We start from the raw sequence: 72,089 nt of genomic DNA, 5'->3' as shown, positions 1-72,089 counted from the left end.
TAACATTATGAAACTTGAAATGCCCAAATTTCACAAAACCAGGAGCATCCACTCTCCTGATATTACCTAAAACATAAACCCTAAAGTACACAAACTTGTTCGGAAAAGCTTGAAAATCACTGAAACTGAACTAGCTTCTATTGTATAGATGAGGTTCGTACAAATGGAAATTTCGGGTTGTCACATATAGCAGGTACAACTCCAAGGTCTCCGATGAAGTTCTTTAGCCATATAGCCTTCTTTGCTGCCTCGCTTGCTGCTATATACTCTGATTCACAAGTGGAATCAGCCACTGTCTCCTGCTTGGAACTCTTCCAAGTGATTGTTCCTCCGTTTAAGGTAAAGACCCAGCCCGACTGAGAGCGGAAATTATCCCTATCAGTCTGGAAGCTAGCATCAATATACCCTACAACTCTCAAGTCATCACTCCTACCGAAGGTAAGGACCCAGTCCTTAGTCCTTCTCAGGTACTTGAGGATATTCTTTACCGCAGTCCAGTGTTCCTTGCCAGGGTTCCCTTGATACCTGCTAACCATGCTCAAAGCAAAGGCTACATCAGGTCGAGTACACGTCATAGCATACATGATCGATCCTACAGCTGAAGCATAAGGTATTCGACTCATTTCTGCTATCTCAGCCTCAGTACTAGGGCTTTGTGTCTTACTCAATCTGGCATTACTCTGAATGGGTAACTCACCTTTCTTGGAGTTATGCATGTTGAATCTTTTCAACACTTTGTCCAAGTAGGTAGTTTGAATAAGTCCAATTAGTCTTTTACTCCTATTTCTCAAAATGTTTATCCCTAGGATATAGGCAGCTTCACCAAGGTCCTTCATAGCGAAACACTTCCCAAGCCAGGACTTTACTTCCTGCAGGGTTGGGATGTCATTTCCTATGAGTAGTATGTCATCCACATACAGTACCAAAAAACTGACTATGCTCCCACTAGCCTTGATATAAACGCAAGATTCATCTTCACTCCTTGAAAAGCCAAATTCCTTGACTTTCTCATCAAAGCAAAGATTCCACCTGCGAGGTGCTTGCTTCAATCCATAAATGGATTTATCAAGCTTACACACTCTATTAGGGTACTCGTTGCTGACAAAACCCTCTGGCTGACTCATGTAAACATCTTTAGCCAACTTTCCATTAAGGAAAGCGGTTTTGACATCCATTTGCCATATTTCATAGTCATGAAATGCAGCTATGGCTAACAGAACCCGAATAGACTTAATCTTGGTTACTGGAGAAAAGGTCTCATCATAGTCCACTCCAGGAATTTGAGAGAAGCCCTTTGCAACCAGTCTAGCCTTATAGGTGTGTACTTTACCATCCATGTCGGTCTTCTTCTTGAAGACCCATTTGCACCCTACAGTCTTACGACCTGGTACATTCTCAACCAAGTTCCAAACTTGATTGTCATACATGGATTGTATCTCGCTATCCATAGCCTCTTTCCATTTAGCTGACTTGCGGCCTGCCATGGCTTCCGCGTAACTGTTAGGTTCATCCATACCTACTAGTGTCTCATCACTAATAAGTGTCTCACCTTCCGTAGTAATATGGAAACCATAATAATGCTCAGGTGCATTCCTAACTCTCGTGGAACATCTCAGAGGTACAGGAACATCAACTGGCTCAACAGGAGTTTCCTCCTCAAGTTGAGGGCTAGGGTTCGAAGTTCCTTCACCACTTGACTCTTGAATTTCTTCAAGATCAATTTGCCTCCCACTGTTTCCTTGGCTTATAAATTCTCTCTCTCGAAAGACTCCTCTTCTTGCTACAAAGACCACATTATCACTAGGTCTGTAGAAGAGGTAACCAAAGGATTGTTGTGGGTAGCCGATGAAAATACACCTCTCGCTTCGAGGTTCGAGCTTATCATGAGTCTCGCGTCTCACGAAAGCCTCGCAACCCCAAATCTTGATGTGGTCTAGTTTAGGTACTTTACCAGTCCACATCTCGTGATGAGTTTTGGCAACTTTCTTTGTAGGGACCAGATTAAGAATATGGGCGGCAGTCTCTAAGGCATACCCCCGGAATGAGATTGGTAGCGTAGCTCGACTCATCATGGAACGAACCATATCTAACAAGGTTCCATTACGCCTCTCAGCTACACCATTCAACTATGGTGTCCTGGGAGGTGTCAATTGTGAGACAATCCCACATTCCCTAAGATAGTCGAGGAACTCTGAACTAAGATACTCACCACCTCGATCGGATCGAAGCATCTTAATGTTCCTGCCCAATTGATTCTCGACTTCCTGTTTAAATTCCTTAAACCTCTCGAAAGTCTCTGACTTATGCTTGATTAGGTAGACATATCCATATCTACTGTAATCATCAGTAAAAGTCAAATAATAACGATTAGCATCCCTTGTGGCATGTTTGAATGGTCCACACACATCCGTGTGTATAAGGTCCAACAAACCTTCACCCCTCTCACACGAGCCTGTGAAGGGTGACTTTGTCATTTTTCCAAGTAAGCATGATTCGCAACTATCATCTGACTTCAGGTCAAACGACTCCAAGACTCCATCCTTTTGGAGTTGGCCTATGCGTTTCTTGCTTATATGTCCAAGACGACAATGTCATAATGATGCTTTATCCAAGTTATTATTATTAGTAGAATCAATACACAAAACATTATTTCCTAAGTTATCTACAACAGATACAGCTTCATACACACCATCACAGGGTAATGCTTTAAAATAAAAAACATTATTAAAGAAAGCATCAATAGAACCAACTTCATTATTAAATGAAAAGGTAAACCCTTGTTTGTACAACGCATGAAAGGAAATAATATTTCTTGCCATTCCTGGCGAATAACAACATTTATTCAAATCTAAACTAAACGCACTACTTAGCGATAAAGTATAAACTCCAATCTTGGTGACAGGTGAAGCTTTCCTATTCCCCATGATCAAGTTTATTCTTCCTTGCTCCACATTCTCACTTCTTCTTAGTCCATGCAAGTCACAACAAATATGAATACCACAACCGGTATCAAGGACCCAAGATTTAGAATGGGGTGAGTTATTAGATAAGATAGTGTAAATACCTGCATGGTTGGGTTTAACTTTCCCATCCTTCACATCCTGCTGGTACTTTGGGCAGTTCCGCTTCCAATGAGCCTTTTCATGGCAATAGAAGCATTCAGCCTCTTTTGGGTCAGAAGAAGGAGTAATGAAACCTTTCTTGGTTCCACTTGAAGAAGAGCCATCAAGGGTCCGAGCCTTGGTACCCTTCGAAGAGCTCTTCCTTTTCTTCCCTCGACTTTTTCCCGATTTCCAAAACTGGAGTAGAGTTTGGAGTAGGAGTGTTAACAACCGACTTCCCCTTAAGTCATGTTTCTGCGGTCTTGAGAAGTCCCTGAAGTTTGCTGAGTGTGACCTCTTCCTTATTCATGTGATATGTCATGCGAAATTGATCATAGCACGATGGTAAGGAGTGCAAAATGATATCTATTGCAAGCTCCTCAGGGAAGTTCACATTAAGCTTCAGCAAACGATCCACATACCTTTGCATTTTCTGCATGTGGCTCGTGACGGATTCCCCGTCCTTCATCATGGCTGTTATCATGGAGCAGATGATTTCATACCTCTCTTGTCGTGCACTTTGATGGTATCTTTCCATCAAATCTTGGTGCATTTCATAAGGGTAGAAATCCTCATAAGATTTTTGGAGTTCCGCTGTCATCGTGGCCATCATGATGCAAGCCACTTTCGTAGCATCCCTTTCATGTGCCTGGAAGTCAGCGATCTCCTGGGGAGTTGCAGTGGTCTCATCAATCTCCTTAAGCTCCTTGTCAAGGACATATTCTTTGTCCTCGTAGCGGGTAATCATCCTGATGTTTCTGATCCACTCATTGAAGTTGGATCCATCAAAAGTGACTTTCCCACACAAGTTCATAAGGGTAAAGGAGCCATTAGGATTAGAGCCAGAAGCAACATTGTTTGAAGACATCTGAAAAGAAGAGAACAAGATTAGTTTAGATATTAAGAGAGTCCTTAATAAAACACCCAAATGTAATATTAAGGCTAGGATCCAATCACAATATATTATAACTTAGAAGAGGTATGTCGTAATCCAAGCTATAACATATTCGAAAGGTAGGTGAATGACGATTCACCAATTTCCACCACGAAAACCGAAATATTTAAATATTAGGTTTTTGATTGGTTCTTAGAAATTCCTAGATTCTTTGAGATTCAATGAACTTTTCAAAGGCATGTTTCAATCTCGAGTGTGCCCTCCAAGTTTTGTGACTGGGATGCCGAGGATCACAAAACGAGGTGTGAAGTAACCATGCAAATCACTTGGTACCCTTAAAGTTTATCACTCAATCGATGTGCCGGTAAACCACACACGCTCCATCGATACTATAATAAACCTTAAGTCACCCTTTACCTACCTTGTTAAGTCCAAGTTAGTGTGCCGGTTAACCACACACGCTCCACCAACGACTTAAACAAAGTGTAAAGTGTAATTTCATGGATTAGCACCTTATTCACATTTTTCCTGAAGCAACTAAGATTGGGAATTTAATAAAACATTTAGTTACTTTATAATATTCATCATACTTTAAATGAGAATTTATAAGTCCTTGTCTTACCCGTTCGGCTAACGACCCTCCACCAGTCAAGCAAGCGGTGGGTGAGAGTGGACACCCATTAAGTTGCCATTTTATAGGCAACAATCTTATACCCACCTTATAGACCGGCTTCGTGAATGAGGCGTACTAGCGGTAAGACGACTTTGTTCTTATACGTATATATATATATATATACATATATATATATATATATATATATATATATATAATTATTAAATCATAATAATATAAGTATAAGGGTTGAATTTTAACTTTTAAAATTCTAAGGGTTGGAACTAAAGTTTAACTTGACTTTACTTGTTCCAAAACTTGAGGGCAAGTTTTGTAAACTTTCAAAACTTTTCATTTCTTGTAACTTATGAGTTTAATAGAGTAATAAAATGAAGACTCTTCATTTTTCTAACTCTTGTGTTCTTTTTAATGGTTTGTAATCCAAGTGACTTTTGGTTTTCCATAACTTGAGGACAAGTTATGGACTCCATTAAAACACATTATGATAAAAAATTAATCTACCACATAAGTTACAAATAATTCCTATGATCATCTACACGTCATAAGAACAAGAACATGAATATGAACACTTTCATGAATCAAAATCACACTTAAACTTTGTAATTTTGATAACTAGTTGTTGTAAATGAATTAGCAATGACATTACACCATCTAAAACAAGTTTTCAAGTACCAAAACAGTTTAGGGTAATGTTTCTAATCCATTTCCAGCAACTAAAGTCGAAAATCTGCACTCTGTCGACCCTACTCGCCGAGTGCATGAACCTACTTGACGAGTAGGTTGAAGATACAAGTGAACTCGACGAGTCCCCCCATGGACTCGCCGAGTCCAGCAGTCAGACAGCAAGTTTTTCGACTTTTTCCATAATATTGCAACAAGTATCAAACAAACAAGCCTAGGCTCTGATACCACTGATGGGTTTTGAGAATTCTAACACTTCCTAAGTGTACATGCAACCCTAATAAACCTTGGATCTATGTTTGTCTAAGATACATGCAAATAATTATTTTTCCAAGGTTTATATCCTAGCTAGCATGGCATGGGGAACATGAATCAAATAAAGCTAGAAGAAATACTTACCTTGAAGTTGTAGTTGATTGCTTGGAGTTTTAGAGCCTAGCACCAATAGTGTGGATGCCTCAAGTGGAAATCACAAATCACCACAAACTTGGAACTTTGAGAGAATAGTCACTACTATCTTGAAATTTGCCCTCACCTCAACAAGTGTCAACTAGTATCATTTCAAGAACCAAAGCCTCCTTTATATAGTGTGGTGGATTAGGGTTACATCCCTAATACCCATGTCTCTTCATTTCCATGAGATCCATGGGTTAAAGCTCCATGGAGTATCCATGGACTTTTCCATGCAAGCCTAGCCCATTCCAAATAATCACTATCCCACACTATATAAACATAGAAGCCCATATTTAATTAGTAATATCTTTGATCTCTAAATTAATCCTAGATTAATTATAGATCACTACTAATTAAATAATATGATCTTATATTAATATATTAGAACTTATAATATATTAATAAATCATAACTTGTACTATTCTCAAATATTATCCATAAATTGTTCGGGTGAAGTGCAACCCAAATGGACCATGCCGGGTCGGGTCAAGTACATACCAAATATAGTTATGAGCTTAGACACTATATCCAACAAAGTATCCATGTAAATGTATACAGGAAAATGTATATACGTAAAGGTACTCATGTAATGTATTCATGTAAGGTACTCATGTAACGTATTCATGTAAGGTACATCATGTAACGTATTCATGTAAGGTACTCATGTAATGTATTCATGTAAGGTACTCATGTAATGTATCCATGTAAGGTACTCATGTAATGTATTCATGTAAGGTACTCATGTAATGTATTCATGTAAGGTACTCATTTAATGTATTGGATAGACTCATGAATGAACCGAATCTGATGTCATTCCTTGTAATAGGAATAATGTTTTGTATCTTCTAACTATCCCTATAATAGTTAACTAGAAGGTAATTGGTTGTTCAAGTAGGTTAAAAATGGTTTTGTAAAACATCTAAGAGTTTTGAACAATAAGTAACAATGACTTGATGTCATTTTAATAAACATTTCAAAAGTAATACATTTGATAACAAAGTATTTTTAAGATAGAAAACCATTTCATGCATCACATTTTGTAGTATGTGAAAACTGCTGGATGAAAACAAAGTTATAAATACATATGAAAGATTTGATAACATGTTGTTTTCTACTTGTATCCCCCCTATTAAAGCATTTAAAATCATTTAAACATTGGTTAAGGGGTATGAACTCACCTATTGTGAGTGGTTCTAACGGGTATGCATGTAGGGATGAGAAGTTCCACGAATGAAGTCCCGAGACACAATAAGTCCTAAATGACATATAAGGACACATATTGACATGAATATAGTGTTTATAACATCTATATGAAAGGAAACACCTTCCGGGACTAGGAAACACCTTGACCAAGTGTTGGAATCACATGTGATTCAACATAGGAAGGTATAAAGGCACTCACATGAGTTTACTACCATGAGTTCATGGCCCAAGGGAGTTTACGACCGTAAACTCATGGCTACTCATGTGGGAATGCAAGTTTGAAGGCTAGGGTATGATTTAGGGACATTAGCTCTAACCTATGATGAAGAAAACTCACTTTCTTTGGAGTTTTAAGGAGTTCACGGCCCTAATGAGTTTACTGCCGTAAACTCATGGCTATTTATGTTTATGAGGGTCCTTAAAGGTCATAAGGAAGCATCCTAATTTCAAGCCTAAGCCTTAGGAAGTGTTTGTGGCATCAAAACACCCTTAACTTGAGTTTACGGCCCATGGACCATTTGGTCATGTGTTTGCGGCTGTAAACACTCATGGGTGTTGGTATTTTCATTGTTTAGGGTCCTAGACACATCAAGGTAAAGTGCTATGTTTGTCTCTTGGCTTAATGAAGGCATTTAGGGTATTTTGGCAACCTAAAATGGAGTTCACGGCCCAAGAACATCCTTGGCTGTGAACTCACTTTCAACCCTTGATTCTTAATGTTTTGGATGTCTAAACAAGCTATGGGTAGTCTCAAGGTTCATTTCCAAGGTTTGGAGGGACATTGGGCACACTTTGGCCCTAAATTTAGTGTTTACGGTCCAAGAAGATCTTGGGCCGTGAACACCATTTCCTTGATGTTTTGAGGTTGTTTTCTATCCCTAAACTCATTAGTGTACAAGTCCAAAAGTTTCATGGCTTAAGGAAGGACTAGGCACCATTTGGCCTTTATAAAAGAGTTCACTCTCCAAGTGTTCTTGGGCGGTAAACTCTCAAATCTTGCGGTTTTGATCTGATTTTGATGTTATTAGGCACAATCTAAGCTATATAATACAACTAGATAGAAGTACTCATGATTTGGGATGAAAACCCGAAGATCCGTGAGAGAGAGAATTTGGCTTTTCTCTAGTTGGAAATGTAACTAATGAATAAATATGGTTCAGATATCTATATATAGTCCTGGGATTTTTGGCAGAAAATATTTTATTCCCGGAATGAACTCTAATATCATAGAGTTTTGGAATAACAGTGTTGCACAAAACCCTAGTGCATCCACTCTCCCGATATCTCCTTAAGTGTAAATCCTGAAATACTCTAACTTATACCCAAAAGTCTGGAATTTCACTGTAACTACTCTAACTTCTATTTACTTGATATGGTTTGTTCAGAATGGAAATTTTGGGTTGTCACAAGTTGGTCTTTGGAACCCAGTCCATTTTGAAACTGGGTCGACCTTTATCATCTTTGCACAATACTCTCTCCCATGACATGTCCTGCTTATCACAAACAGAAGACGTAAAAATATTAGAAGTGTTAGAAGATTTGGGAGAGTGAGCCTTTGGAACCCATTTGTAGTTGGGTTTAACCCATTTCTTTTTCGATCTGATGGGTGGCTCAGCACTTGCTTTGGGACTTGATGTCGGCCGTTGATATGACTTTGATTTTGGCTTCATGGGAGCATCTCTTGGATTTGGCTTCTTGGCCGACATTCCCTTCTCGCCCTTGGGATTTTGATTCTTGTCCTTGTGGCTTTGATTCTTGGCCTTTTGGGCGTTCCAGTCACCATTGTCTGAATGTGACCTGGAAGGGTTTCTTTTGGAAAATCTTCCTCTTGACGTTTTCTGCCAGCCATATGAGTAGTAGGGAACGTATGCGCGATTGTGCCAATTTCTGGCAATGTGTCCAGGTGTTCCACAGTGAAAACATGTCTTTTTCTTCACTGTGGAGTTGTTTCTTCCTGCCTCTGGTGGCATTGTCTCTTGTTGTTCCCACATGCAGACTTGCAACAAGAACTCTGTTGCGTTGGAATTGGTGGCCTATATTTCTCAACGACAGATTGATCAGAAGCAGTTGAGTTCGAAGCAATAGATTCAGAGTTCAAGGAGTCATTGGTGTGTTCAATAGATTTATCCTTGTTCTCATCCTCTACTACTTTACCGTATACCATAAATGGTTCTCGGTCAATCTCTTCCTGAGTCAAAGGTATGGATATATAGTTATGATTGAAAGGGGGAGGAACACTATCATACCCTAAACCCTTGTTTTGATTATCTTTGAATTTTAATTGGTTTTCAAATAAAGACTCGACTGTCTTACTTGACGCAGTGTAATTTTTGAAACTAATATCTGTTTTTCCACACTTAATTTTCAAAGTGTCAAGTTCTTCAGTTACAGCAACAAGTTTGCGTTTAATGTGATCATAATTTTCACACTTGTTGCTGTAATCTTCTTGCAATTTCCTAAAGTCCTTGGTTTTTGCTTCTAGTTGTGTTTTTAACGGTTTCTGACATTTCCTTAGAGTATAGCCCTCATATTTAAGGTCCTCATTTTCCCTTTTTAGCAAATCAATTTGTTCGTGAAGAAATTTAATCGTAGCTTTACAAGATGGAGTACATGAAACTTCATTTACCGGAATTGATATGAAACTCATTTTATTATTATTATTATTATTATTAATTAATTATTTTTAATTGCCCTTTGACTTAAAAACCGAGAAAGTCAACCTTAAAAGTCAAATTTAAAAAGTCAAACTCAAAAGTCAAACTTGAAAAGTCAAACGAGAAAGTCAAAGGTCAAACTTGAAAGTCAAAGTCAAAATTTTAAAGTCAAAAGTCAAAATTCAAAAGTCAAAAATAAAAGTCAAAAATTAAAATAAAAAATTTCGGGTTGAAAAAAGATTTTAAAAAATAAAATTTGAATTTTTGGGGTTTAAAATGTCAAAATTCGAAAGTTGGAACCGAGAAGACTAGCTTATGTTTTAAGAAACCGAAGCAATGTCACAAAAGAATGGTTGGATGAGATGGCAAGGCACGCAAACTTGAATCTAGAGGTTTTGGGTTCGATCCCCGTCACCTTCAAACATGTTTCCCTTTTTTTTTATGAAAGGGCTGCTGTGCGAGGTTGCTGCTTGCGAGGTGGGCGCTGTTGATCCGAGAGCGAAGCTGAGCCGTGGATTCCGAGGCGAGACCGAGAACTGAAGACCTAGCCTCACACCGAGCCGTATACACCGAGCCGCACACCTTCGCTGCTGAGCCGCACACCTTCAAAGTCTGGCCGCACACCTTCAACAGATTCACGAAAAAAACGACGTTTTCCACTCTTTTTTGCTCCAAAACTCGATCAAAAACTCGTTTTTATGAAAAATGCAAAGAAGTAACCCCCCTTTATTTTTGCGAGATCTATCCAAAAACAATATTCTCTTTTCAAAATCAGATCAAATAAGCTCTAGATCTGACAAAATTGATTGATACAACCTTGCTCTGATACCAATTGTAAGTCTCCAAAATTGCTTGTGTATCAATCAGATCCAATTGATGGTGCGGAATCCCAATCAATATATGATTGATGCTCCTTACAATAGATTCACACACACACACACACACTTCTTCTCTTTAACTTTCTCTCTCTTCTCTAGCCTTCTTTCTCCCCGATCACATCCACATGCACTCCTCTATTTATATGGACCTCCAGCCATACACACGTGTACAGCCGTACACACAAACCGCAAAAACATACAACATTACATAAAAATATATTTTCCTAGAAAAGCAAAGTATAAACCATATTTTTGACCCAACAAGTAGGCATCCAAGGATAATGGGTACATCTTCATCATCTTTCATATCTATAACTACAAAATCGATTAGAAAAACAAAATTTCCAATTTTTACCAATAAATCTTATACTATTCCTCGAGGATATGTTACCGAATGATGTGGCATATGGATTGGCATTCTTGCGGTCTTCAATTCTAGAAGGTCAAGCTTTTGATAAAATGAATAAGGCATTAAGTTTATGTTAGCTCCAGAATCGGCTAAAGCGAATGTTTTCTTGAAATTTCCAAATTCGCATGGCAATGTAAGGTGTTTTGGATCTCCCATATTTATTGATATTCCTTCCATGATAAATGTTGAACATTGTTCATAAAGAACAACTTTGAAAATCTTCTCTAGTTGTTGGCGACTGTCAAGAATATCTTGAAAAAATATCACGTATTCGGGCATTTTAGCTAACGATTCAATAAATGAGGTATTAATTGGAATACCCTTGACTTGATTACAAAATCTTTTATGCTCTTTCAATAGTAGATGTGCCCTTGCTCGGGAAGGAAAAGGTAACCGAGGTTGATAAGGTAAAACAAAAGACAAATTTTTCTAATCAGACTGTACCCACGACGTGATAGGTTGTGCTTCACGTCGTGAGAACTAGGCACCAAACCTTTCTTTTTCTTCGATCTTCATTCTCTTTGGTTGTGGATTGGGATGCTTCAAGACTTAATTATGGATCACTATAGGCTCTGAATGAGGGTTTTCTTCTGTGGATATGGCCATGACATGTGGTTGCGGTTTTCGATCCGGATTCTTGGGTGGTAACCTTTCGTTAACGAGTGAAGTCGATTTCCTGAGTTGAATCTCGATGTTTTTGATGGAAGCTTGTTGATTTATAATGGTAACATCACTAGCATCATTCCTTTTTTCATAGGCTTCCATAAACCTATTAAGCATAGACTCAAAGTCCATCTTCTTCTCGGGTGGTGGTTGTTCCTTTTGGTAGTACCCTTGACCAGTTTGCCTGTATTTTTCTTCTTTTTGTTTCTTGTATTCATCATAAGGCAACCATTCCCTTTTGGGCTTTCTCCAATCTTCATCAAATCGGTCACCATTTGAGTACCACATTTGAGCTTTTCGGTTTCCATTTTCATCCAAATCGCAATCTTTCGTTAGATGTGGTCCACTATAATTATCGCACCCAACTTGTATGGCATGAATCGATTGACCCATCTTCGTTATCCTCCGGTCCATATTCTCTAACTTTGCAATCACCGCTGCCAAATTCTCACTCTCTCCATCTCGACTTCCTTTACCTTTTGTCACATCCTCTCATGGGTTGTGATATTCTCTGTGCTTTGCGAATTCTTCAATTAACTCTTTTAAAGTAGCGGGATTATTCTTAGTCATTGGTCCTTGAGAATCAAGGAATTGCCTTGTAGTAACATTCACCCTATCATAGAATATGGAAACTTCTTTAATTTTGCACATTTAAATAGTGTTGAGGACAATTTCTCAAAAGGGCCTTGTATCTTTCCCAAGCTTCATGTCGACCATCTCTTCTACCTTGATTTTTATGTTGTCTTCGGAATCTTCCTCGGTTTCTGGTTCGTGCCCAATGCCTTTTCTGTTAGGATTTTTTTCGAAGCTTTCGAAACCCTTATCTGTTTGAAAACTGCAACTTGATTCGTCAACCTTTTTATCTCTCTTATTGTGGAAAGCGGATTCTGGATCTTCGAGTGGTGGTATGATAGGAATTTGTGATCCCTGGTCATAAATCACCGAAACCAAAAACAAAAATGTAAAAACAAACTAAAAGAAAAATATATAAAAACTGGAAAAAAAGGTGAACTCATGTTGTGAGAACAGTAAAAACAAATAATTTAATTTTTGCAGAAAATTAACATTTTGCGGTTTTTACCCCACAAAAAAGATCAATTAACCTAAAGCAATTAAATTAACAATTGATGTTACTGGTAGGTGCGATGTTAATTTTCCAAAATGTTAATTTTGGAAAGTGCTACACAAGGATCGATTAACCAATACACCTACCAGTAACAACTGATGTTACTGGTAGGCAACGACGCCAAAAACTTGATGTGCAAAAAGTATAGCTAAACTTTTAAATTTATAAACCTAACTATTTATCTACTAATACACCTAAAGACAATGTATCTAGTCAGTTTATAGTATAGTAAAGTAAGTTGTATCGAACACAAGGAACAAGTTTTAGCTAATAAATAATTATTAAAAATTAATCTAAAGACAATAATTAAAGTGGGGATTTTAAATGATTTTGCAAGTTCAGATTAACTTAACCTAATCACTTAAATAAAAACTAATCAAACACTCAACTAAGAATGACTATAATCAAGATTATGAGAACACTTTCGTTTAGCTCTGAATACCCTTTTTTCCTATGTATAGTTTTTAAACATGGATTAGTTGAGCTGGTTACCAATGATGAGTTGAAAAACTCTTAGATCGATTAGATCTTGAACAGGTTAATTAGTAAAGCAAACAAAGAAACACAATAAACACGAGATAGAATCAAAGTAATGCTTAATAATTCAAATGTAGTCAAGCCTCAGCAGAGCTCGACAAAGAACTTCGACTGCAGAGGCGAGCTAGGGTTTGTAGTACAATAATTATGAATAATAATGAAAGTCATGTTTACTAAGGATGCATGCATGCAACTTAAATACTAAACCCTAATACAAAAAATCACAGTTGGACAGGCCCAAACCGAATAACAAAACTGGGCTAAGGACTGAGTCCAAAGACGCAATACTTCTTGACTCAATAATCTCCCCCTTTGCGTCAATTTGGGGCGAGACTTCACTTCGGTGGAGGTTGAAGAGTTCGCTTCACAACCTTAAACAGTCTTGGAATAATGGCAAGAAGAGTCTGTCTGAAAGCCATATACCACCGAAGCATTTCTGAGAACAGCTTCTTGTCTGCCTCACTATTTTGATCGCATCCATGAATAAGCTCAAGAATGTGCTCTAGGCAGGGAGTGGAGAATAGATGTTTATCAGCAAGAGCAAATGGGAACCTTTGACAGTGTGAGACTGTGGATCAATTTTTCCTTTTACCATCAACTTTGTGTCCCCTGCTCTCCTGATTGGCTTGATTGTGGGTCTCTTGTGAATAGCAGCAGCAACTTCCTGATCCATCTTTGCCACTTCATGAATGTAACACACTAGCATACACTTGATGTGGTCAATGATTGGCTCATAATCATTTTCATTGGAGAGTAGAATGTTGATCAGGAGAATCCAATCACATGGATTCAGATTTGTCAGGAGATCATCAAGCCTTGTGTAGCACCTTCCAAGAGTAGGTGCGATGTTACTGGTGGAAACAGACTGTGGGATAGATTGCTGCTGTGCCGATTGGGGATGGTTCGAACCCTAAGTGGGGGAGAACCGGTTATTCTATTGAGGGGATCAGAGATTCGATTGAGAATGGTTAGAGATCTGGATATAGAGAGATCGGCAGTGCGAACTCATGAGCCCAGGGTTATTGATGATTGAGACGAGGTGCAAAGCGAGATAATGAATGTGTTATGTTTGAAAAGGATGAGTGTCTCCACGGCAAGTGGCCATTGGTCGAAGACCTTGGGGTGAACGGAAATTCTTCGAGGCCATAATGGTGAATTCGAGATGGTTGGCTCGTAGGGTGAGTTCAACGGTTGAGAAATCTTGGTTCAATGATGGGGCTGTTATTCAGCTTGGGAAGGGAAAAATTTGATTAGACAACCAATTTCAGGTTGTGGAACAGGAAGATCAGTGGATGAGACGAGACGTCGTGAGGTTCTATGGTGGTGTATCGAGGTATCCGAACTTAATGCATTGGATTTCGGATAATTTTGAGTCTTGAGTGGAGACGGCAGGTGGTAGGTCAAGTATCTATGATTCCAGTGGGAGTCCTTCCGGTTAATGATAGCAAGTGAGATTGTCCAAGAATATGGATTGTAGCAGAGAAGGGCATTGTATTATGGCGATTGCCGCCAGATATAGTGATGCATATTGGGTAAGTGAATGCACCTATCTATGATTGGTTCGTGGAGTGTGTGAGTCAACTAGAGGTTGTTGTGATGCTACAGGAAGCCGTAGTAATCACTAGTTAGAGGTTGTTGTGATGCTACGGGAAGCTGTAGTGCTCACTAGTCAGAGGTTGTTGTGATGCTACGGGAAGTCGTAGTACTCACTAGTCAGAGGTTGTTGTGATACTACGGGAAGCCGTAGTACTCACCAATGAGAGGTTATGGTGATACTGCGGGAAACCGTAGTACTCACCAGTCAGTTAGAGGTTGTGGTGATACTGCGGGAAGTCGTAGTACTGACCATTCAGTGATGTGGTGCTACGGGAAGACGTAGTACACATTAGTCAGCGGGAAGTTGTTATGATAAAGTACTCTTTGATCTGAGCATGGCGCAAAAGAGTTTTAGGCATGGGGTGGCTCTAATTTATAAGTTTTTGGGAACCTGGTGGTCAGACCAAGGGCGAGACCAGGGTCTCCTCAATGATAGGGAATCATTATGTTTTGAGTAAGGTGTGGTCATCGCAATCCGAAAGAATGGGATAAGTGAGGTACGCATGGGTTGCGGGAAATGAGTTCTGAGTCGAGTGCTTCGTTGGGACGAGTGGTTCCAATTTTGGGTCGGACCAATCTCTCGAGTTTGAGTTGGCTCTGGTGGTGCGTTGGATAGGCGATATGAGATTCTGGATTCTAAGGTGGGTTCCATGTTGACGGGTATTGTTTGTCATTTGATGTCTTAGACCTGTGTGGGTCAGTACTCGGGTACGGGAAGTACCGCAAGTTGCGTGGAACTATGAGTAATAGATGATAGGGGTCGGGGTTGAGTTGATCTTCAGTTGGGAAGGTAGCATTCGCTTAGGGTTAAGCAAACTTCGTTACTTGTGTGTCACATCGGGCCGATGTGGTTATAGTAAGAAGGAAACCATGGAGACGGTCGGGATAATGCAACGACCCTAGAGGTTCATGATGGGTTTTGAGCATTCTAACACTTCCTAAGTGTACATGCAACCCTAATAACCTTGGATCTATGTTTTTCTAAATACATGCAAATTTTGGTTTCCAAGGTTCATAAACCTATCTAGCATACATGGGGAACTTTAATCCTAAAAGGATAGATAGAATTACATACCTTGTAGTTGTTTTTTATTCCTTGAAACCTTGTGAGCCTAGCACCCCTAGTGTGATGCCTCAAATGCATCACAACACCAAATGCTTTTGGAATGACTTTTGAGAGAATAAACACACTCTAAAAATCGGCCTAGCCCTCACTTCACTTTTTGTGTTGCCGATTTTGGTGGAGAATGAGTTCCTTATATAGTGTGACACATCTAGGGTTACACCATGTAAACCCTAATGGGTCATGTCTCTTCATTTTCATGACCCATGGGTTTGTAACTCCCATGGAGCATCCATGGAGCATCCTATGGGTTTAACCCAACTTGATAATCCATGGAGCCTCTTAGTCCACTATACAAGTTATCTTTTCATCACTTAAGTAATTCCAAATTAATTCTTGATCAATACTAATTAAATAATACTATTAATATATTAGAACTTATAATATATTAATAAACCACAAGTGTTATTTCTCTCATTTAGTCTATCCAAATGCATGATGCCACGCAACCCAAATGGACCATGCTGGGTCGGGTCAAGTACATACCAGAAATAGTTATGGAATTAGACACCTTATCCAACAGTTCAACTGTTGGGTCGAGATCATACCTGGTACTCAGTGTTAAAAAGGGATACGAGGAATGGAGCTGAGGCTTATGATTTCCAGATGTCCGAGGACACTTCAGAGCGAGCACGATTATTCTTTTGGGTTTGAGGGCAGAGAGTTGGGAATTCTTTGTTCAGTTGGGTTCCGATAGCAGTTCAGTGGATGAGCCCTGGTGGGACGTGAACCCCTCCGTTTCTTGGGTCGAGATTCGGATGGTTGTTATGTTTGGTATGAAGTATCGGTAGCCGATTGGTGGATTATGTGCGACATTTGTCACCCCAGACCTGCCGGTCTAGCATTTGCAAGTAACTTAGGTGCGGGATTGTCAGTCTCGTATAGATCTATACACAAGTGTCACGTTCTCCCTCTAGGAGTCTCTGGTTATAATACATGACTTTTGTTGGTACTTAGGTAAGTACTTGAAGATAATGTCTCACAAAACTATATTAACGGTTTACGTATAATGTAGTGATTTTTTTTTCTTGTAATGTTTGTATGTAAATGTTTACATAGTATGAAAAATAATTATTCTTTTAAATGTAACACCGTAAATTTTCAAAATAATTTTTCGCAAATATAGAAACATTTCTCATTTAATTTCATAAAACACTAAGTTTAAAATTTCCAAATTCGTATCATACAAAATCCCAAGATCAGATATATAACAAAAGTCCCATGAGTGTGTACAGATCAAGTCGACGCCTTCCCACGGTCATCACTAGTACCTGAAACAACAACACTAACACTGTGAGCACGAAGCTTAGTGAGTTCCCCAAAATACCACACATATAACACATATTAGCCACTCGAGGCTATGACTCTATGGGTCCGTGCACCCAAACTCTGTGAACCCTCAGGTTCTAACTTTGTGAACCTTCCGGTTCTAACTCTAGGAACCTTCCGGTTCCAACTCTGTAAACATGCACAACATAAATCACATAGAAATAATGCGGTACAACACATAACATACATAGCATACAAATACTCTGTCACATAACTCTGGTTACCTACTCAATGTAAAGTATAGTGAGAAGACTCACCTCGCGTATCTCGGTATCTCACGAATCCTGGAATCCCTTGTGCTCGATCCTCCGAGCGCTAATCCTCCTATAACATCATATGTCTCTACTTAACACTTTTATCTCTAAGGTTGACTATCTCTAAGAAGTCAACACAGGTTAACTCTGGTCAACGGCCAACGGTCAACGATCAACTTTGACCGGACTCGGCGAGTGCACTAGGGCGACTCGGCGAGTCTAGACGTTTTCACCAACTCTCTAGGATTCCCTTTTTACACGTCGAGTACTCCCCCTGACTCGACGAGTTCCATCTGGAAGAATCGCGAGGCCACCCCGACTCAACTCGCTGAGTCTCAAGAACAACTTGGCGAGTCCCAGTTCGACTTAGACCACCTATCAACCCTCTCTAACTCGCCCTAACTCACTGAGTCAACCTATGACTCGACTGGACCACTCACTGGCCGATCTAAGGGCAATCTTCAAGCTACTCGCCGAGTCTGTTCGTCGGACTCGGCGAGTCCATGCCATGCAATCACTCAAACTTGCTTCTAAGGTCAGATCTGCTCCAACAATTCGTAGATCTGGCCTTCCTAGACTGATTCATCACGTAAAGTCCCTATCTTGGTGTTTATAACACACCCCATGGCTTATAAATAGCATTTTGACCTAAGTCATAAGGATTCCAATCCAAAACCTCCATTGATTCACAAAAAGCTTGGGCAAAGGGACACTCTGGACCTCCAAGGGTCCAGATCTATGGTCTAAATCGCTTAAGGGACCAAGGGAGCACTAGATCTAGCCACAAAAGGGTTCAATAAACCCTAAATCAATATAAACATCAACATAGAAGAGGATAGCTCGAAGATATTACCACAATAGTGATGCTCTGGACTCCAAACTCTTAGAAAGTGGCTCCTCTTGCTTTTCCCTTAGCTGATCCTCCCTTTCCCTTGCAAGATGACACCTCCAAGATCAATAACGGCCTCCTACTTTGCTCCAAACGCTCACACTCGATTAGGGTTTCACTCAAGGGACTGGTGAGCACAAATGAAGGCCATAAGGCCCTTTAAATAGGTCCCAAACCCGGGAAATTAGGGTTTCATTAAACAGCGCGGACTCGCCGAGTCCATACCTTGGACTCGCCGAGTCCAGGCGCGAACCCGCGTCCAGAATCGCGATCCTACTCGGCGATTCTGAGCTCCAACTCGCCGAGTCCCCTCACAAAACATCAAAATTTGAAAGCATAAAAGATACCTGGAAATCCGGGCTGTTACAAATAATTAATTTATGTGCCCCCATCCGGGTAAAATAGTGTGTATGTTCCATAAACTAAACCTATTATAGTTTATATAAATGTTTCGTTGAAATAATGAATCCTTTGCATACTATTATCAATTTACCGTGATAATAAAATGAATTGGAATAATTATATATTTATTTATATAATTATACCCTTTTTGCTCAACATGTTACAAAAAGGTTAAAGTTTTATTGTATCAAACTTGTACCCATATGTATATTTATATTTAGTAAAAATATAAACGTAACGGTTTGTATATTAACACAATTTATCTTGTGTTTTACTTGTGTTCCCCTCCGCCCCCCCCCCCCCATAAAACATATAAAAATCGTGAAAATTATAGGGGTATGAACTCACATCGGGTGTGTTCTTGGCTGGATAATGAAGTGATGGCAGTGTTCTTCAATTTACAGTACGTAAACATGTTTGTATCCTACGAGTATTTAACACACAATATTTTGTGTAATTTAGTTAAGCTATTAAGAATATGTTATAAAATTTCAAGATAATTTAAGGAATACTTACAAAGCTTCCTAAAAATCAAATGAGGAAATGGTCTCCTGGGGATTATTTGAAGATGTTCTTGAGGGGCACTTGAAGATGTACTAGGAATCCTGCTTGAAGTTAAGAAGATGTGAAGGAGTTCTTATGATTGTTGAGAGCAAATCATGTAACTACGAAGGTGAAAATGAAATTATGAAATGTGATTTCGGTTTGGCATATAAATAGGGGGTAGAAATTGATTTGACGTATGCCTTGGGAGGTGTATTCTATCACGTTGGGAAGTATGCCACCGTTTAAAAAGTGAGAGATTTCAGCTTATCTTAATGATTTCGTTCAAAAGCTCTAACCGAGAACCAAGGGTTCTTGGTCTAAAGGGTCCTCGGTCATGGAAGGGTTCTCGGTGGGGAGGGATTTCGACCAAATGGGATTTCGGTCTTGCAATGGAATTTGATTCCCAAAATCGAAAACCCTTAAGGTGGGGTTATAATTCACTATTTATTAGATTTAACCTTTAACTATTTCAATTATTTGACTTATGTTTGACTCGTTTGACTTTGGTTTAATTTGTTTGACTTTTATTGACCCGAAATAGCCGGTTGTTATATTATCCCCCTGTTATAGGGAATTTCATCCCGAAATTATTTCTAAAGTGGGTACTCATGAACTAGGGAAGAGATGCATGTATTTTTGTTTCATCTGATCTTCTCGTTCCCAAGTGAATTCAGGTCCTCGCTTAGCGTTCCAGCGAACCTTCACTAGTGGTATACGACTTTGTTTCGTTCTCTTGATTTCCCTATCCATGATTTCCACAGGTTCTTCTACGAAGTGTAGGCTCTCGTTTATCTCGATTTCATTGAGTGGGATTACAAGAGTCTCATCGGACAGACACTTCTTTAGATTGGACACATGGAAGGTGGGATGTATGTTACTAAGTTCCTGCAGTAGTTTGATTTTGTAAGCCACCAGGCCGATTCTAGAAAGAATCTTGAATGGTCTGATGTTCCTTGGATTTAGTTTTCCACGTTTTTCGAAACGTATCATTCCTTTCCAGGGTGAGACCTTTAACAGGACGCGGTCACCAACCTAGAACTCTAAGGGCTTTTGTCGTGTATCCGCATAACTCTTTTGTCGGTCCCTAGATGCTTTTAGTCGTTATCGAATTTGAACGATCTTCTCTGTAGTTTCTCGTATGATCTCAGGACCGGTGAGGGTGCTGTCAGGAACTTGTTTATTTGCTAGTTGCATATCACCCACTTCAACCCAACACAGAGGGGGTCTGCACTTACGGCCATAAAGGGCTTCAAACGGAGCAACTTTGATGTTAGTGTGATAACTATTATTGTATGAGAATTCGACGAGTGGTAAATGGGTATCCTAAGCTTTACTAAATCCTATCATACAAGCTCTCAACATGTCTTCCAGTGTTTAAATGGTTCTCTTGCTTTGCCCGTCAGTCTGTGGATGGTACGTTGTACTCATGTCGAGTTTGGTTCCCAAGGACTTTTGTAGTGATTGCCAAAACCGTGAGGTAAATCTACTATATCTATCGGAAATAATGGATATTGACACACCATGCAATCATACTATCTCTATAATGTACGTCGTGGTTAACTTCTCCATCTTATGATTCTCTTTTATTGGTAGGAAGTGTGCGAATTTGGTCAACCTGTCAAGGATCACCCAGATGGTGTCGAGTCTACCTGTCGTCTTGTGTAACTTGGTGATGAATTCCATGGCTATCCGCTCCCACTTCCACTCGGGTATTTTTGGTTGTTTTAGTAAACCCGAAGGCTTTTGGTATTCTACCTTGACTTTGGCGCAAGTTAGGAACTTGCCCACATAGGTAACAATTTCTGCTTTCATGTTTGGTCACCAATAAAGTTTCTTGAGGTCCAGGTACATCTTGTCTGAACCGGGATGAACAAAGTATCTGGTCTTGTAGGCTTCGTTCATAACAACGTCTTTGTACCCACCAAATCTTGGTATCCAGATTCGATCCATGAGATAGCGAGCTCCGTCATCCTTGAATTCAAGGTTTTTATCCAATCCTATGAAGGATTTACTTGACACATTCTCGGGTTTCAAGGCTTCCAACTGAGCCTCTCTGATATGCGTGGACATGTATGAATGAATGGTCATTGTTAATGACTTTACTCGGCGGCCCGAGTACTCTTTTCGACTAAGGGCATCTGCTACTACGTTGGCTTTGCCTGGATGATCGCGAATCTCACATTCGTAATCATTTAGTAGTTCTATCAATTGTCGTTTCCTCATATTAAGTTCTTTTTAATCGAAGATGTGCTGAAGACTTTTATGATCCGTGAAGACTGTACACTTTGTACCATAAAGGTAGTGCCTCCAGATCTTTAGAGCAAATATCACTGCTCCCAGTACGAGGTTGTGTGGTGTATAATTGACCTCATGATTCTTAAGCTGTCTCGAGGCATAGGATATGACATTTCCTCTTTGCATAAGAACACAACCTAGACCTTGCTTAGACGCATCGTAGTAAACTACAAAATCTTCCGTCCCTTCTGGGAGGGACAAGATCGGGGGGCTGCATAGGGTTCGCTTTAGTGTTTGGAAAGCAGTTTCCTGTTTCTCTTTCCAATTGAAGGTTACACCCTTATGAGTCAAGGTGGTGAGTGGCTTTGCGATCTTGGAAATTTTTTGAATTCACCTCCTGTAATAACGAGCGAGGCCTAGAAATTGACGAATTTCTGTTGGCGTTCTTGGGGTTGCCCAATTTTCGATTGCCTTGATTTTGGAGGGATCCACATGTATCCCTTCCTCGCTAACCACGTGATCTGGGAATTCCACCCTTAGAATCTAGAATTCGCAGTTCGAGCACTTCGCATACAAATTCTTCGCCCTTAATGTTTCCAGAACTTGCCGCAAGTGTTGACTATGTTCTTCCTTATTTCGGGAGTAGACTAGTACGTCATCGATGAAAACTATTACGAATTTGTCTAAGGTCGACACACACGGTTCATCAGGTCCATGAACACCGTGGGTGCATTTGTTAATCCAAAGGGCATTACTATGAATTCATAGCGACTGTAGCGAGTTCTGAATGCGGTCTTGGGAATATCTTCCTCCTGGACTCACAGCTGGTGGTATCCGGATCTTAGGTCGATCTTTGAGAAGAAACTTGCTCCTTGTAATTGGTCGAAGAGGTCATCGATTCGAGGTAAAGGGTATCAATTTTTTATGGTGAGTTTATTTAATTCCCGATAGTCTACGCATATGCGGAACGATCCATCCTTCTTTTTAACAAACAAGACCGGTGCTCCCCAAGGCGAGAAGCTCGATCTGATGAATCCTTTGATTAACAGCTAATTCAGTTGGCTGGACAATTCCTGCATTTCTACCGGTGCTAAACGGTATGGGGATTTGGCTACGGGGGTAGCTCCGGGAATCAAGTCGATTCTGAACTCGACTTGGCGTTCGGGAGGTACTCCTGGAAGATCCTCGGGAAATACGTTGGGGAAGTTATAGACTTCGGGAATACCCTTGATGTCTTTTTACCACCTGTTTCTTATCTATCGCATGATCTAAGAAGGCGTAGTATTCTTTGCGAAGATACTTTTAAGCCTTGACGCAAGAAATAATTTGAAGGTTCATATCGTGTTTGTTTCCATAAATGACGAGGGTTTCGCTACTTGGAAGATTAAGGCGAATGGCTTCTTGTAACGCCCGTAGATCAGGGCTAGTCGATTTAGAGACGATAAGCATCAAAATGACTTTTTTATGGAAGATTATTTAGAAGGATTAATCTTAACCAAGTTGTAGTATATGTCACAAGGTTTCCGTGCATATAAAGAACGCCAAAATCCGAGTTATAACGAAGAAGTTATGACCTGTCGAAGTTTCGCGACAGAACCGACACGACCTAGCGCGACCCAACGCGACGTAAATAGTGAATTTAAGGTAGATAGATATCTATCCTTAGTAATCTAAACGAGAGTCGAAGATTTCTTCGATAGTAGTCCAACGATAAAAAGACAGACGAAAACGGAGTTCAGATGAAGGAGTTATGAATTTCGAACGAAGTTTTCCTGTCCCGGCCTACTAAAAATACTATATAAGTAATATACTTATAATATATTAAAAATCAATTCAAAATTAGCCAATGGAGTCTAATCGAGAGTTGTAGAGCATAATCTCACCTTCGCGGCGATATAAAGAACGTCGAAAACGGAGTTCGTATGCGAAAGTTATGAATTTCTAAAGTTCGGGGCGCGAAACCCCAAAACTGTCAGAGCCCACGACGTGGAACAAGGTTGCCACGACGTGGCAAGTGTCCTGACACCTCCGGGAGGCCCCCAGATGCAACTTGGGATGACGCATGCAGTGACGACCAAGCCCACGACGTGGAACAAGGTTGCCACGACGTGGCAAGGGCCAAATTTGCCCTATAAATAGATTTGAAGGGCCAGCCGTTTAGGGTTGCTATTTTCTCTCTTCTCTCTCCCGTTTTACCTCGATTTGTGTGCCAGAAGTACCCCGAAGCCCCGGTATCAACCCCGAGACCCGAAGCGAGTCCCGAAGCCCCGAAGATCCCGAGAAGAAAAGAGTTTCCGAGCCGAAGCTCTGCCCGCGAGAAACCCGGTGTCTGAAGATATCCCGGTTTCACCGAAGAATACTACTCTTAGAGCTGTAGTGCTATCTGATCATCTTCTGATCAAGTGAGTGTGTGGTTACTTTCTTCTAACGCATAAATACGAAGTATTTTATACGAAATACGTGTTATGTGTATATTTTGTTGTTATATGTGTGAATGTATATTCACTTTCTTCTACCGCATAGATATGAAGTATTTGCTATGAAGTATGTGCTAGGTGTTTATACATTGTTTGTTTACTTGAGATAAATGTTGAAATAATGTGTTAAACATGTTTTAAAAGATTTAAACTTTATATGTGTTTGCATCTACAAATATGTTGGGTAGAACATGGGTAGATGAAATAGTTGATGTGAGACGAAATAATAGGTGTTTTGAACTCAATGTGTTCATTAGGTATTTTGAACTATATGTGTTCACTTGGTGTCCTTGAACTCAATGTGTTCATTAGGTATTTTGAACTATATGTGTTCATTAAGTATTTTAGAACTCAGTGTGTTCATTATGTATTTTAGAACTCTATGTGTTCACTTGGTGTTTGGACTCAATGTGTTCATTAGGTATTTTAGAACTCTATGTGTTCACTTAGTGTTTGGACTCAATGTGTTCATTAGTTATTTCCGAACTCTATGTGTTCACTTGGTATTTTTGGACTCAATGTGTTCATTAAGTATTTTTGAACTAGATGTGTTCACTTGGTGTTGTTGAACTGAGTGTGTTCACTAAGTGTTTTAGAACTAAGTATTCACCAGATGTTTTGAATTAATGGTTCACTAGGAGTGTTAGAACTAGGTGTTTGTTAAGTATGTTGAACTAAGTGTTTACCAATCGTAATTTGTGGACCTTGGCAGTGGTGGACTTTGTGTCAATTCCTTAGGTCAATCCTTAGGAATAAATGGATAAAGGATAGTTGATTCTTAGGGTAAATCCTTAAGAAATAAAGGAGATAATGGGAATGAGTATTTGGGTTGATTGTTTGATAATTCAATATAATAAATGTATTATTGTGGGTTGAAAACCCTACATGCTCACCAGGCTCCCAAGCCTGACCCACTCAGTTTTCTTTGCATTACAGGTAATTGCACAAGAGTATAAATTGGTGGACTTGATGAGAGATTTTGGATTATAGATCAGTAGTTACAAATAACTGTTGTAAGATCTATTTTATATTGTTTATGCTTTTGGTCTGTATCGGAACATGACATCCCGAGGTTTTATTATTTAATGAAAATACATTCTCTTTGAGAAACGTTTTGATAAATTTTATAATATTTTGTTTTGGGAACAAATTCCGCAACCGTTTTCTTTAAACGATTACTCTGATTTTAAAATAAAGCATAAACAAACCGGTCTTTTCTGGCCGAGAAATTGGGGATGTCACACTTTTTCATAACATAGGATATCGGCATGGTGAGGACTTAACCAATCCATGCCAATGATGACGTCGAAACTTTTTATTGTGATCGGCATCAGGTCGATTTGTAAAGATCAGTTATTTAGAGTGAGGGTAGATCCTATGTATATATCATTAGTGTTTTCTGCCTTACCGTTTGCCATTTCTATGGTGAATGTGTCTTTTAGTGATTGAGGATTTTGTTTAAGTAAGTGTTTAAATTTATGGCTCTCGAAACTTTTCTCCGCACCACTATTGAAAAGTATGCATCCATATGAATTGTTGAGGAGGAACGTACTAGTAACCATGGTAGGATCATTCACAACCTCCTCCTGTCCTATTGTTAACACCCTTCCCAATCCTCAGACATTCTTCGCTTTCAGACAATTCCTCTTGAAATGTCCCATTTCACCACATCCGTAGCCAGCCTGACCCACTCCGATATTAGTGGTTTGAGTGGTTTGTTGTGTCGGTGCCTTACAGAAGCGGGCAATGTACCCTTCTTGTTGCAATTAACGCAGTGCATCTCTTGACAGGCTCCATAATGGTGAAAGTTGCACTTATCGCATTTTGGGAGAGTGCCGACATATGGTTTGGCGGGTGCTGGAGTGGCAGGAATAGTAGCAGTGTGAACTGCCATAGTTTGTTGCTTCTTCGCGGGCTCTTGTGACAACTGGCCCTTGCTTTTATTCCAAAACTTCTTTTGTTGCCACTTTCTTCGAGTTGTTCAGGAATGGTTGTCATGAAGCCCTGGCAGACTCTATGATCCACAAGTGTTTGTTCCAGATGCTTGGCACTCTCAAAGGTAGATGGGTTTGCAGCTATCACGTTTCCATGAATCTGGGGGGATAGTCCCAAGATGTATCGTTCCACTTTCTTACTTTCCAGGGTGACTATCCCGGGACATAGTACTGCTAGATCACTAAATCTGGCAATGTAGGCTGCAATATCAGAGTCCTTTATTGTCAATTTCTACTTGCTCTAGCTTTTGCACCTCGCCCCTCGGGAAGTATTCTGCTAGCATCAAAATCTTTAAGTCTTCCCAGTTCATGGTGAAAACTATAGGGGTATGAACTCACCCAGGGTGTGTTCTTGGCTGGATAATGAAATGATGGCGATGTTCTTTAATTTACAGTACGTAAACGTGTTTGTATCCTACGAGTATTTACACACAATATTGTGTGTAATTTAGTTAATCTATTAAGAATATTTTATAAAATTACTAGATAATTTAAGGAATACTTACAAAGCTTTCTAAAAATCAAATGAGGAAATGGTTTCCTGGGGGTTATTTGAAGATGTTCTTGAGGGGAACTTGAACTGGGAATGGTCCTTGAAATTATGAAGATGTGAAGGAGTTTTGCGTTAAACCTTGCAACCTTCCGACGATCCTTATATCCATGAAGAGGTTACGAAACGCTCTACACTACTATCTACTCATACTCGCCATAAGATATCTCGAACGAACCTCCACTTTCTATAAAAGCCTGAGCTGACAAATTACCGAAATACCCTTTGACCCCAAAACTCAAATTGAATACCCGAACATCCAAATTACATTATCCAACTCCAACTGGGTCCAAAACTTAATTCCTCAAGGATCCGAAGCCTGCTAATACCTAATCCCTGATCACCATCCCCAAAAGGGGAACGATTCGAAACAAGGTGTTACACATATTAACACTTAAATTATGTGTAGGTAAAGACAATTACCAACACTTAACACACTTCTACCCACACATAACATGTGTGGATAAAACACCCTAACTTCATCAATTGTCACATCACCATTCCACTTATTACATTGCTTTACCATTATAATCTATATTCTATGAAACTCTTTGAAAATTTTAATGGTTGCCACATCATAATTTCACTAAGTATACTAATTTTATATATTTATATTTTATAAATAATACTAGAAAATAAAATTAACTAAAAATTAAAAATCAAAAATTAAAGATTACAAGTTACTATTTCAAAATTATAAATACCACATTAATTAAAAATGAAATGATAGTTTAGTACATTATGTTCTTCGACATGATTTAAGGAACATTTTTTGGAATGTCACTTGGTTATAATGTAATAATAAAAGGTTACCGGTTTAAAATTTTAAGGGAATTAAATAAGATTTTATTGTTTTAGATGATTAAAAAAATAATTTATAAACAAATGTTGTTTACTTACAAAATTAAAATATATCATTTTAATTAACTTCATAAAATTAATTATTAAAGAGAAAATAATTAAATATAAAATAAATTAGAAAATAATAAATATATTAGTTATATAGAATAAATTAAATAATTATTTTCTAAATATAAATATCATTGAACGATTTAATTATATGCTTAGGTGGAAGCTTCACAACGAAAAAGCTGAATTGATTTAATGTCACATCATCCGTGCAACTCCTTATTAGAGATGACCTAAGGCTGAGGAGTAGTGTCTTGTTCACCGAACTCTACATCAACTAAAAGCTCAACCAAACCTACAACCTATTTTTATCGAGGATAGAGAACCGACAAATTCTTGACGAGAATGGGACAAAACCTCAACATGTCTAGCACCCGACATGGTGTTGCTGAGTCACTCCATCAAGCCTAAAGTGGCTGGAGTGAGCTTTAAGAAAACTTTTATCTCTAATTATAACAAGTTTCTCAAAAACTATAAGATAATAAGAAAAAAATGACACTTACATTATTGAAGATGCTCTTAGGCTAGAGATTTTCCAAAAAAAAAATCCATCATAAAATTAACAAAAAATCTTTAGTTAGGAATCCATTTTGCAATAAATAATGATTTCAAATTAACCCATTACGAAATACAAAAAAGTTTGATCATTTAAAAAGACAAAATTGCAAGAATGGTTCCTATGGTATGTCAAAACTTGTATGTTTGGGCAAAAAAAGTTTGGACTAGCACCAATGGTCCAAAAGTTTCATTTTCTTGCAATTTTGGTCCAATTTGGTTTGAACATTTTTGTAAAGACGATTTTGCCATTGGTTTTTGCTTTTTTAGTTTTTTATTTATTTATTTAAATACTCTTATAATTAAAAGAAAAATAAAAAAGAAATGCATCTCTCTCTCTCTCTCTCTCTCCCCTATCTCTCTTTGTTTGATAAACACCCAAGAACATATTCATAGATTCAAGAACACTCAAGAACATCTTCACCACCACCATAGTTCGCCACCAGCACCCTCTACCACATCCGTCTCCATCTAAACTTTTCACTTCATCTCCACCAAAAAGTCATCACATAAACAAAAACCATACACAAAATTAGATTTAATGAACACACACACAAAATCATATCAGGTTCAAAGATCTGAGGTTAAACGTCACCTGACTCGATTTTTCAAAAAATTCAACACACACACACATAGATTAAGCGCGCACACACACACACATAAAACCTAAAATTTGATTCAAAGATCTGAGGTGGAACACAATCTAACTTGTCACATATTAAACCCTAAACTCGTCGGATTTGAAACACAACTTTTCTTCTTTTTCTTCTCTCTCACAGATCTGAGGTGGAACACCACCTCTCTCTCCATCTCTCTTACATATTCGATAATGGGGAGGTGGTCAGAGATGTTTGAAACCAGACCTGAAATGGTAGCGTTTGTCGATTGTGGTGCCAAAAATCACAAGCCGTCGTTTCTACTAGGGTTTGTAGAGTTGCTTCGGTTGGCGGCGCTAGAAGCTATGGTTTTACTAAGGGTTTCATCGATGATGAGAGAGATACAAATAGTCTCCGACAGATTTCATGTCCGATTATGGCTGAGGTCTAGTGGTTTCCGACGGAGGTCTGATTACGAGCCTACCTCCGACGACATAGATCTGAGAGAGAGAGAGAGAGAGAGAGAGATCCGCCCTCCAAAACCCTCTTTCCATTTCCAACGAAAACATAAGCTAGTTTTTTCGGCAAGAGATAAAGGGTATGGTGAAGGTGGCGACTCCGATAATGCGTTGGTTTCCGATGAGAGGCATCTAAATACTGTCTCTGTTTTGTTGTAAGAGAAGAAGAGAGACGGGGAAGAACGAAAGGGGGTATTTTAGTTTTATTTTTTTTAATTGTTGAGAGAGAGAGAGATTTATTTTGTTTTTTAAAATTTCTTTTATTTATAAGAGTATTTAATTTCTTTTATAAAAAATTCAAACCAAATTGCATCAAACTCACAAAAAAAAAAATAAAACTTTTAGACCATGGTACTACTCCAAACATTTTTGTCCAAACATAAAAACTTTGACATATGAACTATTCTTACAATTTTTTCTTAAAAAAAATAGGTATCAACTTTTCTCATATATTTAATGCAAAGTGAAATAGTTTTATCATTTTTTTTCTTAATATTTAATTGTAAGTTTTGAGTACCCATACATAAATAACTATTTACTAGGGGAATCTGGAAGCCTAAAAGTAACAGAGGAAGCCGTATATTCTTGCATGATCACTGACTTTTGACAGCCAAATATTTTAAGGTAAATGCAAAGTGAAGAATACCCTTTCAATCAACAAAAGTTTGAAACTTTGATGGTAAATTACTTACCTAAACCCCAATCAAGTATAACCTTTACCTAAAATTTAATTACACAGACAATCCCCGTATTCATTTTCCTTTTAAATTTATGTAAAAGAAAATATAAATATTTTCCTAACCAGCCAAATCATGGAGTAGTTGTGCCCCCATCAAATTCCTATAAGGCAAGTTCTGTCCTTGATCACCTTCCAAAAGAGAAGAATATTGTACTGCAGTTTGGCAATCTTCCATATGATCTCTAGGGTAAAGAAGGGACACCCCACCACTGCCGCCGCCGCCGCCACCACCACCACCACCACCACCGGCATGTTGTTGTAACCCTAATGTCAAAGAAACCCCTCCACCACCACTACCACCAGCTCCACCGCTACCACCAAAACTGTGATTGTATGCTGAAAAGTCTAGCTCTACTGCACCGAAAGAATCAGCTGAGACCCTTGCAAAACCCTGGTGGAAGTCATGATCAAGGGTTTTCGTTGTATGGTGGTCGTGGTGGTTGATGATGGAAGAAAGACACTCAGAATCTCTCCGGATGAGCTGATCAACCGTCGGTTTTTGCTCCATTTGTGGGATTCCGGTGTTTTCATCAATGGCTGAGACACCTTCAATGTTTCCGTGATCATTTTCTTTCGTTTCTTCCACGTACATCTCCTCCACCATGGGCTTCCATAATCTAACCCTTGCATTAATGAACCAATTTGATACCTATGCTCAAGTAATTAAAAGCATAGAGTAATTAAAGTGGTTAGAAAACAATATCTTTATAATGTAAGGCAAGTATATATGTTGGTACGTATATGAAATTTTGTAACACTATGTCTTTTTTAATGTAAAAACGTGAATTAATTAAATGTGAAACCAAGAGATCGATATGGACATACTTGGCTTCTTGAAAGACCGGTTTGTCTGGCTAGAATGTGTTTATCGACATCACTAGGGTACCTGCAATTTTTCGGGTAACCAATAGTTGAGTATCATGATCATATATATAGTATATATATAATAAGTTAATATAATTAAATATATGGGGTACAAAGTTTTTCAAATGTAACATGGTACATCTATATGTTTTATTTATATAGCTTTTGAAAATATTTTTTTTATCAGTTAATGCTAGAAAAGAATTAAAAGAAAACTATATTTTGTGGATGAGACTAAAGAAAGGGCACATATATGGTCCCTATAAGAAATTAAAAGATGTATTGGAATATTATCAAATCCACAAGAAAACATAAGAAGAAGGCCCCAAGAGAAGAAATATATAAATAAAAAAATATTTGTGGGATAATATGACAAAAGATTAATATGGGCATCAAAATGGGGATAGATGAAACTAATGATTGAGTAGGAGAGATTGTAATGGAAATACTTTTACTAATTTTTATATTTCAAGCAAAACAAACATAAACATTAAGCCTTCAAGAACATCGATCTGTACGTTGTTGTGACGATCATTCCTCAAGAATTAATTTAATTACTGGGTCCAAATTATGAACTAACCCTACAAAAAACTTGTTAGTTTTGTATTTTTGGATCTTAAAAAAACGAAATTTCTCAAGATCATTGGATCGAGAGAGATGGCTTACGGGTGGAGGAAGTGTTCAAAGAGCCAAGCACGAAGAATGGATACAGATCGCTCAGGCAACCCACGTTGAGGACGCCATGGATGGCTATCCATCATCGTCATCTGTTGAAAAGCCCGTTGTTGCCTCAGTGTTTGATCAAGAAGCCTTAGTCTGGGAGTCTCCCCTCTCGTTGCACCAGGGGCAGAAATGTCTTTTTCTCCCATTGCCTTCTTCGTCACCTTGATCTGACTTACAATTCCATCTCTCAAACACCTAAAATGTCTTGACATTGCCTTTGAAGCCAAAGCTGAATAAACTTTTGCTGCACCATTACCAACCACTGCTTCAAATGAGGAAACCACTGCCTTCATTTGATCACAGTAATTATGGTATTTTCTGTCCACCTGTTTCAAACAATAACGACGAATATAAACCATGTTTTTATTTTTTTTAGCTCATATGTAAATGTATTAATATCATAGATCAATTTTTAAGAAACAAACATTCAACAAGAATAGGGGTTTTGGAATTAAATGAAGCAGCAAACTTGTCACCATGTGGGCATTAATGGAAAGACTAGCAGTCACTCAATTAGTTGAAAATCATATATAAAGATAAGAACTTTCGACTAAAAATGAATCTTTAATCTTTCAGACTAAAGAAAAAAAAAGAAAAGGAAGGATCTTTAAAAGAAGACAAGATCAAATTAAACTACTCCAGTAATTTGTATTATACTGAATTTGGTGATTAAAATGAAGAAATTTATACCTCTTCTAGCATTTGAAGGAGCTTCGATTTTCTTTTTTGCAATTCCAAGAATTCAAGGGAATTTAAAGGTTTATTTTTTGAAGAACTAGCATTAATATTATTCAAATTATCCTGATCTTGCCATTCATGACCGGTTCTTTGAGCCTTTGTCTTTTTTGAATGATCGTTGTGCTTTGTTCCAAGATTGCAGAACTCAGTGAGAAGATCTTGTGCAGGTACCAAGTACCTTGAGCTTCTTATGTTGTACTGTTGAGCACCACCTGAAGCCATGTTGATAATAATATTTTCTGATTTTCTCAAAAACTCATCTTGATTATCTGTCATCATGTCATGTTGCTCATGCATATTCATAGGCTTCCCAAAATACCCCTGGTGATGATGATGCTGATCTTGTGGTGGTTGTCTTACAAGCTCAAATGGTTGAATTCCAATGGTGGAAGGATTGGTCGAAGAGAGAGAAAGAGAAAGACCTTGACTTGGTCTTTCATTTGGTTCACATGGGATCAGAACACATCTCTGGAGAGTTGATTCGTCAAAGTGACAGAAATCTCCGGCGCCGACGCCGGTGGTCATCATGGGTTTGGAAGAAGATGAAGGAGAAGAGGGTTTCCAGAAGAGATCTGAGTTGTGACTCGCTGAGTTGTGTTGCTCAAAGTTAAAGAAGTCGTTAGGGTTACTTGATGCGTTAACATAAGGATCAAACCCTGTGGCAGTTCCCACCATCATATTGCTCCTTCTTATGATCTTCTGTTCTTCAACCATTTCAACTCATCATAAAATCACGACAACGTACGATGAAATAATCTCCAAAAAGATTTAAAAAGAGAATCTTTTTTTTTTTTTTTTTTTTTTAATCTTTATCCAAATTTTCTTGCTTCTTCCTGACTAAAAAAAACCTAAAATATCAAGAACATGAAATAGGGAGCTCAACCGCGGGTGGAGGTGGATAAGGTAGAGACCCTTTATGTATTTATGAAATTTGGTGTTATGTTGAAAAGCAAAACATGTGATCGAAGGGAGATCAGTGGACCTTGAAAGCCAAAACCTAACAAAAAATGATCAGATAGAGCTGATGAACTATCGGGGGCGGAGGTGGAGGCGGAGGCGGTGGCGGTGGTGGTGGTGAGGGCAGAAGGGGAGTGGCTGTGGGGGAGTGGAGACCCTTTATGTATTTATGTAATTTGGTGGTGTGTTGAAAAGCAAAACATGTGAAAGGAGAGTGATGCCATGAAACCCAAAACCTAGGAAAAAGGTAATTAAGCACACAGAGATATACGTGATGAGATATCCCTCTCTGAAATAGTGGTAGAGAAAAGGTGGGGGGGGTGGGGGTAGGGGTGTTTGATGATATGATGGATTGATGATAATGATTACCCCTCATGAAATTAATCACCAATACATAACACATATATACATACAAATAAATAAATATATGTATCTAATATAGTCCAGAAAAGACTTCCTAGAAAATGATAAAATTATCATCCTCGATCTCAATTAAAGAAATCGCGTACACCCAACGGTTAATTTAGCACGTACGATAATTTACTAAATATATAGTATATGATATTATGTATAAACTTTAGATTGTTCATAAACAATTACAGAATTGAAAGAAATTTATGATAATTGTTAAATTAAAGGTGTTATGTTTTTACAACCTAAATTAGTAACTGTTTCGAAAGAGAAGGAGACAATTTATATATAAGTCAAAATATGCAAATTTTTATTATATTTTTCACATAAAATAACAATTAAATCTCCCCCACCTTCTTACAAATTACTTTTTTAAGTTGAATGAGTTAGATTTTAATGTTAAATTAATTGATAAATATTATTTTTGTCTTGAATGAAAATATAATAAACAATGAAAAGTTGTTACCAATAAATCATTTAAAATTATTTTACAAACTACAAATGTGTCTATGTAATAATATAATATATCTCGATATATTATACTAAAGTATATATTGGTCTCTCCATTTCAAACAAATCACCAATGCCTTGCCCTTAGATTATATATCATCTAACAAAATAAAATTTAAAGAAAACCTATAAAATAAAATCATTATTATCACTATCACTATTCACCAATATACGAGTGGCAAGCGTTTTGTAAAGTCAAGAATGGTACGCAAACAAATACACGTTCAATTAAATTGTTAGAATTTATCGAAACCAACACTACATAAAATACAAAAACCTAAAGAAATAAATATATTATAACTTTAAAAAAGAAGTAATTAATGAATATATTAAATTTACAGCTGGTCTTATTATTATTATTTTTTTGTACAAAAGGGTGCAACAGTTTATAAAACATAAATTCAAAGTATACATATAATGAATGACGATGCTATAAGCCGCCATATGACATGCTTACATGAACGCTTGGAACATACTATACATAAAATATACTAGAAAATAAACACAAAGTACAACCTATATATACACACACATGTACGACCCACCCACATGCATCATAAAGATTTGTTTTGTGCACAAATATCGAGAAACATAAGTCAATCAAGAGTTTGAAACCAGTCTTTTTGCAGAGGGAGTTTAATCTGATCATGGTATGGGATGGGTGGGGCTTCAATTTTCTGATCAAAAGATCGAAAAGAAGTACATAAATTTTATATGTCACTCTCTCCCATTTTTAAACCTAAGCTAATTGGTCAAAAATTACATATCATCATTAATTATTAAGAAAAAGATGCACTTAATAATGTTATGATTAGTGCAGGCATTATTGTATGCTTGTAGAATTAAGATGTCATTTAGTTATCCTCTTTTTTAGGCAATTCATAAATAAGCCTAAATATTTTAATATAAAATTAAATTTTAAAGAATATTTGTCTCTCAATAGAAAAACAATATTTAATCATCTTCATAGCATCTCTCTATGCGGTAAAACTTGTACACCAACCTCTCTATGGTACTTTTGAATTTTCACTTTTTGTACATGCCGAAGGGTAAAATGTTTAGGGGTTGGAGTAGGCCGATCTATTATCAATATCCACCCTATTCAAAATGATTGGTACGGTATGCATTTAAAATTGTAAATTAATGATTATATATATATTTTTTTAAAACACAGAATAATTTACAAGTTTTACTGCATAATGTACAAGTGTCGATAGAAACATAGCTTTAAAATGGAGAAATTTGAGTTGCATTGTGAAGAGGGTCATGAATTTGGATGGGTGGTCCTATATTTCCAATTAATTCTAATTAAGACACCTTTAAAGCACTATCCCACACCTATCTCATCTCTCCCTCTAGAAATGGGACCATCATTATTCCGTCCAATTTCTCTTTACTTTGCATCTTTTTGCCAATTTGCTTGCTTGTTTCAGATTGTCTTCGATCAATAAAAGATGTTTGTGTGGTATTAATTTTACAACAACCCTTATGATTTTTACTAGGAATTTATGAATTAAAGAAAGTGAACAATAAATGAATGAAATCGGCGAAAAAAACAAGGCTCAATTGACAAGCATACATTCAATGGTTATTTTAAGTCTACCATTTCTTCTTAAGACCCTAATCTATACCGCGTTTTGATTAATCCAAAAAAAAAACCTTCCCATCTAACCCACATGTAAACCAAGAAAATATCTTTTTTTTTTCTTTTTTTTTTTTTAATATTAAATAGTTCGAAAAACTAATGTCATTTCAACATTTCACTTGACATCGATATATGATTGGTTAACTGGTTCGGTTAAATATTAAACACATATCAATGAACTAACCATTAGCATCGGCCACAACCTCTATGGCTTTGTACACAATCTATCACTACAAACCAAGAACCATAAGTAAGAAGTATGATGTAATAAACGTAAAGGTCTTGTGGATGGACATATAGATAGAACAACATTCAATAAAATTAAAAAGAAATGTTTTTTTGATGTTTAGGTGAGAATGCAAATAAAAGTAAAGTACAGGGGTAAACGTTAAAAATTTCCTTTTGTCCTATAACATTTGCAGTATGGCCCTTGTTCCAATGTAATTGTTAAAAAGTGACCCCTGATTAAAAGTAAGTAGCAGAACTAGGAGGAGGAGGAGACACGAAGGCAAAGTATGTCACGCGCACGACATGTGAGTTTGTCCCCGCATACAAACTTTATTTTTCCCTCAATTAAAAGCAGGTGGTCCAGTTTATGACCCAAACCTTTCTCCGGCGCTTGTCACCAGGAGTGACGCCATAATAATCAATTTTTAGAAGTAAGTTTAAGAGTAAATTACACGAATGGTCCCTATGGTTTAGGGTAATTTGCTCGTTTGGTTCCTAAGTTATTTTTTTAACTCGGAAAATCTTTACTGTTTGTTTTTGTTATGCATTTGGTCCTGATTTTACCTAAAAAGACTAATTTGTCCTTGATTTTTTTAATTTATTTAAATAAACATACCCCCAACCCCATCCCCTCACCTTACCCTACTTACACTATCATTTTTCTTTATTTAAATAGTAGTATTTTTAGGTAAAACAAAGACCAAACGCATAAAAAAACAAATAATAAGGACTAAACGTATAACAAAAATAAACAATAATGATCAAACGCATAGCAAAAACAAATAATATGAACCTCCCGAGTTAAAAATATAAGTTAGGGACAAAACGCGCAAATTACCCAAACCATTGTGACCATTCGTGCAATTTACTCTAAGTTTAAATGTAGGGATATTAATCAAAATGATTATATAAGCCCTCCAGCGTACCGGTAACGAGTCGGTTCGTTGTTTATTTGGCAACGACTATAGTCCGTAAACACCACCCCAATGGTTTGTGATCGACTGTGGTCGTGGTTATTTGTAGTGTCCATAACAAGCTAGGAGCATGGATTGTTGACTTTGTTGACTAGCCGTTCAATGGCTAATTTTTGGGTTTTTTATTTTTTAATATATTTTCACCTATAAATATCACTACATACAATCATATTTTTCACATCATTATTCTCTTCCTCTATTTATATACATACATTTTTATTGTTTTAAAATCCAAAAACCATGAATCTCAATCAAAATACCCCACCAAACCATCGAAACCACAAGCCAGATAACGTTTTCATGTTAGACACAACCCCACCCTAACATGCAAACATGGAATTACCCCAAGGTGGTTTCATGAACTTGCTCCAAGGTGGTCCCCCTATTCCGCAAACGCAACTATTTCAATAATCATATCAAACTTTCACACCCTATACACAACATTTTCCACAACAATTCCAACCCGTTTTCGTATACAAACAACCTTTTCAAACACAGCCATAACCACATTTTTCACCACCGGATTTCGTAGCCGAAACACAAGTAGAACAACCCCAACAAGAAAAGAAGAAAGAAAAAAACCCCTAAAAACACTCAAACCAATCAATGTGAAAATGTGCATTGGATAAAAGATGAAGAAGATAATTTTAACACAAACATGGATTTCAGCTTCCCAAGAACCCTTACTTGAAGATGCTCAAACATCGAATTGTTTTAGGGAAAAAGTTCGAATCATGTTCTATGGTTTGATTGGAAATGAAGGCCGAAATCCTGACAAATTAGTTCCAAGTGGTGCGATTTGAGGCTAAAATGTATCGAATTCGGCCGAATATACAACAGCCTTACCAACCTACATAAAAGTAGGTCAAACGATTTTCATGTATTTAGCATGACCATAGAACAATATGAAAATACAATACCGACCCACAAACTTTTCCCTATCTCAAACCGTGACTAAAGTTGAAGTATCCTCCAAAATGGAAACGTATGACAAAAATGGACTTCTTCTAGTTCGAAGCGTTCGAGAAATGTTGGTGGAAGTTCATAACAACCTGATGGTCAAACACTCATCAACATCAATAATGAGTTGGTGGATCTTGAAGATGAACAATCTCTTTAGTGACCGATAAAAAGAAATAGAGCAAGGAAAATAGCTTCCGGTTCAGGTTCAACAAATCCAGCTTCTAGCATTATCAATCATTTTGGGAAAAAATTTATTATGTCCAACTAAAAGAAAGCAAGATGGCGATGATGACTCGGGTGAAAAAAATGAGAAGCACACAAACATCATTACAAACAAAAACCGATTTGGAGATATTAAAAATGAAAGCTGACGGCCATAAGGGAGAAGATTTGAAGATATTTCTTGCATTGAAAGAATCCATCCGAGCTAGATATATGAATATGAATTAGTTTTTTTTTTCCAAGTTTGAGATTTTTAAGTTTTTTATTTTTTTTTAATTTTTTAATTTTTGTTTTTAATCAATGTATTTGTTTTTATTTTTATGAATGAAAACTAGTTTTAAAAAAAATATCAAAGTTTTTATTTTTTAATCAATGTATTTGTTTTTAATTTTATGAATGAAAAGTAGTTTAAAAAATATATAGGTTCTTATTGTGTTTTTTATTTAATTAAAAAAAGATCATGTGTAGTGGTTGATAGTAGTTGTTAGACAAAACTACACAAATGGTCCCTGTGGTTAGCTGAAAATTGCCACTTTGGTCCAAAAAGGTTTGGAATAGCACCAGAGGTCCAAACTTTTCATTTTGTTGCGAGTTTGGTCCAACTTTCTATAAACTTTTTCATAATGACTATTTTGCCCTTATTTTTTTTTTCTTTTTTAGTTTTTTTATTATTTATATACTTTCTTGATTAAAAGAAAAAATAAAAAAGAAAAATTGCATTTTGTATTTTATTTTTATAATTTTTTATAAGAAAATAAAAAATTGAAATCTCTCTCTCTCTCTCTCTCTCTCTGAAACAATCAAACATTCGAGACAAGAATTTCTCCTTCTTTCTTCTTCATCCCCTGGAAACACACACACAAACACATACAAAAAATTCTTCATTTTCAGGGACGAGATCGGAGACGTGAATCGATTTTGGAGACAAGCATTTCTACGGTAGCTCTAGGGCTTGCTTTAACAAGCGACTCCAGCTCCATCGTGTGCGACTCGAAGGCAACACATCTGAGGAGGAGCTCGTCATCTGATGAGGATATCGGAGATGTGAACCCGAGAACCCCTTAACTCGATCTGAAAGCCCTTCATCAAATCTGATTCCGTGTGTTTGTGTTCATCAGATTTGATTTCATGTGTGTGTGTGTGTGTTCATCAGATTTGATTTCGTGTGTTTGTGTGTGTGAGTTTGTTCATCAGATCTGCTTTCGTGTGTATGTGTGTGTGTTCATCAGATTTGATTTCGTGTGTGTGTTTTTCAGATCTGATTTCGTGCGTGTCTATGTTAATCAAATATAGGGTTCATTAATGTGTTCTTGAATGTAAGTGTGTGTGTTCTTGAACTCTTGATGAAGCTTTAGATTTGGCAATAATTTTTTGGGGGAGAGCTCAAGAACAAACCCAGATGTTGTGTGTGTGTGTGTGTTGTTTTTTCAAGAATGATTTTTAGGTGGAGATAGAGGTGGTGGTAGTGGCGAACCGTGTTGATGGTGGACTGTGGCGATGGCGGACGGTGGTCGAATGGTGGTGATGGCTATGTTCTTGAGTGCTCTTGAATTTATGATGATGTTCTTGGGTGTTTATCAAAACAAACCCAGAGAGAGAGAGAGAGAGATGTTGTATATGAGAGAGATTTCATTTTTATTTTTTTTTATTTTGTTATAAAAAATAGAAAAATAAAATTGAAAATGAAAATTTTCTTTTTTATTTTCTCATAAAAAATTATAAAAATAAAATACAAAATGCAATTTTTCTTTTTTCTTTTTTCTTTTAATCAAGAAAGTATTTAAATAATAAAAAAACTAAAAAAGAAAAAAATAATAATAAGGGCAAAATAGTCATTATGAAAAAGTTTATAGAAAGTTGGACCAAACTTGCAACAAAATGAAAAGTTTGGATCTCTGGTGCTAGTCCAAACCTTTTTGCACCAAAGTGACAATTTTCAGCTAACCACAAGGACCATTTGTGCAGTTTTGTCAAGTTGTTATATCAAGTGTAATGTGGTTGGCAGTGGTGATGAAGCGACACCATCATATTAGGTTATCCACAATACCCACAACTAACCACTATAATGGTTAATGTTACATCATCACTATATTCGATCATTAAAACTATGAGATACCTATCACTAACACTCATTACACATTATCTTTTTAATATATTTTTTTAAAAATACAGTAAAATCATACAATTTTTTTAACTACTTTTTCATTCAATAAAAAAATATTACATTAATTTAAAAAACGACATTACTTTAAAAAAAGCTAGAATAAAAAAACAAACAAACATAAAAATTCAAAACACATGGAAAAAAAATCAATCTCCGTTCGTTTTTGTTGGTACAAATGTTTCGTGACATCTTCTCGAAGATTGAAACACATTTCATTGTTATGAATTTCAACAACTCGTGCTAAAAATTTAGTGGTTATTGGTACAAACTCTTCCATTTACCATTTTGTTTAATTATATCCTTATCCCAGAGTCGTGTAGCGTATTTCATTTGTAATGCCCGGATCCTGGTATGTATTTTAAATCAATTTATTCATTTTTGTATAGGAACTCGACGAGTTATGTAACGCCCGTAGATCCGGGCTAGTCAATTTAGGGATAATAAGGGTCGAAAACGACTTTTTGGCAAAAGATTATTTAGAATAAATAATCTTAACCAAGTTATAGTATATGTCACAAGGTTTCCTTACATATAAAGAACGCCGAAATCCGAGTTATAATGAATAAGTTATGGTCCGTCGAAGTTTTACGGCAAAACCGGCACGACACCGGGAAGCTTAAAAAGTGAATTTACGATAGAAGACTTTTTAGCCTTAGTTATCTAAACCAAAGTCGTAGTGTATGTTAAAACGAGAAAATCCATAAAAAGAACGCCCAAATCTGACTTCGTATGAGGAAGTTATGATTTTTCAAAGTTTCGGCTTAGCAGTGTACAGCCCGAAACTCGAATTTTAGTTTGAGTGGTTTTTGGCTTACGCGACCTAAATGAGAGTTAAAGATCTCATTAATAGGAACTCAACGGTAAAAAGATGGACGAAAACGGAGTTCGTATGAAGGAGTTACGAATTCTTCGCGGTCATTTAACAATCTAAACGCCTCCTACTGTTAAATTTATGATCGGTCGAGAATTAGCCGACGGAGCCAAAATGAAAGTTGTAGATATTATTTTTACCTACGCATGGATATAAAGAATGTCGAAAACGGAGATAGTATGAGATAGATATGGACGAAGCTTAGTCTCTACTCTTCGAGCGCAATAAATTCGATACAGTTTTATAAATCCGAGATAATATGAGAATTAGCCAACGGGGTCTAAATGAAAGTTGTAGTACTCGTAAATACCAACACGTGCATATAAATAAAGTCAGAAACGGAGCTCGTATGCGAAAGATATGGACGAAGCTTAGTCGCTACTCTTCGAGCGCGATAAATACGATACAGTTTTTGTAAATATGAGATAGAAGAAGAATTAGCCGACGATGTCTAAATGAAAGTTGTAGTACTCGTAAATACCAACTCGTGGATATAAATAACATAGAAAACGAAGCTCGTATGCGGAAGATACGGACGAAGCTTAGAGACTACTTTACTATAAAACTCCTATAAATACAAGGGTGGACTCCTCATATTTTCTTCACACCATAAGCCTCTCTTTCTCTCTCTAACTTCTCTCTAGCCTCCCTAAACCCCTCCTAAGTCTAGGGAACCTCCCTAGCACGAGAAGAAAGCCCCGGAGCGCCCGACGACTCCGAGAAGAAAAGCTTTCGGCTCGGAAACGCTGCTCCAGCGAAGCCCGGTTTTTAATAAAAACCCGCTGTAAGTGAGCTACGCTTATACTATATTTAATATAGATTTTATTTAATTATAGTAAAATTATTAGGACCTTAAAATAATTATTTGGGCTATTATTATGAGTTATATTGAGTGTTATTTAACGCTTATATAATAGTAATAATAGCTAGACTATTAATTAGTCGCGGTTAACATTAAAAACTAAACCCTAGTGGTATTGATACTAGGTTTTGTAGAGGAAAATTGTTTTGAGATAACGAAGTGCTGTCTGAGTTCGGAATCACCACCTAATCAGGTGAGTGCATGGTCCCTTTCATCTTACACATAGATATGAAGTATTTTAATATAAATTACATGTTATGTGTGCATATTGTCTGAATACTTGCTGTCTATGCTGGTGAAAGATTTTTATACATGTTTTAAATGATGTAAACTGTATAAAGTATTTTATATCTACAAAATATGTTGGGTAAAACATGGGTAGATGAATGATGAGGGATAAAAGCTGAAATAGAGGAACATTAGTAGTACGGACCTAGTTCCCTATAGGTATACATTGGCATCAGTAGACCTAGTACCCTATAGATGAGCACTGGCAGCTACGATACAACCCGTAGATGATTTACATCTACGGTAAATGTCCTAGCAGCTGCGCTCTAAGGATAGTATTGGCAGTTGCGCCTAATAGGGAGCCTTATGACCATAACAATAGTGTTTAAAGGTCAATACCAGCAGAAGCGCCTCATAGAAAATGTCCCAATTCTGGCAGTTGTGCCTAAGTGACAATATTAGGAGCTGCGCTTGACCAATGTGTCATTGGCAACAATGGACTTCATGTTGTTTCCTTAGGATGATCCTTAGGAATGAATGAATGAGAAATAGCCGATTCTTAGGGTAGATCCTTAAGAATAAAGAAGATAATGGGGATGAGTAATTGGGTTGATTGTTTGATTGTTTAAACATAATAATTATATTATTGTGGGTTGAAAACCCTATGTACTCACCAGGTTTCCCAACTTGACCCACTCAGTTTATTTATATCACAGGTGTTGATATGAAGTCACATTACACTTAGAGATATAAAAGAGATGTAGATCACTAGTGTAAATGAATGTAAGTTCAGTTTATGCTTATGTTTCTGTATTGACGATGACATCCCAAACGTTTTAAAATGAATAAAATACGTTTATTCGAAAATGTTTTGATAACGTATTTATCGTATTTTTCTGGGAACAAATTCTGCAACATTTTTATGAAAAGAAGTACTCTGATTTTTATAAACCATAAACAAAATCGGTCTTTTCTGGCTGTGAAAATGGGGATGTCACAAGTTGGAGGCCCCAAACTCGTCGAGTAGGAACGAAAATTGGACGTGGAACTTAAAGTCTACTCGACGAGTTGAGGGACTCAACTCGACGAGTAGGGCTGCCAGAATGAAACCCTAATTTTAAGAGTTTATCACTTTATTTAAACACCTTAACCTCCAAAGGTTGGCCTCATTTGCAACCTCCATCGTCCCAAACCCTCACCGCAAAACCCTAACACACTTTTGAGAGTTTTGAGTCATTTTTGGTGCATTCTTGAGGCTTTGAAGAAGAGGATTCTTGAAGAAGGATCAAGGATGAGAAGGAGAAGAGTGGATCCAGAAGTTGAGCTCCATTTCTGGTTCATTGGAGGTATAAAGCTCCTATCTTGTCTATTCAATTCTTAGATCTAGTTTTGGAGTGATTTCTCCATGTTTTGGTCCAAGATTGCTAGCTTTTGAGACTTGGATGTCCCAAGTGATTAATTTTTCAAATTTGTGGTCTAGAAGGACTTTCATGGCATAAAGGTGCAAACTTTATGGCCATGGAAGTCCCATGAAAGCTTTAGGATGCCATTTTGGCCTTTTAAGCTCCAAAAGACCATGCATGAAGAGAATGTCAGGGACTTTACGTGATCTTATGGTGTCTAGGGTCTAGGTCTCAGTTTTTATGCTTTAGTTGAGATAAACCCATTAAGTAGGGCTATTAACGGGTAAAGTTGGAAACTTTACCCTTAAAAGGACATTTTCAGTATGTAGATGAAGTATGTGTTGGATTAGTGTCTAAGTCCATAACTATTTTGGTATGTACTTGACCCGATGGTGCATGGTCCTTTTGGGTTGCCTTCACCAAAGCAACTTGATTGGAGAGATAACGAGAGAGAGAGAGAGAGAGGTTATTATGATTTATTAATATGTTATAAGAATAATATATTAAAGGAGAAATCATATTTGTTTAATTAATATTGGTCAATAATTAATTAAGAATTAATTTAGTGATCAAATATAATTAATTAAACTAGAGGGGCTGAATTGTAATTATGTGATAGTTGCAAAATAGGGCAATGGTTATCCTTGTTAAAGGATGGACGAATTCAAGGATAAGGATATCCTTAAAATCGTCCAAGGTCCATGAGATAGGGATTTTCAAGGCTTATCTTATTGTTGCTTGATGGGCAAGTAACTAGATAAGGATAAGGACTGAAACCCTAATCCCAACCCTATATAAAGACCCCTAAGGCCTTAGGATTTCGTGCACTTGATCCCTAGAGCATCTAAGGACGAATTCTTATACCTCTCCTCTCTCTTTATACCTTCTCCATTTGCTCTTGGTGTTTGTGAGCCATTAGAGGCACTACACTTGTGGTGCTTGCTTTCAAGACTTTAGGTTTGAAGATTTAAGTTGTTATTACAATATAACAACAAGAGGTATGTAATCTAACCTTCTTGGTTAATTTCGAAAATAGCAATCATGATTAGGGTTTTATTATGTGTTCATAATGTTGTGTATCTAATAGTGAAAACATAGATCCAATGTTAGGGTTGCATATACACATAGGATTGTTTGTACAAATCCCATCAGTGGTATCAGAGCCTTTGGTTAACCTGTTTTCAATTAGTATTATACAATTGTATGAAATTGACATATTAGGGTTTATAGCCAATAAACCCTAGGAGGCTAGAAATTTCGAGATTAGGGTTTCTATACCCTAATTTGCGAAAATTTGAAAGGGTTTCAAATCCTTTACTTAAGCCTCAAGATTTCGAAATATAGGGTTTGAAAAACCCCATGATTTTCGAAATTAGCCTCCTCCCCAAGATAAGATCCTAAATTTTAGGGATTTGGATTATCCCATATCTTGTAATTATCCTTTAGTTGTTATATATGGTAATTATAGATTTTGCATTATCCTAACCATAATTTCGAAATCTAGAGAGATAATTAAGGGATTAGGATATCTTAAATGTATAAATGGTAATTATCCTCATGATTTAGATAATCCCTTATGATTTAATAATTAAATTAATAGTCTAATTCAAGATAATTATTAAATCAAGAGTTTTAATATTTAAAATATTAATTTATATGGCATAAATTCGAAAATTTAAAGAGAGATTAAAACTAAATTGTTTTGAAAAGTTTCAAAACTTGCCCTCAAGTTTTGGAATTTAAAAGTTGATTAAAAGTTTAATTAGGATGTTAAATTCTAAAACCCTAGTATTGTTTTGAAAAGGTTCAAATTACACCCTTATGGTTTTATTAATTAATTAAGGTGTATAATTAAAAGAAGTTTAATAAATCCATAAAAGTTTTGGTTTACAATTAAAAATATAATTGTTATATTTGACCACCTAGTATTTTAAAGTGTAAAACACACCCTATACTATATATAACATTAAAAGTCTAACATTATATATATGAATGAGTAAAAGTCAGTCTTACCGTTAGTAGGCCTCATTCACGAAGCTGGTCTATAAGGGGTGTTTAAGGAAATTGCCTATAAAATGACGATTGAATGGGTATCCACTCTTACCCACCACACTCTTGACTAGTGGAGGGTCGTTAGCCGAACGGGTAGGATAGGACGAAACCTTCCATTATAAGTATAATGAAGTATAAAAGTAACTAAATGTTTTCATAAAATTCCCAATCTTAGTTACTTAGGCAAAAGTGAATTGATGCAATTCCATGAAATTACACTTTGTGCCCTTGCGAAGACGTTAGTGGAGCGTGTGTGGTTTACCGGCACACTAAATGGTTCTAAGCAAAGGTAGCAAAGGGTGACTCAATGTTTGTCATAGTTCGGTGGAGCGTGTGTGGTTTACCGGCACATCGAATAGGTGACTGTAACATGTGAGGGCACCATGTAAGTTTGCATGGTTATTCACACCCGCTTTGTGATCCTCGGCATCCTAGTCACAAACAAGAGGGGCATATCGAGATTTAAACATGCCATTGAAAGTTCAATGAATCTCAAAGAATCTAGGAGTTTTCATAGATTTAAAACTTAAATTCCTTTTCGTTTTTCGTGGTGGAAATTAGTGAATCGTCATTCACTTACCTTCAAATATTCTGCAATTAGGGTTACGGCATCCCTCTCCCGAGTTGAAGAATATTGTGTTGGATCCTAGCCTTAGTCTCTCATTTGGGTGATTTACTAAGGACTCAATCAATCAACTAACTTGAATTCGTTTTCTCCCGTTTTGTAGATGTCGAAGTTCGACAACTATGGTCTTCTCAAATCCTGTGGAACAAGCATTCCACGTGAAGATGATATTCCACGATTCGATCGAGGAACAAGAGATCATACTTCACTTCCTCCTCCTCCTCCAATTTTTCTCCCTAACCCACAAATTCGAAGGCTTGAAAAGTTCAAGATCACTCAAGCCCTTTTGGCAAGTAAACATAAAGAAGGAAAGTCGGTGTGTGCACACATCCTAGGGATGAAGTCACACATTGATAGGTTAAGAATGTTGGGATCCGTTGTCTGTGAGGAAATGGCTGTGGATTGGGTTCTTCAGTCACTTCCTAACTCATATAGTGAGTTCGTAAGAGAGTACTATATGATGAACCGCGACGTGACCCTAATAGATCTCACCTATATGCTTATTGCTGCTGAATCAGCAATGGTTTGGCGTAATAGAAAAGCAAAGTTGATTGGTGAATCTGCCTTCAAGACCTCTATGGATATAGACGATAGCAACGAAAGACATGCTATGATCGAAAAGTTTGATCATAAGAGAAAGGCAATGTCTGAAGTAGTTCCATGTCCTGTTCCAAAAGAGTCAATTTGCTTTTATTGCCAAGAGAAAGGGCATTGGAGACGAAGCTGTCCCATTTACCTAAGAGATCTAAGAGATGGGAGAGTCGAAACGTATGGCTCTAATATAGGTAAAATCCATTAACTAACTCTTTTAAGCTTCTATCCTAGATTCTTAATACATAATGTGATAAGATTAAAATTGATGTTTTGTAGGATCGAAGAAAAGAAAGGAAGCTTAAGGGAAGAAGTGAGCAGAATCTAACCGTGAAGGAATGGATTTCGATCGCATTTCTCGAAGATTAGATTCTTGAGCTGCTACTTAGAGTTAGAATTAGATTGCTAAGAAAGATGTATTAGCATAGTTTTTCAATGAATTGCATTGTAAGGACAAAATTTTCTGCAATAAAATAAATTTTGATTTTATATTATTTATTTATCCTTGCAATGGCGTATATGAAAAATTGATGTTTGAATGTTTCTATTATTAGCAATAATGGATTTGGTTCTTATTATGTTATTTATGGAAAGTCGAGAATTTACCAAATAGGGAGAGTTTCTCATCGCCCAAGTTTCAATTGGACAGAAATTTGGAATCACGCAACTTGGTTGCATGATGAATGAGAAATTTCATATTTGGAAATTAGACTAATTCATTGACAAAGTGTCAAATGAAGGACTAGGAGATCGAGCACACAAAGTTGCGTGTTGGACAAAGTCCACCATAAGAGTAACAAAGATATTCGTAATGATTTACTAAAGGTTTAGTAAATGTGATTATACTTACAAGATTAAGTGTAATTCGGAATTGATTAAAAAAGTTTAAATCAATAGCAAAACGAATAAGAAGAATCAAGTAGGCAGAAAGATAAAAGTTTCTCCATTCTAAGAAGAAGGGAGAGTAACTTTTATGCTTTATGATAGGTCTTAATGATTAAGAACCATATCTCAATTGATCCTCTAAGTGAGTCTTAGTACAATTGTATGTCTAAGAAGAGAAATCAAGAATTGAAGAAATGGTTAAATCAAGAAGTCAATCATACTTCGTTCCAAAACAAGTCTTAGAGTTAAGATTGTGACATTGAGTGGAAAAGTATTAAAAAGGTTTGTAACATTCATCAAATGTGGAAAGTTGTGATGTCTTGGATAAGAAAAAGACCAACTAGGACCAATTTATGAAGAGTTTTGATAAAAGCTACACTAACTCTTGATATTTGTTTGTCAAGAAATGTTTTGACAAGAGAATCTTATATGTCAAGGAGTCAGTAGGAGTCTTAATGGTCTTGAAAGGTTTCAAGAACAAATCAAATAAACCTTATCAATCATCACTAGCACACGAGTTGAGGTTTACAACCCATCGTGTTGACATTGTTTTGTTTCTGTGCCAATCCAATCGAGTTAATTATGCATCTGAGTCCTATGAGTTCTCATTTGAATGCATAAAAAGCAAGGACCTTGATCAATGGAAAGTACATTGATAAGAAAAGGTGAGCTGCTTAACTACTTGGAAGACATGGTGGGCAGTTGTGCTACCATAAGGCAAGAAATCGAGATTAAGAAAGTTCGATCCATATGAGTTTGAATTTGTCGTAAACTTTGGTTTTGAAAAATTCACATGGATAGGAACAAATACACCATTTAAATCTAAGTGTCATAAGATTTCCTCCTTCATGAAAATGATTGTGAGGAAATGCTTTCACTAAGAAAGATTTTAAGAAGATAGTGATTGTAAAATTGCATTCTCGAATTCGATTATGGTTACGGTATCCCTTTCCATAATTTGAATTGTGAGGTTTGGCAATTGTTTACACACACATATGAACTATCTAAGGAAAAGGTGTATAAGTTCAAGAAGCCTTGATAAATGATTATCAAAGCACTGAGTATTAGAAACATGAACTTAAGAAATTCAATAAGTATTGATTTTCTAGAAGTTAAGCTGGTTTCTGAATACATGTCAAAGCTAGTGGGAGCATAAGTGTTATGTTTTATAATAATCATCATGATAGTGGGAGCATAAATGTTATGATTGTATGATTATTAAGGCACGTATTGCAAGTTGGCAGTATTAATTAGAGAAAACAAGAGTTATACCTTGCAAAGTCGTAAGGGTTGTAAAGTTGTTTTGCTATAATTAAGGGAGAGAATATTATGCTTCATTTCAAATCTAAAGGATTAGGTTGAGAAATGTTAATAAATTTAGTCAAGGTTACATAGTGTGTTCTTAAAATTTCGATTATGATTACGACATTCCTCTTCACAATTCGAATTTTGAGAACATAGCAAATAAAACATCATGCGTCGTGTCCCATACGCTTCGGGTATAGGATCGATTGCAGATGCTTTAATGTTTGACCATTCTAAAATTTTCCAAATGTCTAGCGCATTTAGAGGGGAAAAGGACTAGATTCGGTTTGGACTAAAATAATTAAACAACTATCAAAGGACAATCCAAGTTCGACGAGGATTGGTTGCTTGTGAGTAGTTGGAAGCATGGTATTGAATGGACCATATCGACATTATTATGAATAGAAAAGATTCTATTAAGAATGAGTTGTCATATGGAAAATATGGAAAATATGGAAATGTATCCATATTGGATGGACAATATCGACATCATTACGAATAGATAAGATTCTATTAAGAATGAGTTGTCATATGGAAAAATATGGAAGCGTGTCCATATTGGGAATTGAATATTGAACATCTATGACTAGATTAGAAACTTTTATGCAAAATGATGTTCAAAGAATGTACTTTGAGTGAGAGACATCACATCTATGGAATTGTCTTGTAACAATCTCCGATAGATGACTTTGTAATATCATTGGCAATAGTCTTTGTGACTTTGGTGCAGTGACATTACGAAAGGATCATTGCATAGAATGTTAGAATCTAGCATAGTTTATAAGTAAAGAATTTGATATTCTCACACTTATGAAAAAGGATTTGGAGTTATGAAATGAGAATGATTGGAAATGTGCTCAATTTGGTCTATTTCACAAAGTAAGAACCATAGGTAAACATTGTGTGCATGCTAGCAGCATGGGACAAGTGTAATAATTCAAGTAAGAAGTTGATTACCTGAAACGACAAATAATGAGTAATCGATATGGTGATAAATAAAAGGAGTTTTATTTATACTCAAAGGTTTGAGGCCGTATGGGATTAGTATTATTCTTGTGTTTCACATTTGCATGTTTTGACTTCCAGAATAATTGAATTTATTGAGAATAATCGAATTATTCGAATGGGCCACAGTCATTCATATGTTGGAAGTAGATATGAATGAAGACTGTCGTGAATTGGTGTGTGGATTGTTTAAAAGAGTATTAGACATAAGTAAATGTTTGCTGCAACGTTCATGAGTGCTTATGAATATGATTTGAGCATTGGATTAAACCCACGCTCACTTGGATCACTCCATGAATTGTATCACGAGTGATTGGTGAGACGATAACATCTTATATTCTTGAAACCGAGATGTGTGAGTTGTATCTTGCAAATCGGTTGCACATTGATAATATGTAAACGCACTAGTAACTTGGTGTTATAAAACATATTGTTGTGTGTGATTCGGTGAGTAAGTGCAAGCAAGCATTGTATCAAAGTTTATCCGTTCCTTTTATTCAAAGTAGGATAAAAGCTATATCTTTGGGCCCTTCGATGATTTAGTGATGACAAACGTAAATGCTCGGCCGGGCTAGGGCTAATTTGATTTGTTCAATTAGTCAGTCGTCATAAATTGGGAATCGAGATATAGTAAAAAGAGAATGATTTGAAATCATATCTCATACGATATCTAGAATGGAGGAATATATGATCCCTTATCTAAGGACACGCGTATCTGATAGGATCAGAGTTGACAGCGGCTTTGGAAAGCTACGATTGCAGATCAGGATCTGAAGTCATACGCAGAATAGTTATTAGACTTATCCAAGTGTGAGACTGTTGGATTAGTGTCTAAGTCCATAACTATTTTGGTATGTCCTTGCAATGGCGTATATGAAAAATTGATGTTTGGATGTTTCTATTATTAGCAATAATGGATTTGGTTCTTATTATGTTATTTATGGAAAGTCGAGAATTTACCAAATAGGGAGAGTTTCTCATCGCCCAAGTTTCAATTGGACAGAAACTTGGAATCATGCAACTTGGTTGCACGATGAATGAGAAATTTCACATTTGGAAATTAGACTAATTCGTTGACAAAGTGTCAAGTGAAGGACTAGGAGATCGAGCACACAAAGTTGCGTGTTGATCAAGTCCACCACAAGAATCACAATGATCTTCGTCATGATTTACTAAAGGTTTAGTAAATATGATTATACTTACAAGATTAAGTGTAATTCGGAATTGATTAAAAAGGTTTAAATCAATAACAAAACGAATAAGAAGAATCATGTAGGCAGAAAGATAAAAGTTCTCCATTCTAAGAAGAAGGGAGAGTAGCTTTTATGCTTTATGATAGGTCTTAATGATTAAGAACCATATCTCAAGTGATCCTCTAAGTGAGTCTTAGCACAATTGTATGTCTAAGAAGAGGAATCAAGAATTGAAGAAATGGTTAAATCAGAAGGTCAATCGTACTTCGTTCCAATAACAAGTCTTAGAGTTAAGATTGTGACAATGAGTGAAAAATATTAAAGGTTTATAACATTCATCAAATGTGGAAAGTTGTGATGTCTTGGATAAGACAAAGACCAACTAGGACCAATTTATGAAGAGTTTTGATAAAAGCTACACTAACTCTTGAATGTTTGGTTGTCAAGAAATGGTTATTGACAAGAGAATCTTATATGTCAAGGAGTCAGTGGGAGTCTTAATGGTCTTGAAAGGTTTCAAGGACAAATCAAATAAACCTTATCGATCATCACTAGCACACGAGTTGAGGTTTATAACCTATCGTGTTGACATTATTTTGTTTCTGTGCCAATCCACTTGAGTTAATTATGCATGTGAGTTCTATGAGTTCTCATTTTGAATGCATAAAAGGCAAGGACCTTGATCAATGGAAAGTACATTGATAAGAAAAGGTGAGCTGCTTAACTACTTGGAAGACATGGTGGGCAGTTGTGCTACCATAAGGCAAGAAATCGAGATTAAGAAAGTTCGATCCATATGAGTTTGAATTTGTCGTAAACTTTGGTTTTGAAAAATTCACATGGATAGGAACAAATACACCATTTAAATCTAAGTGTCATAAGATTTCCTCCTTCATGAAAATGATTGTGAGGAAATGCTTTCACTAAGAAAGATTTAAGAAGATAGTGATTGTAAAATTGCATTCTCGAATTCGATTATGGTTACGGTATCCCTTTCCATAATTTGAATTGTGAGGTTTGGAAATTAGTCTTAAGTGTTTAGACACACATATGAACTATCGAAGGAAAAGGTGTATAAGTTCAAGAAACCTTGATAAAAGATTATCAAAGCACTAAGTATTAGAAACATGAACTTAAGAAATTCAATAAGTATTGTTTTTCTGAAAGTTAAGCTGTTTCTGAACACATGTCGAAGCTAGTGGGAGCATAAGTGTTATGTTTATAATAATCATCATGATAGTGGGAGCATAAAAGTTATGATTATATGATTATTAAGGCACCTATTACAAGTTGGCAATATTAATTATAGAAAACAAGAGTTATACCTTGCAAAGTCGTAAGGGTTGTAATGTTGTTTTGCTATAATTAAGGGAGAGAATATTATGCTTCATTTCAAATCCAAAGATTTAGGTTGAGAAATGTTAATAAATTTAGTCAAGGGTACATAGTGTGTTCTTAAAATTTCGATTATGATTACGGCATTCCTCTTCACAATTCGAATTTTGAGAACATAGCAAATAAAACATTATGCATCGTGTCCCATACGCTTCGAGTATAGGATCGATTGCAAATGCTTTAATGTTTGACCATTCTAAAATTTTCCAAATGTCTAGCGCATTTAGAGGGAAAAAGGACTAGAATCGGTTTAGACTAAAATAATTAAACAACTATCAAAGGACAATCCAAGTTCGACGAGGATTGGTTGCTTGTGAGTAGTTGGAAGTATAGTATTGGAAGATATGGAAATGTTTTCATATTGGATGGACCATATCGACATTATTAGGAGTAGATAAGATTCTATTAAGAATAAGTTGTCATATGGAAAATATGGAAATGTATCCACATTGGGAATTGAATATTGAAAATTTATGTCTAGATTAGAAACTTTTATGCAAAAGGATGTTCAAAGGAATGTACTTTGAGTGAGAGACATCATATCTAAGGAATTGTCTTGTAACAATCTCCGATAGAGGACTTTGTAATATCATTGGCAATAGTCTTTGTGACTTTGGTGCAGTGAAATCACAAAAAGATCATTGCCTAAAATGTTAGAATCTAGCATATTCTATAAGTAGCAAGAATTTGATATTCTTTCACTTATGAAAAGGATTTGGAGTTGTGAAATGAGAATGACTGGAAATGTGTTCAATGTGATCTATTTCACAAAGTAAGAACCATAGGTAAACATTGTGTGCATGCTAGGAGCATGGGACAAGTGTTGTAATTCAAGTAAGAAGTTGATTACCCGAAACAACAAATAATGAGTAATCAATATGGTGATAAATAAAAGGCGTTTTATTTATACTCAAAGGTTTGAGGCCATATGGGATTAGTATTATTCTTGTGTTTCACATTTGCATGTTTTGACTTCCAGAATAATTGAGTTTATTAAGAATAATCGAATTATTCGAACGGGGCCACAGTCGTTCATATGTTGGAAGTAGGTATGAATGAAGACTGTCATGAATTGGTGTGTGGATTGTCTAAAAGAGTATTAGACATAAGCAAATGTTTGCTGCAACGTTCATGAGTGCTTATGAATATGAATTTGAGCATTGGATTAAACCCACGCTCACTTGGATCATTCCATGAACTGTATCACGAATGATTGGTGAGACGATAACATCTTATATTCTTGAAACCGAGATGTGTGAGTTGTATCTTGCAAATCGGTTACACATTGATAATATGTAAACGCACTAGTAACTTGGTGTTATAAAACATATTATTGTGTGTGATTCGGTGAGTGAGTGCAAGCGAGCATTGTATCAAACTTTATCCGTTCCTTTTATCCAAAGAAGGATAAAAGCGATATATTTGGGCCCCTCGATGGTTTAGTGATGACAAACATAAAGGAGATATGTTATAAGAATAATATATTAAAGGAGAAATCATATTTGTTTAATTAATATTGGTCAATAATTAATTAAGAATTAATTTTGTGATCAAATGTAATTAATTAAACTAGTGGGGCTGAATTGTAATTATGTGATAGTTGCAAAATGGGGCAATGGTTATCCTTGTTAAAGGATGGACGAATTCAAGGATAAGGATATCCTTAAAATCGTCCAAGGTCCAAGAGATAGGGATTTTCAAGGCTTATCTTATGGTTGCTTGATGGGCAAGTAACTAGATAAGGATAAGGACTGAAACCCTAATCCCAACCCTATATAAAGACCCCTAAGGCCTTAGGATTTCGTGCACTTGATCCCTAGAGCATCTAAGGACGAATTCTTATACCTCTCCTCTCTCTTTATACCTTCTCCATTTGCTCTTGGTGTTTGTGAGCCATTAGAGGCACTACACTTGTGGTGCTTGCTTTCAAGACTTTAGGTTTGAAGATTTAAGTTGTTATTACAATATAACAACAAGAGGTATGTAATCTAACCTTCTTGGTTAATTTCGAAAATATCAATCATGATTAGGGTTTTATTATGTGTTCATAATGTTGTGTATCTAATAGTGAAAACATAGATCCAATGCTAGGGTTGCATGTACACATAGGATTGTTTGTATAAAACCCATCAGTATGGGGCTTAGATCTAAAGGATAAGAGCTTAATCTATTAAGATGGCTCAACAAACTTAAGAACTCGTCAAGTCCATAGGGGAACTCAACGAGTTGGGTCGAAGAATCCCGATTCTGTAAAGGGAAGAAACTCGACGTGTTCAAGGATGACTCGACGAGTTGATTGGAGAAGTCCTGATAGATGATTCTATGGATAGGAGGAACTCGACGAGTTGTGAAAAAACTCGAAGAGTTTGACCGCGATTCAGGGTTGCTGATTCATGGAACTCGACGAGTTTATGGACCAACTCGGCAAGTTGAGTCAACCAAGATGTTGACTTTGACCAGGATGTTGACTTTGACTTTGACCTTGACCAAAGTTAACCCTTAAAGGGGTTATGAGTATGAAAAGGGTAATTAAAGGAAATGTTTATGTGTAGGAGTCTGAGGAGGGTTGATTTCAGAGCAGAAGTTCTTGCAGCTATTCCCAGTGATCGAGGTGGGTTACCTTCCAATAGAAGTGGGTCGAAGGCACCAAGGTCGGCCCACTAGTAGTTGATATAGTTGAGATGACTGTCTTTGTGATAATTGTCTGATATGCCACTATCTGTTATGCTTTATGTGCTAGTAGGCTATGATATTATATGATAGTGGTAGGAGGGGTAGGTTAGACCCCGTAGCCGGTTGAGATAAACCGAAGGGTAGGTCGGGCACCAAGATATGCCTTATAGTATGTTATGCTATGTTATTATGTGGTAGTGGTAGGGGTGAAATAGTCCCCGTAACCGGTTGAAATAAACCGGAGGGTAGGTCGGGTACCCAGATATGCCTGGCAGGGTAGGTCGAGCACCCAGATATGCTTGACAAGGGTAGGTCGGGCACTCCGATATGCTTGACAAGGGCAGGTTGAGCACCTAGATATGCTCAGCAGGGTAGGACGGGCACCCATATATGTCTGGCAGTATGTTTATTGTATGGTATGTGGTATGATGGGGAACTCACTAAACTTTGTGCTTACGGTTTTCAGTTTTGGTTTCAAGTACTTCCTCTTCGAAAGGAAAGGAGCCGACATGACTGCAACACATAACACCAGGATTTCCGCACATGAGATCTATGGGATCTATACTATCATATTATTTTGACATGACACGTTTTGAGTATGGTTACATTGGTTTTGATATGAGATAGTACTATGATGTTTTCAGACAAATGGTTTTATAATTATTAAATTAAAAATGAAATTTTTGGTCGTAAATTTTGGGACGTTACATCATTACATGTCATGTCTACTTGAGGACTCTAAAATCCCTTTCGGTATCCTTCCTAGTTGATTCCTGCTTTTTTTGTGAACAACTTTGTCTTTTCATTTCGCGGAACATAATTTGCCTTTATGAATGTAGAATAATCAAGGCATATCCCATCGCAAAGGTAGTAACCATATTTATACGAATGCCCATTCACCATGAACGACATATTAGGTGCTTTGTCGGTCCAAATATCGTTGAAAATAGGGGACTAGCCAAGAACATTAATGTCGTTGTTAGACCCAACAACTCCAAAGAACGAATGTCATATCCGTAAATCTTGATATGTAACAGATTCTAGTATTATACTTGGCTCATATATATCGCCTCCAGTAAATTGACCGCGCCATGCATTTAGAAAATTTTCCCATGTGACATGCATATAATCAAGGCTACCAATCATTCCCGGAAATCCATGCCTCTCTTCACGAGCCAAATATAATATCTTAATATCATTTGTAGCAGGTTTATGCAAATATTCTTGGTGAAAAGCCTCATACGCACATATAAGCAAGGCTACCAATCTACACAATCTACACAATCAATTGTAGTTCTCTCATATACTTTCCAATACACATCGGGCGCATCAAAGGCTACACCGTATCCCAAATATCTAAGTGAAACACATTTTTGTATACTACTAAAACACATTCTTCTTCTAGCATCGGGTGTTTGTGTAAAATAATCATAAAGAACCACTAAATCATTACTAATACTTAAAAATACAACCTTATTTAGACTAAACAACACTTGAACGAGTCATAATTATAAAGACAATCATCGAAAAAGTAATCATGTACCAATATGTGACATCCTCTAATTTTCATAACCAATTAAAACTTTTCTTTACGCTTTTAAAATCATTTTATCATTGTTGTGGAAGATCCTGGTATATTTAAATGTTTTGAGTACAATTGATTGCCTCAATTTATTAAAACCCTAAGGATGTCTTAATTAATACAGATACATAAGTTACAACATAAAGACCTAATGATACCGAACGCCATGGCAGACTCTCCCTTAATCACTTAACATCCTAGTCAAGTTCGAGTGGCTTTAAGTCTTGATACCCCTGATGCATATAAATTGAGCGGATCAGGTTGGGAAGCCTGGTGAGATACATAGGGATTTCAATCCCATAATAATGTTATGATAAATTTTCTTAATTACCAACCCTACAAAACCAACTGTTACCAAATAATATATATATAGCTTAACCTAAATATCTATAAATCTTTTTATCCCAAACGTACCCTTCCCAAATGATTCTAACAGATCCTAGTCCACGATCGTCAGGAAGAATTATCTTAGCTAATGAATCATGTAGAGCAAAGGTTTGACTACACGATTAGGGGTTTCGTCGGTCTATGCAAGTCATAAAGGCATAAGATCCATTAGAGCATTTTGATGAATATGATTTTTACCTTTCATCTACATATGTAGGTTATGTGCCTACACTAGCAACGTAATTCACAAGACTGCCTAGAATGGTCAAGTGTTGTCAAAAACTCTAGGAGATAACTAGACATACCGTTATAGTTGCCTGATCTGGACCCTCCATCCCTGTTCATCCAAAAGGAATACTATATTGTACTCAAGTACAGAGCTATCATACACCAATACCTAATAGTGTCAAAGGAAAGAGTGTGACATCCCCATTTTCACGTCCAGAAAAGACCGATTTTGTTTATGCTTTGTTTAAAAATCAAAGTAATATTTTAAATAAAAGTGTTGCGGAATTTGTCCCAAAACAATATATGATAAAGATTTATCAAAAGCATTTCCGTAGAAATGTATTTCATTAAAAAGACTCGGGATGTCATGTTCGATACAGATCATAAGCATAAACAATACAATATAGGCCTTACTACATTATTCCGTATTTACAGGCCTAAAATCCATTAATCTCTCATCCCAAGACATCACATCTATGCTCATGCGCCACTACCTGTAATACAAGAAACTGAGTGGGTCAGGCTTGGGAGCCTGGTGAGCACATAGGGTTTTCAACCCACAATAAATAAGTTTATTAACTTTATCAAACCAAACAAACCCGATTACCCGTTCCCGCTATCCTCACTTTATGTCCCTAAAACATCTAACACAAGGGACCTAGTCTAAGGACTATCATCGGGATGGACACTACTGCTAAGGGAATTCCTCAGCAATAAATGTCCTTAAGGCTACCATGTGGGGGATGGAGTACATCTGGTAAGCACACAGTTCAAATAAACACTTACAGGTTGCGAGCCTGCTAGTGTTCCACTGGACTGTCTAGAATAGTCCGTGGTCTTCATCTATACTCCGCTAGATGACTGGATCATCAATAACATCTATAACGAGGCCTCTCATTATTTAATTTTATCACACAACAACTAACACATCTACCCATGTTTTACCCCAACATTTTCGTAAATATAAAATATATATACAGTTTAAATCATTGAAAACATGTATAAAAATGTTCACCCAGCATAGATAGCAAGTATTCAGATAATATGCACACATGGCACGTAATTTATATAAAATACTTCATATCTATGTGTAAGCTGAAAGTAACTATGCACTCACCTGAAAAAGGTGGTGATTCTGCCTTCGAGCAGCGCTTCGTTATCTCAAAACAATTATCCCTCGATAAAACCTAGTATCAATACCACTAGGGTTTAGTCTAACGTTAACCATGACTAATTAATAGTCTAGCTATTATTATTATTATATAAGTGTTAAACAACACTCTATATAACACATAATAATAGCCCAAATAATTATTTTAAGGTCCTAATAATTTTACTATATTAAAACATAAGCTATACTAAAGATAGGTTAGGTACAAGTCACTTACAGCGGGTTTCCTTGGAAATCGGGCTCCGCCGGAGCAATGTTTCTGAGCCGAAAGGCTCTTTTCTCGAGGCTTCGGGAGCCTCGGGGCTTCCTTCGGATGCTAGGGGGTTTACCTAGACCTTAGGGGGGTTAGGATAGGCTAGAGAGAGAGAGTGTAGAGAGAGAAAGAAGTGGGGAAAAGTGTGAGAAATGAGAGAACCCGGCACTTCTATTTGTAGGGTGAATTCCTGATGGACTCGCCGAGTAGGAGGACCTACTCGCCGAGTTGGGGCATGTGGCAGCCTTCTGGTGGTGCCACGTGTCCAATTCTGGTGGTGCCACGTCACACCCTATCGCATATCAGCCTTCAAACTTAGAAAAATCATAACTCTCGCATACGAGCTCCGTTTTCGACGTTCTTCTTTTCCACGCGTAGGTAAAATCAAGATCTACAACTTTCATGTAGACTCCATCGGCTAATTCTCGACCGATCTCAAATTTAACAGCAGGACACGTTTAGACTGTTAAATGACCGCAAAGAATTCGTAACTCCTTCATACAGACTCCGTTTTCATCTATCTTTTTACCGTTGAGTTCCTATTAATGAGATCTTCAACTCTCATTTAGTTCGCATAATCCAAAACCTGCTCGAACTAAAATTCAAGTTTCGGGCCGTGCACCGCTAAGCCGAATCTTAGAAAAATCATAACTTCTTCATACGAAGTCAGATTTGGGCGTTCTTTTTATGGATTTTCTCGGTTTAACATATTCTACGACTTTCGTTTAGATCACTAAGGCTAAAAAGTCCTCCATCGTAAATTCACTATTTACGTCTCCCGGTGTCGTGCCAATTTTGCCGTAAAACTTCGGCGGGCCATAACTTCTTCGTTATAACTCGGATTTTGGCGTTCTTTATATCCCCGGAATCCTTGTTTTGACCACTACAACTTTATGTAAAGATATCAGACTTATCTCACACTTTAATTTTGACGCTTATTTTTATTTTTTATTAATTATACATTTATAATTAAATAATAAGCACATAAATACACATAATTCACATAATACTCAAATATTTCATCTTTATTACTTCAAAAAGAGTTACAATAGTTGACCTAGACTATTACATCGTCTAAAAATGTTTAGCTCCGAAACCCGGGCGTTACACAGAGTTCTACTCTCCGTTCCTAATGCATATACCCTTATCATGAAGCTACCTACTATTCATCTTGATTTGAATTAAGCATCCTTTTATAAGGCTTATTTCCTTAATAAGCAAGACTACTCGTCTTGTGAACTTTTCTTGAAATGTCAACTATATTTTAGGCAACCCTATCCTAATATTAACATACAATATTTATATTTTCTTTATTTTTTTTCACAAATAATACTTTTATTATTTATTTTCATGTAATAATATTATTTATATACAATAACACATATAGAACCATATCTGGTCCGCACCTTATATATAAACATAAACATATATATATATATATATATATATATATATATATATATATATATATATATATATTCTAACACATATTACAAGCAGTAAGCATGTAGTTCATATATAAACTTTTTAAGAGATATGTAATACTTAAATTAATACTTGTATTAAAATCATGTTCATGAAAGAGACTAAGCACTCACTTGATAAAAGTGGATGCCTTGAAATTTGAGCAGAACTTCGCCTAGGTACTTTTTCTTTTCCTCTGACGTGACTTGGGTTCACGTTGCTAAGCCTTAGTCTTATATTTATGGTGACTAATGATAGCCTAGATTCCTCACTAATCCCAATGTCTACATCAAGATTTATTAAGTAAGGAACAACTAGGTAGGATCATATCGGAGGTAGGGTCCGTTCGGTATATAGAGTATACTGTTTGGAGATCCCACTTAAAACACCTCACTAATTCCAACCTAAACATCATCCCCGTAAGTAGATTAATCAGTATAATGGCTTGGAATTACTGATAAATCTTATTTATAGGTTTATAATAACAACTTATTACTATAATATAAGTTACACTGAAATCAAAAGTGTAACTTAACTTACAGAGTCTTTTGATAAAAACTGGGAATTATGTGAGCATAACTTATATTTGTGAGCTTTTATTCTTCGGCTATCTGACACCGTAGGGTTTCACTGAAAGGGATGGGAACTCGGAAGTAAAGGGATAAAAGGCTTCGAGAGACATCCAGAGAGATCGAGTGGAAAGTTGCAAGAATTATGTTGATTTCCGAGGGTTTATATAGGCCTGAAAAGGGTGCACACCATGCAGCATATTGGAGCGCGTCGCACATGTTTTTGTTCAGGGTGATGTGGTGGCTTCCCTATGGAGACACGTGTCGCGATTTCGGTGGTGAGTCAGGGCGCGCCGCGCACCTTGTCGATCCGAGCGCCCGCGCTAATATTTTTTTTTATAAACTTTCAAAATTTTGTATCTTTTTTATATGAGCTCCGTTTTCAACGTATTTTATATCCACGTGTAACTATCAACGAGATCTACAACTTTTGTTTAGACTCCGATGACTAATTTTGACTTTATTTTTAAAGTTATATTTTTAACAGACTTAGACTGTTAAAGTCTGTTAAAAATTCAAAACTCCCTCGTCCGACGTCTGTGCTCGACTGTATTTATATTGAGAGACTTCTATTAATGAGATCTTCGATTCTCGTTTGAATTAACTTTCCTAAAAACCGACCGATTTTAATTTCGGTTTCTATGTCGTATACTACTATGCTGAAACTTCTAAAAATCGTAACTTCTCTCATGAAGTTAGATTTAGGCGTCTTTTATACGCACGCTCTTGGATTTTTGAATACTACTACTTTTTGATCACTTAGGCTAAAATGTAATTTATCAAAAAATCATTTTTTACGATACGCAGAGTTGTGTCAGTTTAATTTCGAAACTTCGAAGAAACATAAGTTCTTCATACGAAGTTGGATATCAGCGTTTTTTTATATGTATGGAATCCTTGTCACATATACTATGATTATATTTAATATTATTATCCTAAATAATATTCTATAAAAAATCATTTTAATGCTTAATATATCTTGATTGACTTGCCTGAATTTGTGGGTGTTACAATTATCTCCCCCTTATGATGATTACGTCCCAGAATCATCAACAAAACAGGGCTTGTATAATGACCCAACGCGTTACTTTTCCATCCTAGGTAATAACTGTAACTCTTATGTCTATTCTATTTAGTTTCTAACTCTTAGACTTATTAATTGCGGATGATGCTCAATCTTGTACCTACTCTTCCTTCTTAATTTGATCTCCATTGGAGGCTTTTGTTCCTTCTAGAATTTACTTAACCTAAGATAAGGTCTTTACTTTGACTATCATAACAAACCGACAGGTCAAGTTCTAATGACCTTTCATTATATGACGCAACAGCTAGAATCAGGTCTCTTTGAGTCAGATTCAAACTTGAAAGATACATTCTTTCATGTTCTGATGTGATATAATCACACTCTATAATATAGCACTTCTAGCTACAAGCTGCTTAATCCTAACGGCGAATATGATACTTCTATGCTTTCGGTAGTATGGTCCCATACTATCTCCCACACCTATTCATACTTATCTAAGAATTGTCTCACGGTTCCCCAAGTCACCATCCAAGAAAATCACATAGCGACTTAACACATATATCATAATTGATATTTTTATAACTTCTGAAAATGATTACAATCATATTCAAAGTTTACTACACTTTATTCTTCTATTAGGTTACATAACACAAGACTATCTATGTGGGGCCACCATTTTGTGTCTTGAATTCCTTGGATAAGTGGCTTCCTTCTATTGACTTCTTAAGTGATATCAGCTTCCTCCTTTACAGCCCTAAGAGTCGACTGCAATGCTCATGAAACTTCTTCATTCCTTGGGAAATCTTTCTTGAAATGCCCAGTTCCTCCACAATTGAAGCACTTACTTTGATTGGATGTACATTGGTTGGAATAGTGACCTGTCTTGCAACACATGTAGCAGATGACATCTTCTATGGATTGTCCAAAATTCTTTGTTCTGCATTTTTGGAACCATTTTACCTCTTTTTCCCCCCAGGCTTCTTGCTGTTGGGGCTAGGTTTTGAAAACCTACTCTTTTTGGTGGATTCTACGATCCTTCATTAATCCACTTTTCTTTGACTCCACCCTGGTTTATGGATTTCCCTTTGACTGTGTCCTCAAGGGATTTGGCAAATTGGATGGTTGCATCTAAGGTAGTTGCTAATTGTATCGTTGGTTCGAAATCTGTTGGTAGTCCATTAGCAAATCATTTTACATTGGAGAGTTCAGTAGGAACCATGTAAGGAACTAATTCCATCTTCCTAGTAAAAATTGTAGTGTACTGGTTGACACTCATTTCTCATTTCTTTAGGTTTTGGAATTCATTGCTTATCTCATGAGTTCTCTCTCTGAGCAATATTCTCTTGTCAACTGCACAAGGAAATCCTCCCATGACATGTTCCTTGCCTCTCATTTTGGAATCGAATTTGCCGACCATTTCCACCAGCCCAATACTCCGGTCTTTAATTGTCTGGCTGCGAACATTGTTTCCATTTGTTGCTACAGTCGAAACATTCAAACACTATTTCCATTTCATAAATCCAATCAGTAACCATCGTTGGTGTTGGTTCTCTAGAAAGATTTGGTGGTTGGGATTCGATGAAATCCTCATACTTGCATCCATTTCTGTCAACCTCCTCTTTGGTGTTGTTTCTCCAAACCCTTTATGGTTCGGTTTGATTTACAACTTTACTACAACTTCCTTCCTCATCCTGAGTTTCATTTAGCACTGGTTTAACGATCGGTGTCGTAACTTTTCTATTACTCCCCAGGAGCAGTTTCCTCGTCTCCTCCATGTGCTCAACTAACATTTATTGCATTATTTCACACACTCCTGCCATTGTGATAGGTTCGGGTGCAGGTGTGACGATCGGTGCACAACCAATCAAATGCTAAGGCTATCGGTTTCCGTTATCATTTCTCATCCCTCTATGAGTCCTCACCATGGCATTATGTACACCGAAGCAGGCACTCAATGTACTGAGACGATAATATAGATATGGAAGATTTAGATGTACAATTCTCCTTATCACTCTGAAAGTTTACATGCTAGTTCTAATACCATAATTAAACATTTAGAAACCTAAGCACATAAAGTTTCCTAATTCTAGGTCAGCAACAAAGCTTAAATCAAGTATAGAAATTCTAGGTAGGCAACCTAAAGGATGCTATCAATCATTTAGTACATAATGACAATTAAGGCACATTCCCTAAGTATTCTAGTGTTTGTGTTAATCTAGGTATACTACCTAAAATAAAATACACAATCATTGCTCAACATTCTAAGTTTATGTCTAGAAATCCTCTAAATTCCTAATTCGCTTAAACTAATGCTCTGATACCAACTGTGACATCCTCTAATTTTCATAACCAATTAAAATGATTCTCTATGATTTTAAAATCATTTTATCATTGTTGTGGAAGATCCCAACATATTTAAACTTTTCTTTATGCTTTTAAAATCATTTTATCATTGTTGTGGAAGATCCCAACATATTTAAACATTTTAAGTACAAGTGATTGCCTCAATTTATTAAATCCCTAAGGATGTCACAATCAATACATATACATAAGTTACAGCGTAAAGACCTAATGGTCCCAAACACCATGGTAGACTCTCCCTTAATCACTCATCATCCTAATCGACTGTTACCAAATAATATAGATATACCTTAACTTAAATATCTATAAATCATTTTATCTTAAATGTACCCTTCCCAAACAATCCTCACAGATCCAAGTCCACGATTGTCAGGAATAATTATCTTACCTAACGAATCGAGTAGAGCAAAGGTTTGACTACACGGCTAAGGGTTTCCTTGGTCGATGCAAGTCATAAAGGAATAAGAGCCCTCAGAGTATTTTAATGAATATGGTTTTTACCTTCCATCTACGTCTGTAGATTATGAGCCTACACTAGCAACGCAATTCACAAGACCGCCTAGAATGGTCAAGATCTAACCTTTTTCCATCTCTATAAATCTTCCACTGACTCTAAGAAATTTGTAGTCTTTCTCTTACTCGTTGGATAAGTTCTATAGTCTTGATCGTAACGTCGGTACTTCCTATAACTCGCTGGCCAACTTCTCAGCATATAGGCTTCTAACATTTCCTCCCATAAATCATCTCGAAGGGAGGTCTACCTATACTGGAGTGATAACTGTTGTTGTAGGATAATTCTACCAATGGTAGGTTAGTATCCCAACTCCCATCAAAATCCAGTATGCATGCTTGCAGCATGTCTTCAAGGGTTTGTATTGTCCTTTCACTCTGTCTATCGGTCTAAGGGTGATAAGTTGTGCTGATATGTAATCTTGTGACCATCTTGTCGTGAAACTTCCTCTTAAAACGAGAAGTGAAATGAACATATATGTCAAAGATTATGGAGACTAGTACTATGTGCAAAGAGACTGCCTCCTTAACATACATCTATGCAAGTTTCTCCGAATAGGAGCTTTCCTGAATAGGCACAAAGTGGGCACTCTTGGTTAATCTATCCACTATTGCCCTGATAGTTTCTACACCGCGAGGAGTCCTTGGTAACTTGGTGACCATCGTTATTTGCTCCCACTTCCACATCGGTATATCCAGAGGCTATAATTTTCCATGGGGCATCTGGTGCTGGCCTTGTCCTTCCGATAAGTCAAACAACTCCCGATGTACCATGCTACATCTCTCTTCATATAGGTACACCAGTAATTGTGTTTGAGGTCCCGATAGATCTTTGTAGCTTCCAGATAAATCTAGAACTTGGATTTGTGTGCTTCATCCACCAGTATTTGTTGAGTTCCACCTGAGTATGTAACCTAAAATCTACCATGCAGGGTTAGCAACCCATGACTATCTATGTCAAAAACTGAGATCTTCCCCGCAATTCTCTCACTCTTATGGTTATATTCCTTGACCGCTTCATTCTGGGCTTTCCTGATCATTTTTAGTACTGGGGTAATTACCGTCATCCTTAAGCCCATGCCTTTCCAGGGTGGTAAAGTATTTCAAATTCGTAGTCTTTCACTACGTCCAACAATTGATGTTCCCTAGTGTTCAAATTGGGATGATTTATCAGGTATCTCAAGCTTTTGTAGTCTATGTAGATAGTGTATCGTACTCCATACAAGTAATACCTCCAAATTTTAAGAGCATAGACCACTACTCCTAGCTCCCGATCATGTGTCGGATAATTAGCCTCGCGAGGCTTCAACTGTCTTGAGGCATATGCGATTACTTAAACTCACTGCATGAGGATGGCTTCGAAACTGATACGTATTTTATGTACTAAGTAATAAACCAACTAATGTAGACTAACTAATACACGATAGGCAGTGTACCTAATCGAATAGCAAGATAGTTTAGGTAAGCAGTGTATCAAACACAGGGAACATAAATATCAGCTAAAATACTACTAGATGTTAACTAATTCAAACAATAATCAAAGAGGGGAGGGGGGGTCTAGTTTTTCAAGTCTAGAAATTTAAAAACAATTATCACCAAAAACTATTAAACTAACAAAATCAATTCGAATTAAGGATTTAAACAAGATATTAAACGGACTTCCTTTTAGAATTGATTTCTTGGATAAGTGCAACAGATTAAGTGGTTTGTTGCTTACTGATTCCTAAGCTGACTAAACTTTGTGATCAAAAGAATAATCCTTTATCAAACTAATTCATTCATACATTGATCAAGTGGACAAACATACAAGATTACAAGTATTAAATTTGATTTATGCTAGAACTGAACTAATGATTGACATTAATGGATAATAACATCAATTAAATACATGAATGATCATCACATATTAGCTTCCACATTAATTTAACTATTCTTCTATTTAACCATAGGTTTATGATCAAAATACTAGTCTTACAACTTTAATGGTCACAAATTCATAAGATTCAAGTTTACCATATAAGAATGATCATTTAATTAAGAAAAACTCAACAATAAACAGAAGAAGTAGTTATCATTAATACAAAAGGGTCTTTAACAAGCTATCATAACAAATAAGAAAGTAGCAATAATCCAAATCCAATAAATCAACACATAGTCATAATGATCACCTACTCTAAGCATAAGTTAGGGTTTTTTTTAGCTGTGGCGCCTGTGCTTCTAGTTTAAGCATAATTATAACGATGTAATAGTTAGAGTTAACATTTGTAACCTATTTTGAAGTAATGAAGAGGAATTACTTGAATATTATGTGATTTATGTGCATTATACTTGCTTATAATGACCTAATAAAATAATAATAAAAATAAGCATCAAAAATAAACTAATAGATTGACCCAATATCTATGAAGAAAGTTGAGGTAGTTGTAACAAGGATTTCGGGGATATAAGGAACGCTGAAATCCGACTTATAAAGAAGAAGTTATGACGTGTCGTAGTTTTGCGGTAAACCGACACATCACCGGGAATCGTAAAAAGTGAGTTTGTGATAAAATACTTTTTAGCTTTAGCGATCTAAACTAAGGTCGTAGTATATGTTAAACTGAGAGAGTGCTTCAAAATAACGTCCAAATCTGACTTCGTATGAGGAAGTTACGATTTTTCTAAGATTTAGCATCGTATTGCACAACCCGGAATTCGAATTTTAGATCGACCGGTTTTTAGTCGACACAATCTAAAAGAGAATCTTAGATCTCGTTAATAGGAGCTCAACAATGTAAATATAGACGAAAACGGACGTTGGATGACAAAGTTATGAATTTTTAACGGACTTTTCATGTCTAAGCCTGTTAAAATATGACTTTAAAAATAAAGCCAAAATTAGCTAAATAAGTCTAAATGAAAGTTGTAGATTACGTCGCCACCTATGCATGGATATAATGAACTTCAAAAACGGAGCTCGTATGCGAATGTTACAGAATTTAGAAGTCGGGAATATGTTGATGCGAGGAGGGTGACGTGGCTGAATCCTGACCCTTGCTTTCTCCCCACGATCTCACAAGAAGAGCTAACACCTGCCCCTCGTACGCACAACGTAGGCCTCATACGCGCAACGTAGCTCCAAAATACACCCATCATAGTCCGAAGCCATCCCCTATAAATAGGTGCGAGGTTTCTCCCATTTCTTCACACCTCAACCTTTCTTTCTCTATCAATACTCCAAAACTATCCCTCCCCTTCCCTAGTACTTCCTAAGTGCTAGAGGCGAGTCCTGAAGCGCCAGAAGGGTCCAAGGTTAAGAGTTTTCGACTTGAAATTTCTGCCCCCGTAGAGCCTAGTTCCTAGCCAAACCTCCTAGTAAGTGAGTTATGCTTACCCTACTTTAAATATAGCTTATGTTTAAGTTCGATATCATTATTATGAACCTATAAACAATATATGTATTATAAAATATAATATACAAAGTGGTATTATAATCTCTTTTAACTACTAGTGGTATGAGGATTTTGGTTTGAAGGACCGCATATGGTTGTTGGATTTCAGAACAGGTATAATGCCAAAATGGTCCTTCCCTCAGGCACTACCTTATCTCCATGCAAGGTTGTAGCAGCAACAGTAGCAGTGGCGGAAACGAAAATAGTACTAGCAAAGGCAACATATCATTCATGAAACAATTTGATAGTTATGAACAATTCTGGGATCGTCTTTCTTACAGCTGCCACTACAATTGTCTCAATCCAATCACGCATGTTAGTCTTGCTCGGACCTGCCCTGTCCGATCCAGAACCATTACCACTTGCTCAGGTGATTATTACCATGATGAATATGGAAATGGGAATAGTTAAATACTAATTTATTGTGTTATTTTGAATTAACATTCAATCCTTTCCAGTTCCTTAGTAACTTTGTGATTTTTCTTGACTCTTGTATGGATCACGTGCTTTTGGTATTATGGCTCCATACTAATTTCCACACCTATCCATAGTAGATCCAAGAAATGTTTCAAGTTTCCTAAGTCACTACACTCTTCTATTAGTAGGCCTTTTTCACACACATAGTGTTACAAGGACTTGATCACTAATTCTCCTAGATTTTCATCTAGGATTCCTCCTATCTTAGTTAATGTACTATAGGAAGTCTTTTCTAATATCAATAGTCTCCTTGTGTATGCTAGTCATACCTAATCCAAGACTGGATAATCAGTCGAATAATTAATTCAACCATAAGCTTGTAACCAGGTGAGGAACATGAAGTAAGGATGAACTAATCATTCTAAGGTTATAGGATCTTATTTATGTACAACTCTAAATCATACACTTAGTAATTATTGTAGGGTTTTATGTACTCTAACATTCATATGGTGCACATACAACCATAATGCTTTGGATCTAAGTTTTCTCTAATTATACATGCAATAAACATTTTACAAAGCATGAAGCCTAAACTAGCATGCAAGGTGATATCTGAATCATAAAAACTAGTTAGAATATTACCTTATGTAGTAGCTTGAATGACTTGTCCTCAAGAAAGCTTAGCACCCCAAGTGTGATGCCTCAAATGGAATCACAAAACACCAAGAACAATTAGGATGCATATGAGAGGTTATGGAGACTCTAAAATCGGTTCTTACTCTTCAAAATATAAGTGGTAACCGATTTTGGACTTATATATATATATATATATATATATATATATATATATATATATATATGTGTGTGTGTGTAGAATATCAAGGGTCATGTGTAACCCTAATCACCCATAAGCTTATGACTCACCCATTTGATTTGGATAACCACTTCATGGACTAACCCATAAGCGCATCACAAATCAATCATGGATCATTAGCCTAATCCATATGTATCAATTTAATTAGTCTCTTTTGATCAATACTAATTAAATAAGATGATTCCTCAATTAATTATTATACTTATAATATATTAATAAATCATAATTAATCTCTTACTCAAATATGCTTCCTAACATATTGCTTTGATGAATGCAACCCAAATAGACCATGCTACTATCGGGTCAAGTACATACTAATTATAGTTATGGGCTTAGACACCTTTTCCAACAGTCTCCCAATTGGATAAGTCTAATAACTGTAATTGCCAATGTAAGTTCAAATCTTATTAGCAATCGTAGCTCTCAAAAAGCCATTGTCGAACTCTGATGCATCCATTAGATAAGTGATCATATAATCCTCTGTTCTACAAGATATCGTGTGGACAAAGACATGGAATTAAAGTCATACTCATTATCCAACATTTTGTTTCCCGATTTCTGATTTGTTTGACATAGAACTTAATTGAACATTTCAATAGAGTTTTGACCGGGCGCGGCACATAAGTAAAACCAAAATCATCGAGGGGCCCAAGATATCACTTTTAATCTTCTTAGGATAAAAGGAACAAATAAACTTCGACTTATATGCTTGTGCTAACTATTCACTAAATCTTACATAATAGCACATTTTATGACATCGAGTTACTGATGTGTTTTCGCACTATTAATGTACAATCAACAAATAATCGCCAACTCATATATCTTGGTTTGAATATTATATGATATTATCGTCTCAAAATCACCCGTGATAAATTCCATGAAGTGATATGTGAGTGTGGGTTTAGTCCAATACTCAAATCTTATTTCAAGAGCACTCATGAATGTTTGTAGCAATCTTTTGCTATGTCTAAAACCTTAGACAATCATACAAAAACCCATTCAGGACAGTCTTCTTTCATAACTTACTTCCAAAGTATGATCGACTGTGGATAGTTTGAATAATCTTATTGTTTTGGGAGTCAAAACATGCAAAATGAAACGATAGTAAATAATTGACACACGACAGTAACTTTACTTATAAATAAAAACACCTTTTATTCAATCATCAAATGTCGATTACATTTTAACTATTATAAGTTTCTAAATGTCTATCTAAACACTAAAACTAATATCGTCTTTCAGCCCAATACTACTAGTGTGTTGCAAGTGCTTAACCCTACTCAGTCCCTTCGTAAGGGGATATGTTGGATTTTCTTCTGACGATACACTCTTAACCACGAGGAGTCCCTCTTCTACTTGATGTATTATGAAGTGATATTTTCTGTTGATGTGTCTTGATCTGCTATGATCTCTTGGTTCCTTGGATAAGGCAACCGCACTGTCGCTATCACAAAAAATCTCCATGGGGTCCATTATAGCTAGTACAACTCCAAGGTCTCTGATGAAGTTCTTCAGCCATATCGCCTCCTTCGACGCTTCACTCACTGCTATATACTCTGATTCGCACGTTGAATTAGCTATTATCTCCTGTTTGGAACTTTTCCAAATGTGAAAACCACATCCTGTATCAAGGACCCCAAGAATTAGCATGTGATGAGTTATTAGATAGACTAGTATAAATACCTACAAAGGAGGGTTTTATCTTCCCATCCTTTATGTTCTGCAAGTATTTGGGGCAGCTTCGTCTCCAATGCCCTTTTTCATGGCAATGGAAGCACTCGGCTTCCTTTGGATTGGAAGAGGGTGTGACAGAATCAACTCTGGTTCCACTAGAAGAGGATCCAACATGGGACTTTCCCTTATGACTCTTGGAAGGAGTCTTCCCCTTTTTTCCCTTTCCATGTCCAATTGCCAGGACATGGGCAGTTGCAGTAGGAGTAGGTACAACAAATTTGCCTTTCAAACTGCTTTCAGCAGTTCTTAAGAGACCTTGAAGATTGCTTAGAGTGACCTCCTCCTTGTTCATATGATAAGTCATACGAAACTGATGATAACAAGGAGGCAAAGAGTGTAGAATAATATCTATAGCCAACTCTTCATCGAAGTTGACATTCAACTTCAACAAGTGGTCCACAAACGTTTGCATCTTTTGCAAGTGGCCATGACGGACTCTCCATCCTTCATTTTTGTCGTGATCATGGAGGAAATGATCCCATAGCTCTCCGGCCGAGCATTTTGGTGGTACCTTTCCATCAAATCCTGGTGCATTTAATAAGGCCAAAAGTCCTTATAGGACTTCTGAAGCTCAACAGTCATGGTAGTGATCATTATACATGACACTTTGGTCACGTCCCTCTCATGAGTTTCGTACTCAAAAATCTGTTC

General features: G+C 36.7%; 1 protein-coding gene across 1 annotated transcript; it reads right to left on the bottom strand.

Moving 5' to 3' along the window:
• Nucleotides 1–29,824: 29,824 nt before the first annotated feature.
• On the bottom strand, nt 29,825–33,583 carry LOC145091488 (homeobox protein BEL1 homolog). Its single transcript, XM_079029222.1, has 4 exons — nt 32,224–33,583; nt 31,477–31,859; nt 30,772–30,832; nt 29,825–30,595 (listed from the first exon to the last, which is right to left on the bottom strand). The coding sequence occupies exons 1-4, from the start codon at nt 32,983–32,985 to the stop codon at nt 30,005–30,007; spliced, it is 1,797 nt and encodes a 598-aa protein (XP_078885348.1). The 5' UTR covers nt 32,986–33,583; the 3' UTR covers nt 29,825–30,004.
• Between the last annotated feature and the right edge of the window lie 38,506 nt (nt 33,584–72,089).

The sequence above is a fragment of the Lactuca serriola genome, chromosome 3 (genome assembly GCF_051521515.1).
Source record: "Lactuca serriola cultivar US96UC23 chromosome 3, Lser_US96UC23_V15, whole genome shotgun sequence".
Taxonomy (NCBI): domain Eukaryota; kingdom Viridiplantae; phylum Streptophyta; class Magnoliopsida; order Asterales; family Asteraceae; genus Lactuca; species Lactuca serriola.
This window is presented reverse-complemented; position numbering and strand designations above follow the sequence as displayed.

Bases quoted from the DNA above. Each gene is read 5' to 3' on its own strand.
- LOC145091488 (XM_079029222.1), bottom strand. From the start codon at position 32,985: ATGGTTGAAGAACAGAAGATCATAAGAAGGAGCAATATGATGGTGGGA. The intron at 30,833-31,476 runs GTAAGCCATCTC...GAAAAATTGCAG, and splicing joins TTTGAACACTTCCTCCACCC to GTACCCTAGTGATGTCGATA. The intron at 30,596-30,771 runs GTATGTCCATAT...ACTTGAGCATAG, and splicing joins CCGGTCTTTCAAGAAGCCAA to GTATCAAATTGGTTCATTAA.